The 72,089-nt window shown below is 29.1% G+C and overlaps 1 long non-coding RNA gene across 1 annotated transcript; it reads right to left on the bottom strand.

Moving 5' to 3' along the window:
* Window positions 1-51,463: 51,463 nt before the first annotated feature.
* Window positions 51,464-54,194, bottom strand: LOC134709811 (uncharacterized). Its single transcript, XR_010106053.1, has 3 exons — window positions 54,125-54,194; window positions 53,141-53,857; window positions 51,464-51,718 (listed from the first exon to the last, which is right to left on the bottom strand). It is a non-coding gene; the product is annotated as an uncharacterized LOC134709811 (long non-coding RNA).
* Between the last annotated feature and the right edge of the window lie 17,895 nt (window positions 54,195-72,089).

Raw genomic sequence — 72,089 nt, 5'->3', positions numbered from 1 at the left:
ACTATACATGACATAACTGGTTCCTGTTTTGACCTTATCAGTAAACATAGGCATTGGTCAGTCAATAATAGATGTAAACAACCGAGGCTGTTGTCCATTGCCGTTGATGTTGTATTTTATTTGGGGTCCTACCAAAGAGTCAAATAATTTAAAAAATGGAACATAAACAGACAAATACTTAACAAAGGTACCAAGTGTGTAAATATATATTTTATGTGTCAAGACTTAGCAGTGACGCTCGAATCAAAATGATTAAAGGTACAAATAAAATACGATTTTTTAGATCATTAAAAGAAAGACAGTAGTAGCATACCGCTTTGCAATGATCATTTATTGATTTAACTGAAACAAATCCGGGTTACAACCCAAAAAATGAGGGAAACACTACGCACACAGTAGTCTTTGTATATACATCAATAAAACAACATAAAACATAACATCAAAATGAAGGCAATAGTATTTTTTTCCCTGTTCAATAGTCATAAATCGATAAATCTGAGACAAATGCCGCCCAGAAACCAAAACTGAGAGAAACGCTTCACACAAAGCAGTCTCTCTTTATATATACTAGAACACACCCGCGAAATTGCGGGCATTCAGAGCGTAGTTTAAAGTATGTAAAGTGTGGTTGGAAGAATTTTGTAAAATATTGAATAACTGGAGAATTTTAGCAACAGGTTATTGAGGACAGTAAACTGCTTTTTTTTTAATCCCTCCTCCTTTATTTCCAATATTCCCATTTTTTTGGATTTCTATCAATGTCAATATGAACATACATTAAATATGTTATGAACATTCAAGTAAGGAACCTGTAATTCAGAAGTTGTTTTTTATTAAGTATGTTATGAACATTCAAGTAAGGAGCCTGTAATTCAGTGGTTGTTTTTTATTTATGTGTTACATATTTGTTTTGCGTTCATTTGTTGGTACATAAATAAGGCCGCTAGTTTTCTGGTTTGAATTGTTTTACATTGTCATACGGGGCCTTTTAAAGCTGAGTATGCGGTATGGGCTTTGCTCTTTATTGTAGGTCGTACGGTAACCTACAGTTGTTAATATCTGTGTCATATTGGTCTCTTGTGGAGAGTTGTCTCAACATGGCAATCATACCACATCTTCTTTTTTTTTATTTTATCAATGAATTTCGCAAAAGATTTAATGATTTACTCTATGCATTGTTCTTTCATAAATTTAAATTGATTTGGGGTATTTTATATCTTGGGCATTACTTAAACAAGTAACAATTAAAATTACCTTTACAAGTAATGTTGAAAACGAGTCTAATTTAAATATTACTTATATAAGTTATTTGTCTGAATATTATTTTGATAGGTGTTCAATAATACAGATTTTACTTGCTTTAAATAATGTTCACAGTCATCTGGTTATTTTTCCCTTGATATATAAAAACTAATTCTTCTGAAACACTAATTAACTTATTTTTCAAACCGACGCTTCTGGGTCAACGATAGGTCTCTTGGGACTATCCAATTATAATTTTCCTCTAAAATCTTGAAGGTAGACTGATATAAATAGATAGATACTTGTGAATTAATTAAGACCTGAAGTTATTTATAATTTGTAACCCAAATCAATTACATAGTATGTGCCTTAGATAAGTGTAATTGCTATTTTTTTTCAAAAATGTATAAAATAACTTATTCAAGTAATATTTTTGTCATTATTTTTAAAGTAACCCTTTATCTCTATACTCCTCTCAAATCTGATAAATTCTTTATTTTATGATATAAAATGTTGTTTAAAATCATGAAACTACATTAAGTATATGTTTCCATTGCAAATTAAAATAACTCTATGAAGTAATCTTATTATTTTCAAAAACAAAAATTACTTATACAAGTAATTTAAAAAAATAACTTGTTTAAGTAACGCCCCTGACTGATAAAAGGATATACCATCACAAATGAAATAATAAAATGATCAATATAAAGCAGGTTATATAGCTATTTGCAATGCAAAGATATGTCTTAAAATGCTAGAAATGTTCAGAGCTTTAAATATCCGGTTTTTTTTTAAATGAGTTATTTCTTTCTTTAAATATAATGACAACAGTTAAGAAACAGTAACAAATTAAGTGAGGTAGTTCTATAATACATTTACAGTTTAATTTGATATCTTAGTATATTGACAATATGTCTCAAGATATGACATAACAACTCAACATCTCTAACAATGTACGACTTTATGTACAGAATAAATAAAATATATAACTGAGTTTATATTCAATATTATGAATATGCCTTTTTGTCGCCTTAATTGCATCATGCGCGAAAATAAACGTTCAAGACATGCATTTATATGTTAAGATATACTTCATTTTTAAGATCTGATTCACCGTACAACTACATTTCTGAGGAAATACAGTTCTTGGACTGTGAGTGAGAAAATAAACGAAAACATATGAATATAAATATACGAGACAATTTTTAACCATTATAAATAGAACAATAATGATAATTTCCTGTAGTGTTTTATTTATACAATATTTTATTTCAACATACAAATAAATACAGATACAGCTAAACTCGTAAACATCAACAAAGTATCAAGATATTTTTTTTCTGTCTCATGTTTGTAAGACTTAGTTTTCTTCAAAATACAAATATGATATACCATAAAAAAACAGTCCGAAGACATCTATATAATCAACTACAAACATAACGTCTCAAGACATTTTTCCATATTTCAAGACATGTTTTATGTCTTAAGTTATTTTTCCATATCTCAAGACATTTTTCATGTCTCAAAACATTTATTATGTCTCAAGACATTGTTCATGCCTCAAGACATTTAATATGTCTCAACTCATTTTGCCATGTCTCAAGACATTAGCAATATTATAAAAATTCAGCTGTAACGTAGTGATACTATTTTTTTCATATCTCCTATGATGACATGGGGATGAAAATAAAGTATCGTTGCTTTTCGCTCGACCTGCAGTAAAATCCTTTAAGTTGAGGATTTGTTTGCCGTCCGGGATCTTCATTTTCGCAGCCAAGTCCTGTCAGAATGGAGACATGACAACTGATGAAAAGTGTTTAGAGAATATCACGTTCCTAGTACTTCATAAATACTTATATACATGCAAAATGTCTTTGACGGGTCCGTATTTGACCTTTTGCAAGACTAAATGTACCGATAATTTATCTTCTATCTAAAGATTGCACCTGTAAATACAGATATACAAATAAGACATACCAATAAAAAAAACAGTCCTTAGACATCTACAATGTATCGATATTGTATATTCTATGTAAAGATTGCACCTGTAAATACAGATGTTTGACAAACCACGCCTCTTTTAGTGAGATATATCATATTCATAGATATTTTGTTTTGTTTACGTACTGCTTCCAAGGTATGTTCTGTATGTTGAATATCATAGAGTCGTTAATTAATAATTAATACATCACCAACATTTTATTTTACGGTCAACAAAAATCTCCAAATTAGCCATATAAATATGTGTTGTGGGTACCATGCTAGTTTTTTCGTATCTCTTTATATAAATATTGCATGAGCTGTACATCTGTTTGTCAAACAAAACTTCACCACTTGAACATTTGAATTCAATAAGAAACCATTTTTATATATTTGTGAATGCTATAACCATTGAAAAACAAATAGACGGCCCCATTGCAAATTCTTTTAAAATTTAATGTAATATCCTAGTAAATTAACTATATGTCTCAAGAAATGGCCATTGTCAATGGTGTATCTATAATCAACCATGTAGAGAAATGCATCTTTATTCTGAACTAAAACAAAACGTCTTAAGACAATTTTCCATGTCTCAAGACACTTTGTTTGCTATGTCTCAAGACATTTTTCCATATTTCAAGACATTAGCAATATTATAAAAGTTTAGCTGTAACGTAAGGATTCTAATTTGTTCATACCCCTCTAGGATGACATTGTAATAGATATCTAGCATCACTGTATTTCTCTCGACCTGCAGTAAAATCCTGGGATAAGTTGAGATTCCGTTCGGCGAGCGGGATCTTCATTTTCGCAGCCATGTCCTGTTAGAACGGAGACATGAAAAACGATGAAAAGTGTAAAGAAAATATCACGTGCTTTATAGGTCATGAATACTAAGATACATGTACGAGCAAAATTTCTATGACGAGTCCGTGTTTGAGCTTTTGTAAGGCTAAATGTGTTTCCCGTTCAAATCTACTTTCATTTGCCAGTACACGTTCAAATTCCTTTACCTTTATCCCAGACGTCACTACTTTAGAAAATACCTGTAGTATGTTTATCTATTTCTTTCGTATCCCAAACATGCATTTTATATTTGCCGTTGGACGTTAAGCAACCATCTAACCAGCAATCAATCAGTTGTCTAACATGTAAACCGGTAACAGATATTAAGTAAACGGCATCGTATAACGTATACATATTGATACCAACTCAACATATCTTACAATGTACGACTTTTTGGTACAGAAAGCCTACACTAGATAACTGAGTTTATATTCAATACAAGTGTTAACTTTTCTAAAAAGCTTGCCGTATTTTAGCTGATTATATTGAGATAACGACTTTTTGTACAGAAAGAATTAAATAGATAACTGAGTTTATATTCAATATTATGTATATGTCTTTTTAAAACGGAACACGTGAAAATTAATAAAGTCGTCTCAATTGCATCATGCGCAAAAATAAACGTTCAAAACATGCATTAATATGTTAAACTATACTTACATTTCATTTAGATCTGATTCACCATACATGTACACTATTCAGGAAATACAGTTCTTGGCCTTGAGTGAGAAAAGAAACAAAAACATATGAAAATTAATATAGGAGACATTTTTTAACCATCATAAATATCTTCAAATTTATAGATCGATAATGATAATTTCCTGTCGTGTTCTATTTATACACTATTTTATTTCAAAATACAAATATATACCAAAACAGGTAAGCTCTTAAACCTCAACAAAGTATCAAGATATTTATTTCCTGTCTCAAGGTAAAAGATTTTTGTAATACTTAGTTTTCTTCAAAATACAAAAAGACATACCAAGAAAAAAAAACAGTCCGTAGACATCTACAATGTACCGATATTTTATCTTCTATGTAAAGATTGCACCTGTAAATACAGATGTTTGACAAACAACGCCTCTTTTGGGGAGATGTATCATATTCATAGATATTTTGTTTTGTTTACGTTCTGCTTCCAAGGTATGATCTGTATGTTTCATATCATAGAGTCGTCTACATTTTATTTTACGCTCAACAAAAATCTCCAAATTAGCCATATAAGTATGTGCTGTGGGTACCATGCTACTTTTTTCGTATCTCTTTATATAAATATTGCATGAGCTGTAAATCTGTTTGTCAAACACAACTTCACCACTTGAACATTTGAATTCAATTAGAAACCATTTTAATATATTTGTGAATGCTATAACCATTGAAAAACAAATAGAAAGCCCATTGCAAATACTTTTACAATTTAATTTAATATCCTAGTAAATTAACTTTATGTCTCAAGAAATGGCCATTGTCAATGGTGTATCTATATTCAACCATGTAGATAAATGCATTTATACATTGATTTAAAACGAAACGTCACAAGACATTTTGCTATGTCTCAAGACATTTTGCCATGTCTCAAGACATGTTACTATGTCTCAAGACATTTTGCCATGTCTCAAGACATTTTGCTACGTCTCAAGACATTTTGCCATGTGTCAAGACATTTTACCATATCTCAGGACATTAGCAATATTATAAAAGTTTACCTGTAACGTAGGGATTTTAATGTGTTCATACCCTCCTAGGATGACATGGTGATAGATATTAAATTAAGAATTACTGCCTTTCTCTCCACCGGCAGTAAAATCCTTGGCTAAGTTGAGCGTCCGTTCGCCGTGCAAAATCTTAATTTTCGCAGCCCAGTCCTGTCAAAACGGAGACATGAAAACCGATGAAAAGTGTATAGAGAATATCAGGTTATTTGTACGTCATGAATACTTAAATACTTGCAAAATTTCTATTATGGGTCCGTATTTAACCTTTTGCAAGGCTAAATGTGTTTACCGTTCAAATATACCCTCATTTGACAGTGAGGGTATCTCAATATTTGCAATCTCAAATTTCTCTACCTTCATTCCAGACGTCCACTACTTTAGGACATGCCTATAGTATGTATATCTAAAAAATTATCCCGAACATGCAGCACATATTTGCTGTTGAACATTAAGCAACCATTAAACCAGCAAATAAATCAGTTTTCTTAAATGTAAACCGGTTAAAGATATTAAGAAAAGGGCAGCGTATAACGTATACATATTGATAACAACTCAACATCTCGTACAATGTACGACTTTTTGTACAGAAAGAATTAAATAGATAACTGAGTTTGTATTCAATATTATGTATGTGTCTTTTTAAAACGGAACACGTGTAAAATAATAAACTCGTCTAAAATTGCATCATGCCCAAAAATAAACGTTCAAAACATGCATTTATATGTTAAAGTATACTTACATTTCATTAGATCTGATTCACCGTACAAGTACACTTCTCAGTAAATACAGTTCTTGGCTTTGAGTGAGAAAATAAACAAAAACATTTGAATATAAATATACGAGACAATTTTTAACCATCATAAATATCTTCAAATTAATAGATCAATAATGATAATTTCCTGTCGTGTTATATTTATAGACTTTTTTTATTTCAAAATACAAATACATACCAATACAGCTAAGCTCTAAACCTCAACAAGAGTATCAAGATATTTATTTTTTGTCTCAAGGCAAAACATTTTTGTAATACTTAGTTTTTTTCAAAATACAAATAATACATACCAATAAAAAAACAGTCCGTAGACATCTACAATGTATCGATATTTTATCTTCTATGTAAAGATTGCACCTGTAAATACAGATGTTTGACAAACCACGCCTCTTTCGGGGAGATATATCATATTCATAGATATTTTGTGTTGTTTACGTATTGCTTCCAAGGTATGATCTGTATGTTTCATATCAGAGGGTCGTTAATTAATAATGTATACATCATCTACATTTTATTTTAAGCTCAACAAAAATCTCAAAATTAGCCATATAAGTATGTGTTGTGGGTACCATGCTAGTTTCTTCGTATCTCTTTATATAAATATTGCATGAGGTGTAAATCTGTTTGTCAAACAAAACTTCACCACTTGAACATTTGAATTCAATTAGAAACCATATATTTGTGAATGATATAACCATTGAAAGCCCAATAGACGGCTCCATTGCAAATACTTTTACAATTTAATTGAATATCCTAGTATATTACCTATATGTCTCAAAAAATGGCCATAGTCAATGGTGTATCTTTAATCAACCATGTAGAGAAATGCATTTATACATTGACTTCAAACGAAACGTCTCAAGACATTTTGCTATGTCTCAAGACATTTTGCCATGTCTCAAGACATTTTGCTGTGTCTCAAGACATTTTGCTACGTCTCAAGACATTTTACTACGTCTCAAGACATTTTGCTATGTCTCAAGACATTTTGATGTGTCTAAAGACATTTTACTACGTCTCAAGACATTTTCCTATGTCTCAAGACATTTTGCCATGTCTCAAGACATTTTACCATATCTCAAGACATCAGCAATATTATAAAAATTCAGCTGTAACGTAGGGATTTTAATTTGTTCATAACCTCCTAGGATGACTTGGTGATAGATATCAAGCATCACTGCCTTTCTCTCCAACGGCAGTAAAATCCTTGGTTAAGTTGAGCGTCCGTTCGCCGTGCAAGATCTTCATTTTTGCAGCCAAGTCTTGTCAGAACGGAGACATGAAAACCGATGAAAAGTGTATAGAGGATATCAGGTTCTTTGTACGTCATGAATACTTAAATACTTGCAAAATTTCTATGATGGGTTTGTATTTGACCAAAAGTTCAAATTTCTCTACCTTCATTCCAGACGTCCACTAGACATCTCAAGACATTTTGCTACGTCTCAAGACATTTTGCTGTGTCTCAAGACATTTTGCCATGTCTCAAGACATTTTACCATATCTCAAGACATTAGCAATATTATAAAAGTTCAGCTGTAACGTAGGGATTTTAATTTGTTTAAACCCTCCTAGGATGACTTGGTGATAGATATCAAGCATCACTGCCTTTCTCTCCAACGGCAGTAAAATCATTGGTTAAGTTGAGCGTCCGTTCGCCGTGCCAGATCTTCATTTTCGCAGCCAAGTCCTGTCAGAACGGAGACATGAAAACCGATGAAAAGTGTATAGAGCATATCAGGTTCATTGTACGTCATGACTACTTAAATACTTGCAAAATTTCTATTATGGGTCCATATTTGACCTTTTGCAACGCTAAATGCGTTTCCCGTTCCAATATACCCTCATTTGACAGTGCAAGTTCAAATTTCTCTACCTTCATTCCAGACGTCCACTACTTTTGGACATGCCTATGGTATGTATATCTAAAAAAAAATTCATCCCGATCATGCAGCACATATTTGCCGTTGAACGTTAAACAACCATTAAACCAGCAATTAATCAGTTTTCTTACATGTAAACCGGTTAAAGATATTAAGTAAAGGGCATCGTATAACGTATACATATTGATAACAACTCAACATCTCTTACAATGTTCGACTTTTTGTACAGAAAGAATTAAATAGATAACTGAGTTTATATTCAATATTATGTATATGTCTTTTTAAAACGGAACACGTGTAAATAATAAAGTCGTCTAAAATTGCATCATGCGCAAAAATAAACGTTCAAAACATGCATTTATATGTTAAAATATACTTACATTTCATTTAGATCTGTTTTGCCGTACATGTACACTTCTCAGGAAATACAGTTCTTGGCTTTGAGTGAGAAAATAAACAAAAACATATGAATATAAATATACGAGACAATTTTTAACCATCATAAATATCTTCAAATAAATAGATCAATAATGATAATTTCCTGTCGTGTTCTATTGATACACTATTTTATTTCAAAATACAAATATATACCAATACAGCTAAGCTCTTAAACCTCAACAAAGTATCAAGATATTTATTTTCTGTCTCAAGGCTAAACATTTTTGTAATACTTAGTTTTCTTCAAAATACAAATAAGACATACCAATAAAAATAACAGTCCCTAGACATCTACTATGTATCGATATTGTATCTCCTATGTAAAGATTGCACCTGTAAATACAGATGTTTGACAAACCACGCCTCTTTTGGGGAGATATATCATATTCATAGATATTTTGTTTTGTTTACGTACTGCTTCCAAGGTTTGATCTGTATGTTTCACATCATAGAGTCGTTAATTAATAATTTATACACCATTTACATTTTATTTTACGCTCAACAAAAATCTCCAAATTAGCCATATAAGTATGTGTTGTGGGTACCCTGCTAGTTTTTTTCGTATCTCTTTATATAAATATTGCATGAGCTGTAAATCTGTTTGTCAAACAAAACTTCACCACTTGAACATTTGAATTCATTTAAAAACCATTTTTATATATTTGTGAATGCTATGACCATTGAAAAACAAATACACGGCCCCATTGCAAATACTTTTACAATTTAATGTAATATCCTAGTATTTTAACTATATGTCTCAAGCCATGGCCATTGTCAATGGTGTATCTATAATCAACCATGTAGTGAAATGCATTTATACATTGACTTAAAACGAAACGTCTTAAGACATTTTGCTATGTCTCAAGACATTTTGCTATGTCTCAAGACATTTTGCCATGTCTCAAGACATTTTACTATGTCTCAAGACATTTTACTATGTCTCAAGACATTTTGCCATGTCTCAAGACATTTTGCTATGTCTCAAGACATTTTGCTACGTCTCAAGACATTTTGCTGTGTCTCAAGACATTTTACCATGTCTTAAGACATTTTCCTATGTATCAAGACATTTTGCCATGTCTCAAGACATTTTACCATATCTCAAGACATTAGCAATATTATAAAAGTTCAGCTGTAACGTAGGGATTTTAATTTGTTTATACCCTCCTAGGATGAATTGGTGATAGATATCAAGCATCACTGCCTTTCTCTCCAACGGCAGTAAAATCCTTGGTTAAGTTGAGCGTCCGTTCGCCGTGCCAGATCTTCATTTTCGCAGCCAAGTCCTGTCAGAACGGAGACATGAACACCGATGAAAAGTGTATAGAGCATATCAGGTTCTTTGTACGTCATGACTACTTAAATACTTGCAAAATTTCTATTATGGGTCCATATTTGACCTTTTGCAAGGCTAAATGCGTTTCCCGTTCCAATATACCCTCATTTGACAGTGCAAGTTCAAATTTCTCTACCTTCATTCCAGACGTCCACTACTTTTGGACATGCCTATGGTATGCATATCTAAAAAAAATTTATCCCGATCATGCAGCACATATTTGCCGTTGAACGTTAAACAACCATTTAACCAGCAATTAATCAGTTTTCTTACATGTAAACCGGTTAAAGATATTAAGTAAAGGGCATCGTATAACGTATATATATTGATAACAACTCAACATCTCTTACAATGTTCGACTTTTTGTACAGAAAGAATTAAATAGATAACTGAGTTTATATTGAATATTATGTATATGTCTTTTTAAAACGGAAAACGTGTAAAATAATAAAGTCGTCTAAAATTGCATCATGCGCAAAAATAAACGTTCAAAACATGCATTTATATGTTAAAATATACTTACATTTCATTTAGATCTGATTCGCCGTACATGTACACTTCTCAGGAAATACAGTTCTTGGCTTTGAGTGAGAAAATAAACAAAAACATATGAATATAAATATACGAGAAAATTTTTAACCATCATAAATATCTTCAAATAAATAGATCAATAATGACAATTTCCTGTCGTGTTCTATTTATACACTATTTTATTTCAAAATACAAATAGATACCAATACAGCTAAGCTCTTAAACCTCTACAAAGTATCAAGATTGCTGTTTTTCTAACAGTCAGTCGAATATTCATGTCTGAAAAATCGCCGAAATTTTTGCGTCTTATCTTTTAAGAGTATTCTTCATTTTTTTTAAATTCTAGTGAAATTTATAATTACAAATCGTAAATAATTGTAGATTAATGAAGTAAGTTATCAATGTTTAATAGAAAACAGTGTATACTAAATTTGTTTGAGATCAATCACATGTTTACAAAAATAATCAGTATCCGCGAATGCAGATACATGTGTTCGAATGTGTTTACGACTACATATGTAATTGTCTAAAATATTACGTTGCCAATTGTATGTTCCTTTAAAGCATCTATTGATAGCAGTGCCTATATGTTTTTTGGCATAATTTGTCAACAGCTTTGATGTGTTGAAAACTTCCCATGCAATTGAAAAACGTTATTTTGTCGCATTTTCTTAAACATAAGACTGTCTTACGTGGCTTAATGTCTGGGTCAATATGTCTATCAAAATTAAACCACATTACACTGGGCCGTTATGTATGATGACATAAAAGTATAGTTAGATATCTTGATCTTGATGTAATGCTGTTTTTCTAACAGTCAGTTGAATATTCATGTCTGAAAAGTCGCCGAAATTTTTGATGTTAATATTATTAGATTTTTTGACAAGTTGTCAAATTCTAGTAAGAGTAATAGTAGCAAATAGTCAATAATTATATATTAAAGAAATATTACACAGTGATCACTAAATTTGTTGAAATTCATAAAGTCTTTTTTTTATAAAAAAAAAAAAACAGCTAGCTCAAATGTAGATATCTGTGTTCGAATGCGTGTACGAGTAGTTTTCTGAAATACGACGTTACCAATGTTATGTTTATTATAAACATTTTTTTATAGAAATGCTTATTTGTGTTTTATTGCACAATTGTCACTAGGTTTTTCTTTTTTAAAACTCTCCAAACAATAGAAAAACGTCATTTTTTTCGTTATTTCTTATGAATTATACTGTTTTACTTGGCTACTTTTTTAGGTTCATATGTTTATCAAAATAAAACCATATAACAGTGTGCCGTTATATAAGATAACATAAATGTCCAGTTAAATATCTTGATCTTGATGTTATGCTGTTTTTCTAACAGTCAGTCGAATATTCATGTCTGAAAAATCGCCGAAATTTTTGCGTCTTATCTTTTAAGAGTATTCTTCATTTTTTTTAAATTCTAGTGAAATTAATAATTACAAATCGTAAATAATTGTATATTAATGAAGTAAGTTATCAATGTTTAATAGAAAACAGTGTATACTAAATTTGTTTGAGATCAATCACATGTTTACAAAAATAATCAGTATCCGCGAATGCAGATACATGTGTTCGAATGTGTTTACGACTACATATGTAATTGTCTAAAATATTACGTTGCCAATTGTATGTTCCTTTAAAGCATCTATTGATAGCAGTGCCTATATGTTTTTTGGCATAATTTGTCACCAGCTTTGATGTGTTGAAAACTTCCCATGCAATTGAAAAACGTTATTTTTTCGCATTTTCTTGAAAATAAGACTGTCTTACGTGGCTTAATGTCTGGGTCAATATGTTTATCAAAATTAAACCACATTACACTGTGCCGTTATGTTTGATGACATAAAAGTACAGTTAGATATCTTGATCTTGATGTAATGCTGTTTTTCTAACAGTCAGTTGAATATTCATGTCTGAAAAGTCGCCGAAATTTTTGATGTTAATGTTATAAGATTTTTTGACAAGTTTTCAAATTCTAGTAAAATTAATAGTAGCAAATAGTCAATGATTGTATATTAAAGAAATATTTCTCAGTGATCACTAAATGTGTTAAAGTTCATAAAGACTTTTTTTTACAAAATAATCAGTTAGCTCAAATGTAGACATCTGTGTTCGAATGCGTGTACGAGTAGTTTTCTGAAATGCAACGTTACCAATGTTATGTTTATTATAAACATCTTTTTATAGAAATGCTTATTTGTGTTTTATTGCACAATTGTCACTAAGTTTTCTTTTTTAAAACTCTCCAAACAATAGAAAAACGTCATTTTATTCGTTATTTCTTATGAATAGTACTGTTTTACGTGGCTACATTTTTGGGTTAATATGTTTATCAAAATTAAACCATATTACAGTGTGCCGTTATATAAGATAACATAAATGTCCAGTTAAATATCTTGATCTTAATGTAATGCTGTTTTTCTAACAGTTAGTCGAATATTCATGTCTAAAAAAGACGCCGAAATTTTTGCGTCTTATTTTTTAGGAGTTTTCTTCAAGTGTTGAAATTGTAGTGAAATTAATAATTACAAATCGTAAATAATTGTATATTAATGAAGTAAGTTATCAATGTACAATAGAAAATAGTGTATACTAATTTTTTTTGAGATCAATCATATGTTTACAAAAATAATCAATATCCACAAATGCAGATACATGTGTTCGAATGTGTTTACGACTAATTGTCTAATATATTACGTTACCAATGGTATGTTCCTTTAAGGCATCTATTGATAGCAGTGCCTATATTTATTTTGGCATAATTTGTCAACAGTTTTGATGTGTTGAAAACTTCCCATGCAATTGAAAAACGTTATTTTGTCGCATTTTCTTAAACATAAGACTGTCTTACGTGGCTTAATGTCTGGGTCAATATGTTTATCAAAATTAAACCACATTACACTGGGCCGTTATGTATGATGACATAAAAGTATAGTTAGATATCTTGATCTTGATGTAATGCTGTTTTTCTAACAGTCAGTTGAATATTCATGTCTGAAAAGTCGCCGAAATTTTTGATGTTAATATTATTAGATTTTTTGACAAGTTGTCAAATTCTAGTAAGAGTAATAGTAGCAAATAGTCAATAATTATATATTAAAGAAATATTACACAGTGATCACTAAATTTGTTGAAATTCATAAAGTCTTTTTTTTATAAAAAAAAAAACCAGCTAGCTCAAATGTAGATATCTGTGTTCGAATGCGTGTACGAGTAGTTTTCTGAAATACGACGTTACCAATGTTATGTTTATTATAAACATTTTTTTATAGAAATGCTTATTTGTGTTTTATTGCACAATTGTCACTAGGTTTTTCTTTTTTAAAACTCTCCAAACAATAGAAAAACGTCATTTTTTTCGTTATTTCTTATGAATTATACTGTTTTACTTGGCTACTTTTTTAGGTTCATATGTTTATCAAAATAAAACCATATAACAGTGTGCCGTTATATAAGATAACATAAATGTCCAGTTAAATATCTTGATATTGATGTTATGCCGTTTTTCTAACAGTCAGTCGAATATTCATGTCTGAAAAGTCGCCGAAATTTTTGCGTCTTATCTTTTAAGAGTATTCTTCATTTTTTGAAATTCTAGTGAAATTAATAATTACAAATCGTAAATAATTGTATATTAATGAAGTAAGATATCAATGTTTAATAGAAAACAGTGTATACTAAATTTGTTTGAGATCAATCACATGTTTACAAAAATAATCAATATCCGCGAATGCAGATACATGTGTTCGAATGTGTTTACGACTACATATGTAATTGTCTAAAATATTACGTTGCCAATTGTATGTTCCTTTAAAGCATCTATTGATAGCAGTGCCTATATTTTTTTTGGCATAATTTGTCACCAGCTTTGATGTGTTGAAAACTTCCCATGCAATTGAAAAACGTTATTTTTTCGCATTTTCTTGAAAATAAGACTGTCTTACGTGGCTTAATGTCTGGGTCAATATGTTTATCAAAATTAAACCACATTACACTGGGCCGTTATGTTTGATGACATAAAAGTACAGTTAGATATCTTGATCTCGAAGTAATGCTGTTTTTCTAACAGTCAGTTGCAAATTCATGTCTTAAAAGTCGCTAAAAATTTTTGCTATTAATGTTATTAGATTTTTTGACAAGTTTTCAAATTCTAGTAAAATTAATAGTAGCAAATAGTCAATGATTGTATATTAAAGAAATATTTCTCAGTGATCACTAAATGTGTTAAAGTTCATAAAGACTTTTTTTTACAAAATAATCAGTTAGCTCAAATGTAGACATCTGTGTTCGAATGCGTGTACGAGTAGTTTTCTGAAAACCAACGCAACCAATGTTATGTTTATTATAAACATCTTTTTATAGAAATGCTTATTTGTGTTTTATTGCACAATTGTCACTAAGTTTTTCTTTTTTCAAACTCTCTAAACAATAGAAAAACGTCATTGCATTCGTTATTTCTTATGAATAATACTGTTTTGCGTGGCTACATTTTTGGGTTAATATGTTTATCAAAATTAAACCATATTACAGTGTGCCGTTATATAAGATAACATAAATGTCCAGTTAAATATCTTGATCTTAATGTAATGCTGTTTTTCTAACAGTCAGTCGAATGTTCATGTCTGAAAAGTCGCCGAAATTTTTGCGTCTTATTTTTTAAGAGTATTCTTTAAGTTTTGAAATTCTAGTGAAATTTATAATTACTAATCGTAAATAATTGTATATTAATGAAGTAAGTTATAAATGAACAATAGAAAACAGTGTATACTAAATTTGTTTGAGGTTTATCTCGTGTTTACAAAAATAATCAATATCCGCGAATGCAGATTCATGTGTTCGAATGCGTTTACGACTTCTTGTCTAAAAAATACGTTACCAATTGTATGTTCCTTTATAGCATCTATTGATAGCAGTGCCTATATTTATTTTGGCATAATTTGTCACCAGCTTTGATGTGTTGAAAACTTCCGATGCAATTGAAAAACGTTCTTTTTTCGCATTTTCTTAAAAATAAGAATGTCTTACGTGGCTTAATGTGTGGGTCAATATGTTTATCAAAATTAAACCACATTACACTGGGCCGTTATGTTTGATGACATAAAAGTACAGTTAGATATCTTGATCTTGATGTAATGCTGTTTTTCGAACAGTCAGTTGAATATTCATGTCTGAAAAGTCGCCGAAATTTTTGATGTTAATGTTATTAGATTTTTTGACAAGTTTTCAAATTCTAGTAAAATTAATAGTAGCAAATAGTCAATGATTTTATATTAAAGAAATATTACACAGTGATCACTAAATGTGTTAAAGTTCATAAAGTCTTTTTTTTTACAAAAATAATCAGTTAGCTCAAATGTAGACATCTGTGTTCGAATGCGTGTACGAGTAGTTTTCTGAAATGCAACGTTACCAATGTTATGTTTATTATAAACATCTTTTTATAGAAATGTTTATTTGTGTTTTATTGCACAATTGTCACTAAGTTTTCTTTTTTAAAACTCTCCAAACAATAGAAAAACGTAATTTTATTTGTTATTTCTTATGAATAGTACTGTTTTACGTGGCTACATTTTTGGGTTAATATGTTTATCAAAATTAAACCATATTACAGTGTGCCGTTATATAAGATAACATAAATGTCCAGTTAAATATCTTGATCTTAAAGTAATGCTGTTTTTCTAACAGTCAGTCGAATGTTGATGTCTGAAAAGTCGCCGAAATTTTTGCGTCTTATTTTTTAAGAGTATTCTTTAAGTTTTGAAATTCTAGTGAAATTTATAATTACTAATCGTAAATAATTGTATATTAATGAAGTAAGTTATAAATGAACAATAGAAAACAGTGTATACTAAATTTGTTTGAGGTTTATCTCGTGTTTACAAAAATAATCAATATCCGCGAATGCAGATTCATGTGTTCGAATGCGTTTACGACTTCTTGTCTAAAAAATACGTTACCAATTGTATGTTCCTTTATAGCATCTATTGATAGCAGTGCCTATATTTTTTTTGGCATAATTTGTCACCAGCTTTGATGTGTTGAAAACTTCCGATGCAATTGAAAAACGTTATTTTTTCGCATTTTCTTAAAAATAAGACTGTCTTACGTGGCTTAATGTCTGGGTCAATATGTTTATCAATATTAAACCACATTACACTGGGCCGTTATGTTTGATGACATAAAAGTACAGTTAGATATCTTGATCTTGATGTAATGCTGTTTTTCTAACAGTCAGTTGAATATTCATGTCTGAAAAGTCGCCGAAATTTTTGATGTTAATGTTATAAGATTTTTTGACAAGTTTTCAAATTCTAGTAAAATTAATAGTAGCAAATAGTCAATGATTTTATATTAAAGAAATATTACACAGTGATCACTAAATGTGTTAAAGTTCATAAGTTTTTTTTTTACAAAAATAATCAGTTAGCTCAAATGTAGACATCTGTGTTCGAATGCGTGTACGAGTAGTTTTCTGAAATGCAACGTTACCAATGTTATGTTTATTATAAACATCTTTTTATAGAAATGCTTATTTGTGTTTTATTGCACAATTGTCACTAAGTTTTCTTTTTTAAAACTCTCCAAACAATAGAAAAACGTCATTTTATTCGTTATTTCTTATGAATAGTACTGTTTTACGTGGCTACATTTTTGGGTTAATATGTTTATCAAAATTAAACCATATTACAGTGTGCCGTTATATAAGATAACATAAATGTCCAGTTAAATATCTTGATCTTAATGTAATGCTGTTTTTCTAACAGTTAGTCGAATATTCATGTCTAAAAAAGACGCCGAAATTTTTGCGTCTTATTTTTTAGGAGTTTTCTTCAAGTGTTGAAATTGTAGTGAAATTAATAATTACAAATCGTAAATAATTGTATATTAATGAAGTAAGTTATCAATGTACAATAGAAAATAGTGTATACTAATTTTTTTTGAGATCAATCATATGTTTACAAAAATAATCAATATCCACAAATGCAGATACATGTGTTCGAATGTGTTTACGACTAATTGTCTAATATATTACGTTACCAATGGTATGTTCCTTTAAGGCATCTATTGATAGCAGTGCCTATATTTATTTTGGCATAATTTGTCAACAGTTTTGATGTGTTGAAAACTTCCCATGCAATTGAAAAACGTTATTTTGTCGCATTTTCTTAAACATAAGACTGTCTTACGTGGCTTAATGTCTGGGTCAATATGTTTATCAAAATTTAACCACATTACACTGGGCCGTTATGTATGATGACATAAAAGTATAGTTAGATATCTTGATCTTGATGTAATGCTGTTTTTCTAACAGTCAGTTGAATATTCATGTCTGAAAAGTCGCCGAAATTTTTGATGTTAATATTATTAGATTTTTTGACAAGTTGTCAAATTCTAGTAAGAGTAATAGTAGCAAATAGTCAATAATTATATATTAAAGAAATATTACACAGTGATCACTAAATTTGTTGAAATTCATAAAGTCTTTTTTTTATAAAAAAAAAAACCAGCTAGCTCAAATGTAGATATCTGTGTTCGAATGCGTGTACGAGTAGTTTTCTGAAATACGACGTTACCAATGTTATGTTTATTATAAACATTTTTTTATAGAAATGCTTATTTGTGTTTTATTGCACAATTGTCACTAGGTTTTTCTTTTTTAAAACTCTCCAAACAATAGAAAAACGTCATTTTTTTCGTTATTTCTTATGAATTATACTGTTTTACTTGGCTACTTTTTTAGGTTCATATGTTTATCAAAATAAAACCATATAACAGTGTGCCGTTATATAAGATAACATAAATGTCCAGTTAAATATCTTGATCTTGATGTTATGCTGTTTTTCTAACAGTCAGTCGAATATTCATGTCTGAAAAGTCGCCGAAATTTTTGCGTCTTATCTTTTAAGAGTATTCTTCATTTTTTGAAATTCTAGTGAAATTAATAATTACAAATCGTAAATAATTGTATATTAATGAAGTAAGATATCAATGTTTAATAGAAAACAGTGTATACTAAATTTGTTTGAGATCAATCACATGTTTACAAAAATAATCAATATCCGCGAATGCAGATACATGTGTTCGAATGTGTTTACGACTACATATGTAATTGTCTAAAATATTACGTTGCCAATTGTATGTTCCTTTAAAGCATCTATTGATAGCAGTGCCTATATTTTTTTTGGCATAATTTGTCACCAGCTTTGATGTGTTGAAAACTTCCCATGCAATTGAAAAACGTTATTTTTTCGCATTTTCTTGAAAATAAGACTGTCTTACGTGGCTTAATGTCTGGGTCAATATGTTTATCAAAATTAAACCACATTACACTGGGCCGTTATGTTTGATGACATAAAAGTACAGTTAGATATCTTGATCTCGATGAAATGCTGTTTTTCTAACAGTCAGTTGCAAATTCATGTCTTAAAAGTCGCTAAAAATTTTTGCTATTAATGTTATTAGATTTTTTGACAAGTTTTCAAATTCTAGTAAAATTAATAGTAGCAAATAGTCAATGATTGTATATTAAAGAAATATTTCTCAGTGATCACTAAATGTGTTAAAGTTCATAAAGACTTTTTTTTACAAAATAATCAGTTAGCTCAAATGTAGACATCTGTGTTCGAATGCGTGTACGAGTAGTTTTCTGAAAACCAACGCAACCAATGTTATGTTTATTATAAACATCTTTTTATAGAAATGCTTATATGGTTTTATTGCACAATTGTCACTAAGTTTTTCTTTTTTCAAACTCTCTAAACAATAGAAAAACGTCATTGCATTCGTTATTTCTTATGAATAATACTGTTTTGCGTGGCTACATTTTTGGGTTAATATGTTTATCAAAATTAAACCTTATTACAGTGTGCCGTTATATAAGATAACATAAATGTCCAGTTAAATATCTTGATCCTAATGTAATGCTGTTTTTCTAACAGTCAGTCGAATGTTCATGTCTGAAAAGTCGCCGAAATTTTTGCGTCTTATTTTTTAAGAGTATTCTTTAAGTTTTGAAATTCTAGTGAAATTTATAATTACTAATCGTAAATAATTGTATATTAATGAAGTAAGTTATAAATGAACAATAGAAAACAGTGTATACTAAATTTGTTTGAGGTTTATCTCGTGTTTACAAAAATAATCAATATCCGCGAATGCAGATTCATGTGTTCGAATGCGTTTACGACTTCTTGTCTAAAAAATACGTTACCAATTGTATGTTCCTTTATAGCATCTATTGATAGCAGTGCCTATATTTATTTTGGCATAATTTGTCACCAGCTTTGATGTGTTGAAAACTTCCGATGCAATTGAAAAACGTTCTTTTTTCGCATTTTCTTAAAAATAAGAATGTCTTACGTGGCTTAATGTGTGGGTCAATATGTTTATCAAAATTAAACCACATTACACTGGGCCGTTATGTTTGATGACATACAAGTACAGTTAGATATCTTGATATTGATGTTATGCTGTTTTTCTAACAGTCAGTTGAATATTCATGTCTGAAAAGTCGCCGAAATTTTTGATGTTAATGTTATTAGATTTTTTGACAAGTTTTCAAATTCTAGTAAAATTAATAGTAGCAAATAGTCAATGATTTTATATTAAAGAAATATTACACAGTGATCACTAAATGTGTTAAAGTTCATAAAGTCTTTTTTTTACAAAAATAATCAGTTAGCTCAAATGTAGACATCTGTGTTCGAATGCGTGTACGAGTAGTTTTCTGAAATGCAACGTTACCAATGTTATGTTTATTATAAACATCTTTTTATAGAAATGTTTATTTGTGTTTTATTGCACAATTGTCACTAAGTTTTCTTTTTTAAAACTCTCCAAACAATAGAAAAACGTAATTTTATTTGTTATTTCTTATGAATAGTACTGTTTTACGTGGCTACATTTTTGGGTTAATATGTTTATCAAAATTAAACCATATTACAGTGTGCCGTTATATAAGATAACATAAATGTCCAGTTAAATATCTTGATCTTAATGTAATGCTGTTTTTCTAACAGTCAGTCGAATATTCATGTCTAAAAAAGACGCCGAAATTTGTGCGTCTTATTTTTTAGGAGTTTTCTTCAAGTGTTGAAATTGTAGTGAAATTAATAATTACAAATCGTAAATAATTGTATATTAATGAAGTAAGTTATCAATGTACAATAGAAAATAGTGTATACTAATTTTTTTTGAGATCAATCATATGTTTACAAAAATAATCAATATCCACAAATGCAGATACATGTGTTCGAATGTGTTTACGACTAATTAAGGTCTTTCCTTTTACTAAAGGGAAAGACCTTACTGTATTTCTTCTGATTATTATTATTAAGGTCTTTCCTTTTTCTATAAGGAAAGACCTTACTGTATTTCTTCTGTTTATTATTATTCTTTTTCCGCCAAACTTTGACGAAGTTAGCAGCCTAAAGCGTAAGACGTGTCGCTTTCATGTTCTCACTTTGTATCGGTGTCATGAATACCTATCCGGAACTCACCCTGTTAGTCGAAATATTTTGTCGGTTCGGAGTAATCCCTCCGAAACCAAAAAACCTTGTTATCGTTCCAACACCGTAACCGTAATAGATAGAAAAAAAACGAAGGGTGAAATTTGTTCAGGACCAGACCCCGGTTCTTCGTTACATTTGATTCGAAAAGATTCAACGACTCATTGGTAGGGTTATGCCCCTTTGAAAATTAACCGGTGTCGGTGGACCACCAAAACTCAGAAACCGTAAATCGTAGAGACCTAGGATCTTCACCATTCATCAACAATTCATGAGACTTTCAAAAATACCTCAAGGTCAAATGTGTATGTTGACCTTGACCTTTGACCTAACACCTTGTTATCAGAACAACTCAAAAACCATTATACTTACAGAAGTTTTAAATAGTGGAAAATGTTTGGGTCATTACGGCACAACTTTGTTACATTTTGACCGAAGAGATTTGACCTTTTTTTAAGGGGCATAACACCTGTTTTAGGTTTCTGGAAAGACAAAATCATCTTTTACTATATAACCAAAGGTCCTAGACCCATGGGGTCTTCAGCAATGACATTGGGGACTAATGACCTTGACAAAGGTCAAAAGGTCAAAGGTCAAGGTCATGTCCCAGATAGCGAATTTAGTGTTTTTAACCTTATTTAAAGGTTTTTCAGTGTGTTTTAAAGCTTTTCAATACATTCTACGTCTATTTGAACATGTATTTTACATTACAAAAGGAAAGACCTCTCAATTGTTCAAGAACAATTGACAGTTTAATTATTATTATTATTCTTCTTGTTCCGCCAAACTTTGACAAAATTTCCCTCCGTAACCGTAAGACGTGTCGCTTTCATGTTCACACTTTGTATCGGTGTCATGAATACCTATCAGGAACTCACCCTGTGAGTCGAAATATTTTGTCGGTTCGGAGTAATCCCTCCGAAACCCAAAAACCTTGTTATCGTTCCAACACCGTAACCTTAATAGGTAGAAAAAAAACAAAGGGTGAAATTTGTTCAGGACCAGACCCTGGTTCTTCGTTACATTTGGATCGAAAAGATTCAACGACTCATTGGTAGGGTTATGCCCCTATGAAAATTAACCGGTGTCGGTTGACCACCAAAACTCAGAAACCGTAAGTCGTAGACACCTAGGATCTTCACCAATCATCATCAATTTATGTATCTTTGAAAAATACCTCAAGGTCAAATTTGTATGTTGACCTTGACCTTTGACCTAACACCTTGTTATGGGATAATCTCAGAAACCATTATACTTACAGAAGTTTTAAATAGTGGAAAATGTTTGGGTCATTACGGCACAACTTTGTTACATTTTGACCGAAGATATTTGACCTTTTTTTAAGGGGCATAACACCTGTTTTAGGTTTCTGGAAAGACAAAATCATCTTTTACTATATAACCAAAGGTCCTAGACCCATGGGGTCTTCGGCAATGACATTGGGGACTAATGACCTTGACAAAGGTCAAAAGGTCAAAGGTCAAGGTCATGTCCCATATAGCGAATTTGGTGTTTTTAACCTTATTTAAAGGTTTTTCAGTGTGTTTTAAAGCTTTTCAATACATTCTATGTCTATTTGAACATGTATTTTACATTTCAAAAGGAAAGACCTCTCAATTGTTGAAGAACAATTGACAGTTTATTATTATTCTTCTTGTTCCGCCAAACTTTGACAAAATTTCCCTCCGTAACCGTAAGACATGTCGCTTTCATGTTCACACTTTGTATCGGTGTCATGAATACCTATCTGGAACTCACCCTGTGAGTCGAAATATTTTGTCGGTTCGGAGTAATCCCTCCGAAACCCAAAAACCTTGTTATCGTTCCAACACCGTAACCGTAATAGGTAGAAAAAAAATGAAGGGTGAAATTTGTTCAGGACCAGACCCCGGTTCTTCGTTACATTTGGATCGAAAAGATTCAACGACTCATTGGTAGGGTTATGCCCCTATGAAAATTAACCGGTGTCGGTTGGCCACCAAAACTCAGAAACCGTAAGTCGTAGACACATAGGATCTTCACCAATCATCATCATTTCATGTATCTTTAAAAAATACCTCAAGGTCAAATTTGTATGTTGACCTTGACCTTTGACCTAACACCTTGTTATGGGATAATCTCAGAAACCATTATACTTACAGAAGTTTTAAATGGTGGAAAATGTTTGGGTCATTATGGCGCAACTTTGTTACATTTTGACCAAAGAGATTTGACCTTTCTATAAGGGGCATAACCCCTGTTTTAGGTTTCTGAAAACAGAAAATCAGCTTTTACTATATAACCAAAGGTCCTAGACCCTTGGGGTCTTCAGTAATGGCATTGGGGAGTAATGACCTTGACAAAAGTCAAAAGGTCAAATGTCAAGGTCATGTCCCAGATAGCGAATTTAGTGTTTTTAACCTTCTATAAAGGATTTTTAGTGTGTTTTCGAGCTTTTTAAGGTTGACCTTGACCTTTTCAATACATTCTACGTCTGTTGGAACATGTATTTTACATTACAAAAGGAAAGACCTCTCAATTGTTCAAGAACAATTGACAGTTTAATTGTCTAATATATTACGTTACCAATGGTATGTTCCTTTAAGGCATCTATTGATAGCAGTGCCTATATTTATTTTGGCATAATTTTTCAACAGCTTTGATGTGTTGAAAACTTCCCATGCAATTGATAAACGTTATTTTGTCGCATTTTCTTAAACATAAGACTGTCTTACGTGGCTTAATGTCTGGGTCAATATGTTTATCAAAATTAAACCACATTACACTGGGCCGTTATGTATGATGACATAAAAGTATAGTTAGATATCTTGATCTTGATGTAATGCTGTTTTTCTAACAGTCAGTTGAATATTCATGTCTGAAAAGTCGCCGAAATTTTTGATGTTAATATTATTAGATTTTTTGACAAGTTGTCAAATTCTAGTAAGAGTAATAGTAGCAAATAGTCAATAATTCTATATTAAAGAAATATTACACAGTGATCACTAAATTTGTTGAAATTCATAAAGTCTTTTTTTTATTAAAAAAAAAACCCAGCTAGCTCAAATGTAGATATCTGTGTTCGAATGCGTGTACGAGTAGTTTTCTGAAATACGACGTTACCAATGTTATGTTTATTATAAACATTTTTTTATAGAAATGCTTATTTGTGTTTTATTGCACAATTTTCACTAGGTTTTTCTTTTTTAAAACTCTCCAAACAATAGAAAAACGTCATTTTTTTTGGTTATTTCTTATGAATTATACTGTTTTACTTGGCTACTTTTTTAGGTTCATATGTTTATCAAAATAAAACCATATAACAGTGTGCCGTTATATAAGATAACATAAATGTCCAGTTAAATATCTTGATCTTGATGTTATGCTGTTTTTCTAACAGTCAGTCGAATATTCATGTCTGAAAAGTCGCCGAAATTTTTGCGTCTTATCTTTTAAGAGTATTCTTCATTTTTTTTAAATTCTAGTGAAATTAATAATTACAAACCGTAAATAATTGTATATTAATGAAGTAAGTTATCAATGTTTAATAGAAAACAGTGTATACTAAATTTGTTTGAGATCAATCACATGTTTACAAAAATAATCAATATCCGCGAATGCAGATACATGTGTTCGAATGTGTTTACGACTACATAATTATGTAATTGTCTAAAATATTACGTTGCCAATTGTATGTTCCTTTAAAGCATCTATTGATAGCAGTGCCTATATGTTTTTTGGCATAATTTGTCACCAGCTTTGATGTGTTGAAAACTTCCCATGCAATTGAAAAACGATATTTTTTCGCATTTTCTTGAAAATAAGACTGTCTTACGTGGCTTAATTTCTGGGTCAATATGTTTATCAAAATTAAACCACATTACACTGGGCCGTTATGTTTGATGACATAAAAGTACAGTTAGATATCTTGATCTTGATGTAATGCTGTTTTTCTAACAGTCAGTTGCAAATTCATGTCTCAAAAGTCGCCGAAATTTTTGCTATTAATGTTATTAGATTTTTTGACAAGTTTTCAAATTCTAGTAAAATTAGTAGTAGCAAATAGTCAATGATTGTATATTAAAGAAATATTACACAGTGATCACTAAATGTGTTAAAGTTCATAAAGTCTTTTTTTTACAAAAATAATCAGTTAGCTCAAATGTAGACATCTGTGTTCGAATGCGTGTACGAGTAGTTTTCTGAAATACGACGTTACCAATGTTATGTTTATTATAAACATTTTTTATAGAAATGCTTATTTGTGTTGTATTGCACAATTGTCACTAGGGTTTTCTTTTTTAAAACTCTCCAAACAATAGAAAAACGTCATTTTATTCGTTATTTCTTATGAATAATACTGTTTTACGTGGCTACATTTTTGGGTTAATATGTTTATCAAAATTAAACCATATTACAGTGTGCCGTTATATAAGATAACATAAATGTCCAGTTAAATATCTTGATCTTAATGTAATGCTGTTTTTCTAACAGTCAGTCGAATATTCATGTCTAAAAAAGACGCCGAAATTTGTGCGTCTTATTTTTTAGGAGTTTTCTTCAAGTGTTGAAATTGTAGTGAAATTAATAATTACAAATCGTAAATAATTGTATATTAATGAAGTAAGTTATCAATGTACAATAGAAAATAGTGTATACTAATTTTTTTTGAGATCAATCATATGTTTACAAAAATAATCAATATCCACAAATGCAGATACATGTGTTCGAATGTGTTTACGACTAATTGTCTAATATATTACGTTACCAATGGTATGTTCCTTTAAGGCATCTATTGATAGCAGTGCCTATATTTATTTTGGCATAATTTTTCAACAGCTTTGATGTGTTGAAAACTTCCCATGCAATTGATAAACGTTATTTTGTCGCATTTTCTTAAACATAAGACTGTCTTACGTGGCTTAATGTCTGGGTCAATATGTTTATCAAAATTAAACCACATTACACTGGGCCGTTATGTATGATGACATAAAAGTATAGTTAGATATCTTGATCTTGATGTAATGCTGTTTTTCTAACAGTCAGTTGAATATTCATGTCTGAAAAGTCGCCGAAATTTTTGATGTTAATATTATTAGATTTTTTGACAAGTTGTCAAATTCTAGTAAGAGTAATAGTAGCAAATAGTCAATAATTCTATATTAAAGAAATATTACACAGTGATCACTAAATTTGTTGAAATTCATAAAGTCTTTTTTTTATTAAAAAAAAAACCCAGCTAGCTCAAATGTAGATATCTGTGTTCGAATGCGTGTACGAGTAGTTTTCTGAAATACGACGTTACCAATGTTATGTTTATTATAAACATTTTTTTATAGAAATGCTTATTTGTGTTTTATTGCACAATTTTCACTAGGTTTTTCTTTTTTAAAACTCTCCAAACAATAGAAAAACGTCATTTTTTTTGGTTATTTCTTATGAATTATACTGTTTTACTTGGCTACTTTTTTAGGTTCATATGTTTATCAAAATAAAACCATATAACAGTGTGCCGTTATATAAGATAACATAAATGTCCAGTTAAATATCTTGATCTTGATGTTATGCTGTTTTTCTAACAGTCAGTCGAATATTCATGTCTGAAAAGTCGCCGAAATTTTTGCGTCTTATCTTTTAAGAGTATTCTTCATTTTTTTTAAATTCTAGTGAAATTAATAATTACAAACCGTAAATAATTGTATATTAATGAAGTAAGTTATCAATGTTTAATAGAAAACAGTGTATACTAAATTTGTTTGAGATCAATCACATGTTTACAAAAATAATCAATATCCGCGAATGCAGATACATGTGTTCGAATGTGTTTACGACTACATAATTATGTAATTGTCTAAAATATTACGTTGCCAATTGTATGTTCCTTTAAAGCATCTATTGATAGCAGTGCCTATATGTTTTTTGGCATAATTTGTCACCAGCTTTGATGTGTTGAAAACTTCCCATGCAATTGAAAAACGATATTTTTTCGCATTTTCTTGAAAATAAGACTGTCTTACGTGGCTTAATTTCTGGGTCAATATGTTTATCAAAATTAAACCACATTACACTGGGCCGTTATGTTTGATGACATAAAAGTACAGTTAGATATCTTGATCTTGATGTAATGCTGTTTTTCTAACAGTCAGTTGCAAATTCATGTCTCAAAAGTCGCCGAAATTTTTGCTATTAATGTTATTAGATTTTTTGACAAGTTTTCAAATTCTAGTAAAATTAGTAGTAGCAAATAGTCAATGATTGTATATTAAAGAAATATTACACAGTGATCACTAAATGTGTTAAAGTTCATAAAGTCTTTTTTTTACAAAAATAATCAGTTAGCTCAAATGTAGACATCTGTGTTCGAATGCGTGTACGAGTAGTTTTCTGAAATACGACGTTACCAATGTTATGTTTATTATAACATTTTTTATAGAAATGCTTATTTGTGTTGTATTGCACAATTGTCACTAGGGTTTTCTTTTTTAAAACTCTCCAAACAATAGAAAAACGTCATTTTATTCGTTATTTCTTATGAATAATACTGTTTTACGTGGCTACATTTTTGGGTTAATATGTTTATCAAAATTAAACCATATTACAGTGTGCCGTTATATAAGATAACATAAATGTCCAGTTAAATATCTTGATCTTGATGTTATGCTGTTTTTCTAACAGTCAGTCAAATATTTATGTCTGAAAATTCGCCGAAATTTTTGCGTCTTATCTTTTAAGAGTATTCTTCATTTTTTTAAATTCTAGTGAAATTAATAATTACAAATCGTAAATAATTGTATATTAATGAAGTAAGTTATCAATGTTTAATAGAAAACAGTGTATACTAAATTTGTTTGAGATCAATCACATGTTTACAAAAATAATCAATATCCGCGAATGCAGATACATGTGTTCGAATGTGTTTACGACTACATATGTAATTGTCTAAAATATTACGTTGCCAATTGTATGTTCCTTTAAAGCATCTATTGATAGCAGTGCCTATATTTTTTTTGGCATAATTTGTCACCAGCTTTGATGTGTTGAAAACTTCCCATGCAATTGAAAAACGATATTTTTTCGCATTTTCTTAAAAATAAGACTGTCTTACGTGGCTTAATGTCTGGGTCAATATGTTTATCAAAATTAAACCACATTACACTGGGCCGTTATGTTTGATGACATAAAAGTACAGTTAGATATCTTGATCTTGATGTAATGCTGTTTTTCTAACAGTCAGTTGCAAATTCATGTCTCAAAAGTCGCCGAAATTTTTGATGTTAATATTATTAGATTTTTTGACAAGTTGTCAAATTCTAGTAAGAGTAATAGTAGCAAATAGTCAATAATTATATATTAAAGAAATATTACACAGTGATCACTAAATTTGTTGAAATTCATAAAGTCTTTTTTTTATAAAAAAAAAAAACAGCTAGCTCAAATGTAGATATCTGTGTTCGAATGCGTGTACGAGTAGTTTTCTGAAATACGACGTTACCAATGTTATGTTTATTATCAACATTTTTTTATAGAAATGCTTATTTGTGTTTTATTGCACAATTGTCACTAGGTTTTTCTTTTTTAAAACTCTCCAAACAATAGAAAAACGTCATTTTTTTCGTTATTTCTTATGAATTATACTGTTTTACTTGGCTACTTTTTTAGGTTCATATGTTTATCAAAATAAAACCATATAACAGTGTGCCGTTATATAAGATAACATAAATGTCCAGTTAAATATCTTGATCTTGATGTTATGCTGTTTTTCTAACAGTCAGTCGAATATTCATGTCTGAAAAGTCGCCGAAATTTTTGCGTCTTATCTTTTAAGAGTATTCTTCATTTTTTTAAAATTCTAGTGAAATTAATAATTACAAATCGTAAATAATTGTATATTAATGAAGTAAGTTATCAATGTTTAATAGAAAACAGTGTATACTAAATTTGTTTGAGATCAATCACATGTTTACAAAAATAATCAATATCCGCGAATGCAGATACATGTGTTCGAATGTGTTTACGACTACATATGTAATTGTCTAAAATATTACGTTGCCAATTGTATGTTCCTTTAAAGCATCTATTGATAGCAGTGCATATATGTTTTTTGGCATAATTTGTCACCAGCTTTGATGTGTTGAAAACTTCCCATGCAATTGAAAAACGTTATTTTTTCGCATTTTCTTGAAAATAAGACTGTCTTACGTGGCTTAATGTCTGGGTCAATATGTTTATCAAAATTAAACCACATTACACTGGGCCGTTATGTTTGATGACATAAAAGTACAGTTAGATATCTTGATCTTGATGTAATGCTGTTTTTCTAACAGTCAGTTGCAAATTCATGTCTCTAAAGTCGCTAAAAATTTTTGCTATTAATGTTATTAGATTTTTTGACAAGTTTTCAAATTCTAGTAAAATTAATAGTAGCAAATAGTCAATGATTGTATATTAAAGAAATATTACACAGTGATCACTAAATGTGTTAAAGTTCATAAAGTCTTTTTTTTACAAAAATAATCAGTTAGCTCAAATGTAGACATCTGTGTTCGAATGCGTGTACGAGTAGTTTTCTGAAATACGACGTTACCAATGTTATGTTTATTATAAACATTTTTTTATAGAAATGCTTATTTGTGTTTTATTGCACAATTGTCACTAGGGTTTTCTTTTTTAAAACTCTCCAAACAATAGAAAAACGTCATTTTATTCGTTATTTCTTATGAATAATACGGTTTTACTTGGCTACTTTTTTAAGTTCATATGTTTATCAAAATTAAACCATATAACAGTGTGCCGTTATATAAGATAATATAAATGTCCAGTTAAATAACTCGATCTTCATGTTATGCTGTTTTTCTAACAGTCATTCAAATATTTATGTCTGAAAATTCGCCGAAATTTTTGCGTCTTATCTTTTAAGAGTATTCTTAATTTTTTGAAATTCTAGTGAAATTAATAATTACAAATCGTAAATAATTGTATATTAATTAAGTAAGTTATCAATGTTTAATAGAAAACAGTGTATACTAAATTTGTTTGAGATCAATCACATGTTTACAAAAATAATCAATATCCGCGAATGCAGATACATGTGTTCGAATGTGTTTACGACTACATAATGTAATTGTCTAAAATATTACGTTGCCAATTGTATGTTCCTTTAAAGCATCTATTGATAGCAGTGCCTATATTTTTTTTGGCATAATTTGTCACCAGCTTTGATGTGTTGAAAACTTCCCATGCAATTGAAAAACGTTATTTTTTTCGCTTTTTCTTAAAAATAAGACTGTCTTACGTGGCTTAATGTCTGGGTCAATATGTTTATCAAAATTAAACCACATTACACTGGGCCGTTATGTTTGATGACATAAACGTACAGTTAGATATCTTGATCTTGATGTAATGCTGTTTTTCTAACAGTCAGTTGCAAATTCATGTCTCAAAAGTCGCCGAAATTTTTGCTATTAATGTTATTAGATTTTTTGACAAGTTTTCAAATTCTAGTAAAATTGATAGTAGCAAATAGTCAATGATTGTATATTAAAGAAATATTACACAGTGATCACTAAATGTGTTAAAGTTCATAAAGTCTTTTTTTTACAAAAATAATCAGTTAGCTTAAATGTAGACATCTGTGTTCGAATGCGTGTACAAGTAGTTTTCTGAAATACGACGTTACCAATGTTATGTTTATTATAAACATTTTTTTATAGAAATGCTTATTTGTGTTTTATTGCACAATTGTCACTAGGGTTTTCTTTTTTAAAACTCTCCAAACAATAGAAAAACGTCATTGTATTCGTTATTTCTTATGAATAATACTGTTTTACTTGGCTACTTTTTTAGGTTCATATGTTTATCAAAATTAAACCATATAACAGTGTGCCGTTATATAAGATAACATAAATGTCCAGTTAAATATCTTGATTTTGATGTTATGCTGTTTTTCTAACAGTCAGTCGAATATTTCTGTCTGGAAATTTGCCGAAATTTTTGCGTCTTATCTTTTAAGAGTATTCTCCATTTTTTGAAATTCTAGTGAAATTAATAATTACAAATCGTAAATAATTGTATATTAATGAAGTAAGTTATCAATGTTTAATAGAAAACAGTGTATACTAAATTTGTTTGAGATCAATCACATGTTTACAAAATAATCAATATTCGCGAATGCAGATACATGTGTTCGAATGTGTTTACGACTACATATGTAATTGTCTAAAATATTACGTTGCCAATTGTATGTTCCTTTAAAGCATCTATTGATAGCAGTGCCTATATTTTTTTTGGCATAATTTGTCACAAGCTTTGATGTGTTGAAAACTTCCCATGCAATTGAAAAACGTTATTTTTTCGCATTTTCTTAAAAATAAGACTGTCTTACGTGGCTTAATGTCTAAGTCAATATGTTTATCAAAATTGAACCACATTACACTGGGCCGTTATGTTTGATGACATAAAAGTACAGTTAGATATCTTGATCTTGATGTAATGCTGTTTTTCTAACAGTCAGTTGCAAATTCATGTCTCAAAAGTCGCCGAAATTTTTGCTATTAATGTTATTGTCACTAGGGTTTTCTTTTTTAAAACTCTCCAAACAATAGAAAAACGTCATTGTATTCGTTATTTCTTATGAATAATACTGTTTTACTTGGCTACTTTTTTAGGTTCATATGTTTATCAAAATTAAACCATATAACAGTGTGCCGTTATATAAGATAACATAAATGTCCAGCTAAATATCTTGATCTTGATGTTATGCTGTTTTTCTAACAGTCAGTCGAATATTTATGTCTGGAAATTCGCCGAAATTTTTGCGTCTAATCTTTTAAGAGTATTCTTCATTTTTTGAAATTCTAGTGAAATTAATAATTACAGATCGTAAATAATTGTATATTAATGAAGTAAGTTATCAATGTTTAATAGAAAACAGTGTATACTAAATTTGTTTGAGATCAATCACATGTTTACAAAATAATCAATATCCGCGAATGCAGATACATGTGTTCGAATGTGTTTACGACTACATATGTAATTGTCTAAAATATTACGTTGCCAATTGTATGTTCCTTTAAAGCATCTATTGATAGCAGTGCCTACATTTTTTTTTGGGCATAATTTGTCACCAGCTTTGATGTGTTGAAAACTTCCCATGGAATTAAAAAAACTTATTTTTTCGCATTTTCCTAAAAATAAGACTGTCTTACGTGGCTTAATGTCTGGGTCAATATGTTTATCAAAATTAAACCACATTACACTGGGCCGTTATGTTTGATGACATAAAAGTACAGTTAGATATCTTGATCTTGATGTAATGCTGTTTTTCTAACAGTCAGTTGCAAATTCATGTCTCAAAAGTCGCCGAAATTTTTGCTATTAATGTTATTAGATTTTTTGACAAGTTTTCAAATTCTAGTAAAATTAATAGTAGCAAATAGGCAATGATTGTATATTAAAGAAATATTACACAGTGATCACTAAATGTGTTAAAGTTCATAAAGTCTTTTTTTTACAAAAATAATCAGTTAGCTCAAATGTAGACATCTGTGTTCGAATGCGTGTACGAGTAGTTTTCTGAAATACGACGTTACCAATGTTATGTTTATTATAAACATTTTTTTATAGAAATGCTTATTTGTGTTTTATTGCACAATTGTCACTAGGGTTTTCTTTTTTAAAACTCTCCAAACAATAGAAAAACGTCATTGTATTCGTTATTTCTTATGAATAATACTGTTTTACTTGGCTACTTTTTTAGGTTCATATGTTTATCAAAATTAAACCATATAACAGTGTGCCGTTATATAAGATAACATAAATGTCCAGTTAAATATCTGGATCTTGATGTTATGCTGTTTTTCTAACAGTCAGTCGAATATTTATGTCTAGAAATTCGCCGAAATGTTTGCGTCTTATCTTTTAAGAGTATTCTTCATTTTTTTAAATTCTAGTGAAATTAATAATTACAAATCGTAAATAATTGTATATTAATGAAGTAAGTTATCAATGTTTAATAGAAAACAGTGTACACTAAATTTGTTTGAGATCAATCACATGTTTACAAAAATAATCAATATCCGCGAATGCAGATACATGTGTTCGAATGTGTTTACGACTACATATGTAATTGTCTAAAATATTACGTTGCCAATTGTATGTTCCTTTAAAGCATCTATTGATAGCAGTGCCTATATTTTTTTTGGCATAATTTGTCACCAGCTTTGATGTGTTGAAAACTTCCCATGCAATTGAAAAACGTTATTTTTTCGCATTTTCTTAAAAATAAGACTGTCTTACGTGGCTTAATGTCTGGGTCAATATGTTTATCAAAATTAAACCACATTACACTGGGCCGTTATGTTTGATGACATAAAAGTACAGTTAGATATCTTGATCTTGATGTAATGCTGTTTTTCTAACAGTCAGCCGAATATTCATGTCTGAAAAAGACGCCGAAATTTTTGCGTCTTATTTTTTAGGAGTATTCTTCAAGTTTTGAAATTGTAGTGAAATTAATAATTACAAATCGTAAATAATTGTATATGAATGAAGTAAGTTATCAACGTACAATAGAAAACAGTGTATACTAAAAAATTTTGAGATCAATCATATGTTTACAAAAATAATCAATATCCACAAATGCAGATACATGTGTTCGAATGTGTTTACGACTAATTGTCTAAAATATTACGTTACCAATTACATGTTCCTTTAAGGAATCTATTGATAGCAGTGCCTATATTTATTTTGGCATAATTTGTCACCAGCTTTGATGTGTTGAAAACTTCCCATGCAATTGAAAAACGTTATTTTGTCGCATTTTCTTAAAAATAAGACTGTCTTACGTGGCTTAATGTCTGGGTCAATATATTTATCAAAATTAAACCACATTACACTGGGCCGTTATGTATGATGACATAAACGTACAGTTAGATATCTTGATCGTGATGTAATGCTGTTTTTCTAACAGTCAGTTGAATATTCATGTCTGAAAAGTCGCCGAAATTTTTGATGTTAATGTTATTAGATTTTTTGACAAGTTTTTAAATTCTAGTAAGAGTAATAGTAGCAAATAGTCAATAATTGTATATTAAAGAAATGTAACACAGTGATCACTAAATTTGTTAAAGTTCAAAAAGTCTTTTTTTACAAAAAAAAATCAGTCAGCTCAAATGTAGACATCTGTGTTCGAATGCGTGTACGAGTAAATATCTGAAAAACGACGTTACCAATGTAATGTTTTTTATAAACATTTTTTTATAGAAATGCTCATTCGTGTTTTATTGCACAATTGTCACTAGCTTTTTCTGATTTAAAACTCTCCAAACAATAGAAAAACGTCATTTTATTCGTAATTTCTTATAAATAATACTGTTTTACGTGGCTACTGGTTTAGGTTAATATGTTTATCAATATTAAACCATATAACAGTGTGCCGTTATATAAAATAACATAAATGTACAGTTAAATATCTTGATCTTGATGTAATGCTGTTTTTCTAACAGTCAGTCGAATATTCATGTCTGAAAAGTCGCCGAAATATTTGCTGTTAATGTTATTGGATTTATTGACAAGTTTTCAAATTCTAGTGAAATAAATAGTAGCAAATAGTCAATAATTGAATATTAATGAAGTAAGTTATCAATGTTTAAAAGAAAACAGTGTATACTAAATTTGTTTGAGATCAATCACATGTTAACAAAAATAATCAATATCCACGAATGCAGATACATGTGTTCGAATGTGTTTACGACTAATTGTCGTTACGTTGGCAATTGTATGTTCCTTTAAAGCATCTATTGATAGCAGTGCCTATATTTTTTGGGGCATAGTTTGTCACCATAATGTGTTGAAAACTTCCCATGCAATTGAAAAACGTTATTTTTTCGCATTTTCTTATAAAAAAGACTGTCTTACGTGGCTTAATGTCTGGGTCAATATGTTTATCAAAATTAAACCACATTACACTGGGCCGTTATGTATGATGACATAAACGTACAGTTAGATATCTTGATCGTGATGTAATGCTGTTTTTCTAACAGTCAGTTGAATATTCATGTCTGAAAAGTCGCCGAAATTTTTGATGTTAATGTTATTGGATTTATTGACAAGTTTTCAAATTCTAGTGAAATTAATAGTAGCAAATAGTCAATAATTGAATATTAAATTTGTTAAAGTTCATAAAGTCTTTGTTTACAGAAATAATTAGTCAGCTCAAATGTAGGCATCCGTGTTCGAATGCGTGTACGTACGAGTAATTGTCTGAAATACGACGTTACCAATGTTATGTTTATTATAAATATCTTTTTATAGAAATGCTTATTTGTGTTTTATTGCACAATTGTCACTAGGTTTTTCTTTTTTAAAACTCTCAAAACAATAGAAAAACGTAATTTTGTTCGTTATTTCTTATGAATAATACTGTTTTACGTGGCTACATTTTTAGGTTAATATGTTTATTAAAATTAAACCATATTATAATGTGCCGTTATATAAGATAACATAAATGTCCAGTTAAATATCTTGATCTTGATGTAATGCTGTTTTTCTAACAGTCAGTCGAATATTCATGTCTGAAAAAGCGTCAATTTTTTGCGTCTTATCTTTTGAGAGTATTCTTCAAGTTTTGAAATTCCATTGAAATTAATAATTACAAATCGTAAATAATTGTATATTAATGAAGTAAGTTCTCAATGTACAATACAAAGCAGTGTATACTAAATTTGTTTGAGATCAATCACATGTTTACAAAAATAATCAATATCCAAGAATGCAGATACATGTGTTCGAATGTGTTTACGACTACATATGTAATTGTCTAAAATATTACGTTACCAATTGTATGTTCCTGTAAAGCATCTATTGATAGCAGTGTCTATATTTTTTTGGGCATAATTTGTCACCAGCTTTCATGTGTTGAAAACTTCCCATGCAATTGAAAAACGTATTTTTTTTCGCACTTTCTTATAAATAAGACTGTCTTACGTGGCTTAATGTCTGGGTCAATATGTTTATCAAAATTAAACCACATTACACTGGGCCGTTATGTTTGATGACATAAAAGTACAGTTAGATATCTTGATCTTGATGTAATGCTTTCTTCTAACAGTCAGTTGCAAATTCATGTCTCAAAAGTCGCCGAAATTTTTGCTATTAATGTTATTAGATTTTTTGACAAGTTTTCAAATTCTAGTAAAATTAATAGTAGCAAATAGTCAATGATTGTATATTAAAGAAATATTACACAGTGATCACTAAATGTGTTAAAGTTCATAAAGTCTTTTTTTTACAAAAATAATCAGTTAGCTCAAATGTAGACATCTGTGTTCGAATGCGTGTACGAGTAGTTTTCTGAAATACGACGTTACCAATGTTATGTTTATTATAAACATTTTTTTATAGAAATGCTTATTTGTGTTTTATTGCACAATTGTCACTAGGGTTTTCTTTTTTAAAACTCTCCAAACAATAGAAAAACGTCATTGTATTCGTTATTTCTTATGAATAATACTGTTTTACTTGGCTACTTTTTTAGGTTCATATGTTTATCAAAATTAAACCATATAACAGTGTGCCGTTATATGAGATAACATAAATGTCCAGTTAAATATCTTGATCTTGATGTTATGCTGTTTTTCTAACAGTCAGTCGAATATTTCTGTCTGGAAATTTGCCGAAATTTTTGCGTCTTATCTTTTAAGAGTATTCTCCATTTTTTGAAATTCTAGTGAAATTAATAATTACAAATCGTAAATAATTGTATATTAATGAAGTAAGTTATCAATGTTTAATAGAAAACAGTGTATACTAAATTTGTTTGAGATCAATCACATGTTTACAAAATAATCAATATCCGCGAATGCAGATACATGTGTTCGAATGTGTTTACGACTACATATGTAATTGTCTAAAATATTACGTTGCCAATTGTATGTTCCTTTAAAGCATCTATTGATAGCAGTGCCTATATTTTTTTTGGCATAATTTGTCACAAGCTTTGATGTGTTGAAAACTTCCCATGCAATTGAAAAACGTTATTTTTTCGCATTTTCTTAAAAATAAGACTGTCTTACGTGGCTTAATGTCTAAGTCAATATGTTTATCAAAATTGAACCACATTACACTGGGCCGTTATGTTTGATGACATAAAAGTACAGTTAGATATCTTGATCTTGATGTAATGCTGTTTTTCTAACAGTCAGTTGCAAATTCATGTCTCAAAAGTCGCCGAAATTTTTGCTATTAATGTTATTAGATTTTTTGACAAGTTTTCAAATTCTAGTAAAATTGATAGTAGCAAATAGTCAATGATTGTATATTAAAGAAATATTACACAGTGATCACTAACTGTGTTAAAGTTCATAAAGTCTTTTTTTTACAAAAATAATCAGTTAGCTCAAATGTAGACATCTGTGTTCGAATGCGTGTACGAGTAGTTTTCTGAAATACGACGTTACCAATGTTATGTTTATTATAAACATTTTTTTATAGAAATGCTTATTTGTGTTTTATTGCACAATTGTCACTAGGGTTTTCTTTTTTAAAACTCTCCAAACAATAGAAAAACGTCATTGTATTCGTTATTTCTTATGAATAATACTGTTTTACTTGGCTACTTTTTTAGGTTCATATGTTTATCAAAATTAAACCATATAACAGTGTGCCGTTATATAAGATAACATAAATGTCCAGCTAAATATCTTGATCTTGATGTTATGCTGTTTTTCTAACAGTCAGTCGAATATTTATGTCTGGAAATTCGCCGAAATTTTTGCGTCTAATCTTTTAAGAGTATTCTTCATTTTTTGAAATTCTAGTGAAATTAATAATTACAAATCGTAAATAATTGTATATTAATGAAGTAAGTTATCAATGTTTAATAGAAAACAGTGTATACTAAATTTGTTTGAGATCAATCACATGTTTACAAAAATAATCAATATCCGCGAATGCAGATACATGTGTTCGAATGTGTTTACGACTACATATGTAATTGTCTAAAATATTACGTTGCCAATTGTATGTTCCTTTAAAGCATCTATTGATAGCAGTGCCTATATTTTTATTGGGCATAATTTGTCACCAGCTTTGATGTGTTGAAAACTTCCCATGCAATTGAAAAACGTTATTTTTTCGCATTTTCTTAAAAATAAGACTGTCTTACGTGGCTTAATGTCTGGGTCAATATGTTTATCAAAATTAAACCACATTACACTGGGCCGTTATGTTTGATGACATAAAAGTACAGTTAGATATCTTGATCTTGATGTAATGCTGTTTTTCTAACAGTCAGTTGCAAATTCATGTCTCAAAAGTCGCCGAAATTTTTGCTATTAATGTTATTAGATTTTTTGACAAGTTTTCAAATTCTAGTAAAATTGATAGTAGCAAATAGTCAATGATTGTATATTAAAGAAATATTACACAGTGATCACTAAATGTGTTAAAGTTCATAAAGTCTTTTTTTTTACAAAAATAATCAGTTAGCTCAAATGTAGACATCTGTGTTCGAATGCGTGTACGAGTAGTTTTCTGAAATACGACGCTACCAATGTTATGTTTATTATAAACATTTTTTTATAGAAATGCTTATTTGTGTTTTATTGCACAATTGTCACTAGGGTTTTCTTTTTTAAAACTCTCCAAACAATAGAAAAACGTCATTGTATTCGTTATTTCTTATGAATAATACTGTTTTACTTGGCTACTTTTTTAGGTTCATATGTTTATCAAAATTAAACCATATAACAGTGTGCCGTTATATAAGATAACATAAATGTCCAGTTAAATATCTTGATCTTGATGTTATGCTGTTTTTCTAACAGTCAGTCGAATATTTATGTCTGGAAATTTGCCGAAATTTTTGCGTCTTATCTTTTAAGAGTATTCTTCATTTTTTGAAATTCTAGTGAAATTAATAATTACAAATCGTAAATAATTGTATATTAATGAAGTAAGTTATCAATGTTTAATAGAAAACAGTGTATACTAAATTTGTTTGAGATCAATCACATGTTTACAAAATAATCAATATCCGCGAATGCAGATACATGTGTTCGAATGTGTTTACGACTACATATGTAATTGTCTAAAATATTTCGTTGCCAATTGTATGTTCCTTTAAAGCATCTATTGATAGCAGTGCCTACATTTTTTTTGGGCATAATTTGTCACCAGCTTTGATGTGTTGAAAACTTCCCATGCAATTAAAAAAACTATTTTTTTCGCATTTTCTTAAAAATAAGACTGTCTTACGTGGCTTAATGTCTGGGTCAATATGTTTATCAAAATTAAACCACATTACACTGGGCCGTTATGTTTGATGACATAAAAGTACAGTTAGATATCTTGATCTTGATGTAATGCTGTTTTTCTAACAGTCAGTTGCAAATTCATGTCTCAAAAGTCGCCGAAATTTTTGCTATTAATGTTATTAGATTTTTTGACAAGTTTTCAAATTCTAGTAAAATTAATAGTAGCACATAGGCAATGATTGTATATTAAAGAAATATTACACAGTGATCACTAAATGTGTTAAAGTTCATAAAGTCTTTTTTTTACAAAAATAATCAGTTAGCTCAAATGTAGACATCTGTGTTCGAATGCGTGTACGAGTAGTTTTCTGAAATACGACGTTACCAATGTTATGTTTATTATAAACATTTTTTTATAGAAATGCTTATTTGTGTTTTATTGCACAATTGTCACTAGGGTTTTCTTTTTTAAAACTCTCCAAACAATAGAAAAACGTCATTGTATTCGTTATTTCTTATGAATAATACTGTTTTACTTGGCTACTTTTTTAGGTTCATATGTTTATCAAAATTAAACCATATAACAGTGTGCCGTTATATAAGATAACATAAATGTCCAGTTAAATATCTTGATCTTGATGTTATGCTGTTTTTCTAACAGTCAGTCGAATATTTATGTCTAGAAATTCGCCGAAATGTTTGCGTCTTATCTTTTAAGAGTATTCTTCATTTTTTTAAATTCTAGTGAAATTAATAATTACAAATCGTAAATAATTGTATATTAATGAAGTAAGTTATCAATGTTTAATAGAAAACAGTGTACACTAAATTTGTTTGAGATCAATCACATGTTTACAAAAATAATCAATATCCGCGAATGCAGATACATGTGTTCGAATGTGTTTACGACTACATATGTAATTGTCTAAAATATTACGTTGCCAATTGTATGTTCCTTTAAAGCATCTATTGATAGCAGTGCCTATATTTTTTTTGGCATAATTTGTCACCAGCTTTGATGTGTTGAAAACTTCCCATGCAATTGAAAAACGTTATTTTTTCGCATTTTCTTAAAAATAAGACTGTCTTACGTGGCTTAATGTCTGGGTCAATATGTTTATCAAAATTAAACCACATTACACTGGACCGTTATGTTTGATGACATAAAAGTACAGTTAGATATCTTGATCTTGATGTAATGCTGTTTTTCTAACAGTCAGTTGCAAATTCATGTCTCTAAAGTCGCTAAAAAATTTTGCTATTAATGTTATTAGTTTTTTTGACAAGTTTTCAAATTCTAGTAAAATTAATAGTAGCAAATAGTCAATGATTGTATATTAAAGAAATATTACACAGTGATCACATCTGTGTTCGAATGCGTGTACGAGTAGTTTTCTGAAAACCAACGCTACCAATGTTATGTTTATTATAAACATCTTTTTTATAGAAATGCTTATTTGTGTTTTATTGCACAATTGTCACTAAGTTTTTCTTTTTTCAAACTCTCTAAAAAATAGAAAAACGTCATTGTATTCGTTATTTCTTATGAATAATACTGTTTTGCGTGGCTACATTTTTGGGTTAATATGTTTATCAAAATTAAACCATATTACAGTGTGCCGTTATATAAGATAACATAAATGTCCAGTTAAATATCTTGATCTTGATGTAATGCTGTTTTTCTAACAGTCAGCCGAATATTCATGTCTGAAAAAGACGCCGAAATTTTTGCGTCTTATTTTTTAGGAGTATTCTTCAAGTTTTGAAATTGTAGTGAAATTAATAATTACAAATCGTAAATAATTGTATATGAATGAAGTAAGTTATCAATGTACAATAGAAAACAGTGTATACTAAAAAATTTTGAGATCAATCATATGTTTACAAAAATAATCAATATCCACAAATGCAGATACATGTGTTCGAATGTGTTTACGACTAATTGTCTAAAATATTACGTTACCAATTGTATGTTCCTTTAAGGAATCTATTGATAGCAGTGCTTATATTTATTTTGGCATAATTTGTCACCAGCTTTGATGTGTTGAAAACTTCCCATGCAATTGAAAAACGTTATTTTGTCGCATTTTCTTAAAAATAAGACTGTCTTACGTGGCTTAATGTCTGGGTCAATATGTTCATCAAAATTAAACCACATTACACTGGGCCGTTATGTTTGATGACATAAAAGTACAGTTAGATATCTTGATCCTGATGTAATGCTGTTTTTCTAACAGTCAGTTAAATATTCATGTCTGAAAAGTCGCCGAAATTTTTGATGTTAATGTTATTAGATTTTTTGACAAGTTCTCAAATTCTAGAAAGAGTAATAGTAGCAAATAGTCAATAATTGTATATTATAAGAAATATTACACAGTGATCACTAAATTTGTTAAAGTTCATAAAGTCTTTTTTTACAAAAAAAAATCAGTCAGCTGAAATGTAGACATCTCTGTTCGAATGCGTGTACGAGTAAATATCTGAAATACGATGTTACCAATGTAATGTTTATAATAAACATTTTTTTATAGAAATGCTAATTTGTGTTTTATTGCACAATTGCCACTAGCTTTTTCTTATTTAAAACTCTCCAAACAATAGAAAAACGTCATTTTATTCGTAATTTCTTATAAATAATACTGTTTTACGTGGCTACTGGTTTAGGTTAATATGTTTATCAACATTAAACCATATAACAGTGTGACGTTATATAAAATAACATAAATGTCCAGTTAAATATCTTGATCTTGATGTAATGCTGTTTTTCTAACAGTCAGTCGAATATTCATGTCTGAAAAGTCGCCGAAATTTTTGCGTCTTATTTTTTAGGAGTATTCTTCAAGTTTTGAAATTGTAGTGAAATAAATAATTACAAATCGTAAATAATTGTATATGAATGAAGTAAGTTATCAATGTACAATAGAAAACAGTGTATACTAAAAATTTTTGAGATCAATCATATGTTTACAAAAATAATCAATATCCACAAATGCAGATACATGTGTTCGAATGTGTTTACGACTAATTGTCTAAAATATTACGTTACCAATTGTATGTTCCTTTAAGGAATCTATTGATAGCAGTGCCTATATTTATTTTGGCATAATTTGTCACCAGCTTTGGTGTTTTGAAATCTTCCCATGCAATTGAAAAACGTTATTTTGTCGCATTTTCTTATAAGACAGTCTTACGTGCCTTAATGTCTGGGTCAATATGTTGATCAAAATTAAACCACATTACACTGGGCCGTTATGTTTGATGACATAAAAGTACAGTTAGATATCTTGATCTTGATGTAATGCTGTTTTTCTAACAGTCAGTTGCAAATTCATGTCTCAAAAGTCGCCGAAATTTTTGCTATTAATGTTATTAGATTTTTTGACAAGTTTTCAAATTCTAGTAAAATTAATAGTAGCAAATAGTCAATGATTGTATATTAAAGAAATATGACACAGTGATCACTAAATGTGTTAAAGTTCATAAAGTCTTTTTTTTTACAAAAATAATCAGTTAGCTCAAATGTAGACATCTGTGTTCGAATGCGTGTACGAGTAGTTTTCTGAAAACCAACGCTACCAATGTTATGTTTATTATAAACATCTTTTTTATAGAAATGCTTATTTGTGTTTTATTGCACAATTGTCACTAAGTTTTTCTTTTTTCAAACTCTCTAAAAAATAGAAAAACGTCATTGTATTCGTTATTTCTTATGAATAATACTGTTTTGCGTGGCTACATTTTTGGGTTAATATGTTTATCAAAATTAAAACATATTACAGTGTGCCGTTATATAAGATAACATAAATGTCCAGTTAAATATCTTGATCTTGATGTAATGCTGTTTTTCTAACATTCAGCCGAATATTCATGTCTGAAAAAGACGCCGAAATTTTTGCGTCTTCTTTTTTAGGAGTATTCTTCAAGTTTTGAAATTGTAGTGAAATTAATAATTACAAATCGTAAATAATTGTATATGAATGAAGTAAGTTATCAATGTACAATAGAAAACAGTGTATACTAAATTTTTTTGAGATCAATCATATATTTACAAAAATAATCAATATCCACAAATGCAGATACATGTGTTCGAATGTGTTTACGACTAATTGTCTAAAATATTACGTTACCAATTGTATGTTCCTTTAAGGAATCTATTGATAGCAGTGCTTATATTTATTTTGGCATAATTTGTCACCAGCTTTGATGTGTTGAAAACTTCCCATGCAATTGAAAAACGTTATTTTGTCGCATTTTCTTAAAAATAAGACTGTCTTACGTGGCTTAATGTCTGGGTCAATATGTTCATCAAAATTAAACCACATTACACTGGGCCGTTATGTTTGATGACATAAAAGTACAGTTAGATATCTTGATCCTGATGTAATGCTGTTTTTCTAACAGTCAGTTAAATATTCATGTCTGAAAAGTCGCCGAAATTTTTGATGTTAATGTTATTAGATTTTTTGACAAGTTGTCAAATTCTAGAAAGAGTAATAGTAGCAAATAGTCAATAATTGTATATTATAAGAAATATTACACAGTGATCACTAAATTTGTTAAAGTTCATAAAGTCTTTTTTTACAAAAAAAAATCAGTCAGCTGAAATGTAGACATCTCTGTTCGAATGCGTGTACGAGTAAATATCTGAAATACGACGTTACCAATGTAATGTTTATAATAAACATTTTTTTATAGAAATGCTAATTTGTGTTTTATTGCACAATTGCCACTAGCTTTTTCTTATTTAAAACTCTCCAAATAATAGAAAAACGTCATTTTATTCGTAATTTCTTATAAATAATACTGTTTTACGTGGCTACTGGTTTAGGTTAATATGTTTATCAACATTAAACCATATAACAGTGTGCCGTTATATAAAATAACATAAATGTCCAGTTAAATATCTTGATCTTGATGTAATGCTGTTTTTCTAACAGTCAGTCGAATATTCATGTCTGAAAAGTCGCCGAAATTTTTGCGTCTTATTTTTTAGGAGTATTCTTCAAGTTTTGAAATTGTAGTGAAATTAATAATTACAAATCGTAAATAATTGTATATGAATGAAGTAAGTTATCAATGTACAATAGAAAACAGTGTATACTAAATTTTTTTGAGATCAATCATATGTTTACAAAAATAATCAATATCCACAAATGCAGATACATGTGTTCGAATGTGTTTACGACTAATTGTCTAAAATATTACGTTACCAATTGTATGTTCCTTTAAGGAATCTATTGATAGCAGTGCCTATATTTATTTTGGCATAATTTGTCACCAGCTTTGATGTTTTTAAAACTTCCCATGCAATTGAAAAACGTTATTTTGTCGCATTTTCTTATAAGACTGTCTTACGTGGCTTAATGTCTGGGTCAATATGTTGATCAAAATTAAACCACATTGCACTGGGCCGTTATGTTTGATGACATAAAAGTACAGTTAGATATCTTGATCCTGATGTAATGCTGTTTTTCTAACAGTCAGTTAAATATTCATGTCTGAAAAGTCGCCGAAATTTTTTATGTTAATGTTATTAGATTTTTTGACAAGTTGTCTAATTCTAGTAAGAGTAATAGTAGCAAATAGTCAATAATTGTATATTATAAGAAATATTACACAGTGATCCCTTAATTTGTTAAAGTTCATAAAGTCTTTTTTTACAAAAAAAAATCAGTCAGCTGAAATGTAGACATCTGTGTTCGAATGCGTGTACGAGTAAATATCTGAAATACGACGTTACCAATGTAATGTTTATTATAAACATCTTTTTATAGAAATGCTCATTCGTGATTTATTGCACAATTGTCACTAGCTTTTTCTTATTTAAAACTCTCCAAACAATAGAAAAACGTCATTTTATTCGTAATTTCTTATAGATAATACTGTTTTACGTGGCTACTGGTTTAGGTTAATATGTTTATCAACATTAAACCATATAACAGTGTGCCGTTGAATAAAATAACATAAATGTACAGTTAAATATCTTGATCTTGATGTAATGCTGTTTTTCTAAGTCAGTCGAATATTCATGTCCGAAAAGTCGTAGAAATTTTTGCGTCTTATCTTTGAAGAGTATTCTTTAAGTTTTGAAATTCTAGTGAAATTAACTATCACAAATCGTAAATAATTGTGTATTAATGAAGTAAGTTATCAATGTACAATAGAAAACAGTGTATACTAAATTTGTTTGAGATCCATCACATGTTTACAAAAATAATCAATATCCGCGAATGCAGATACATGTGTTCGAATGTGTTTACGACTAATTGTCTAAAATATTACGTTGCCAATTGTATGTTTCTTTAAAGCATCTATTGATAGCAGTGCCTATATTTTTTTGGCATAATTTGTCACCGGCTTTGATGTGTTGAAAACTTCCCATGCAATTGAAAAACGTTATTTTTTCGCATTTTCTTATAAATAAGACTGTCTTACGTGGCTTAATGTCTGGGTCAATATGTTTATCAAAATTAAACCACATTACACTGGGCCGTTATGTATGATGACATAAAAGTACAGTTAGACATCTTGATCTTGATGTAATGCTGTTTTTCTAACAGTCAATTTAATATTCATGTCTAAAAAGTCGCCGAAATTTTTGATGTTAATGTTATTAGATTTTTTGACAAGTTGTCAAATTCTAGTAAGAGTAATAGTAGCAAATAGTCAATGATTTTATATTAAAGAAATATTACACAGTCATCACTAAATTTGTTAAAGTTCATAAAGTCTTTTTTTTTACAAAAATAATCAGTCAGCTGAAATGTAGACATCTGTGTTCGAATGCCTGTACCAGTAATTGTCTGAAATACGACGTTACCAATGTTATGTTTATTATAAACATCTTTTTATAGAAATGCTTATTTGTGTTTTATTGCACAATTGTCACTAGGATTTTTTTTTTTAAACTCTCCAAACAATAGAAAAACGTCATTTTATTCGTTATTTCTTATTAATAGTACTGTTTTACGTGGCTACATTTTTGGGTTAATATGTTTATCAAAATTAAACCATATTACAGTGTGCCGTTATATAAGATAACGTAAATGTCCAGTTAAATATCTTGATCTTAATGTAATGCTGTTTTCTAACAGTCAGTCGAATATTCATGTCTGAAAAGTCGCCGAAATTTTTGCGTCTTATTTTTTAAGAGTATTCTTTAAGTTTTGAAATTCTAGTGAAACTAATAATTACTAATCGTAAATAATTGAATATTAATGAAGTAAGTTATAAATGAACAATAGAAAACAGTGTATACTAAATTTGTTTGAGGTTTATCTCCTGTTTACAAAAATAATCAATATCCGCGAATGCAGATTCATGTGTTCGAATGTGTTTACGACTAATTGTCTAAAATATTACGTTGACAATTGTATGTTCCTTTAAAGCATCTATTGATAGCAGTGCCTATATTTTTTGGGGCATAATTTGTCACCATAATGTGTTGAAAACATCCCATGCAATTGAAAAACGTTATTTTTTCGCATTTTCTTATAAAAAAGACTGTCTTACGTGGCTTAATGTCTGGGTCAATATGGTTATCAAAATTAAACCACATTACACTGGGCCGTTATGTATGATGACATAAACGTACAGTTAGATATCTTGATCTTGATGTAATGCTGTTTTTCTAACAGTCAGTTGAATATTCATGTCTGAAAAGTCGCCGAAATATTTGCTGTTAATGTTAAATTTTTTGACAAGTTTTCAAATTCTAGTAAAATTAATAGTAGCAAATAGTCAATAATTGAATATTAAAGAAATATAACACAGTGATCACTAAATTTGTTAAAGTTCATAAAGTCTTTGTTTACAAAAATAATTAGTCAGCTCAAATGTAGGCATCTGTGTTCGAATGCGTGTACGAGTAATTGTCTGAAAAACGACGTAACAATGTTATGTTTATTATAAATATCTTTTTATAGAAATGCTTATTTGTGTTTTATTGCACAATTGTCACTAAGTTTTCTTTTTTAAAACTCTCCAAACAATAGAAAAACGTCATTTTATTCGTTATTTCTTATGAATAGTACTGTTTTACGTGGCTACATTTTTGGGTTAATATGTTTATCAAAATTAAACCATATTACAGTGTGCCGTTATATAAGATAACATAAATGTCCAGTTAAATATCTTGATCTTAATGTAATGCTGTTTTTCTAACAGTCAGTCGAATATTCATGTCTGAAAAGTCGCCGAAATTTTTGCGTCTTATTTTTTAAGAGTATTCTTTAAATTTTGAAATTCTAGTGAAATTGATAATTACTAATTGTAAATAATTGTATATTAATGAAGTAAGTTATAAATGAACAATAGAAAACAGTTTATACTAAATTTGTTTGAGGTTTATCTCGTGTTTACAAAAATAATCAATATCCGCGAATGCAGATTCATGTGTTCGAATGCGTTTGCGACAACTTGTCTAAAATATTACGTTACCAATTGTATGTTCCTTTATAGCATCTATTGATAGCAGTGCTTATATTTTTTTTGGCATAATTTGTCACCAGCTTTGATGTGTTGAAATTTTCCTATGCAATTGAAAAACGTTATTTTTTTGCATTTTCTTATAAATAAGACTGTCTTACGTGGCTTAATGTCTAGGTCAATATGTTTATCAAAATTAAACCACATTACACTGGGCCGTTATGTTTGATGACATAAAATTACAGTTAGATATCTTGATCTTGATGTAATGCTGTTTTTCTTATAGTCAGTTGAATATTCATGTCTGAAAAGTCGCCGAAATATTTGCTGTTAATGTTATTAGATTTTTTGACAAGTTTTCAAATTCTAGTAAAATTAATAGTAGCAAATAGTCAATGATTGTATATTAAAGAAATATTACACAGTGATCATTAAATGTGTTAAAGTTCATAAAGTACAAAAATAATCAGTTAGCTCAAATGTAGACATCTGTGTTCGAATGCGTGTACGAGTAGTTTTCTGAAAACCAACGTTACCAATGTTATGTTTTTTATAAACATATTTTTATAGAAATGCTTATTTGTGTTTTATTGCACAATTGTCACTAAGTTTTTCTTTTTTAAAACTCTCTAAACAATAGAAAAACGTCATTTTATTCGTAATTTCTTATAAATAATACTGTCTTACGTGGCTACTGGTTTAGGTTAATATGTTTATCAACATTAAACCATATAACAGTGTGCCATTATATAAGATAACATAAATGTACAGTTAAATATCTTGATCTTGATGTAATGCTGTTTTTCTAACAGTCAGTCGAATATTCATGTCTGAAAAGTCGCCGAAATGATTTTTGTTAATGTTATGAGACTATTTGACAAGTTTTCAAATCCTAGTAAAATTAATAGTAGCAAATAGTTAATAATTGTATATTAAAGAAATATAAAACAGTGATCACTAAATTTGTTAAAGTTCATAAAGTCTTTGTTTACAAAAATAGTCAGTCAGCTCAAATGTAGGCATCTGTGTTCGAATGCGTGTACGAGTAATTGTCTGAAATACGACGATACAAATGTTATGTTTATTATAGATATCTTTTGATAAAAAAAATTATTTGTGTTTTATTGCACAATTGTTACTTTCTTTTTTCTTTTTTAAAACTCTCCAAACTATAGAAAAACGTCATTTTATTCGTAATTTCTTATAAATAATACTGTTTTAGTTGGCTACTTTTTTTAGGTTAATATGTTTATAAAAATTAAACCATATAACACATTGCCGTTATATAAGATAACATAAATGTCCAGTTAAACATCTAGATTTTGGTGTAATGCTGTTTTTCTAACAGTCAGTCGAATATTCATGTCTGAAAAAGCGTCAAAATTTTTGCGTCTTATCTTTTGAGAGTATTCTTCAATTTTTCAAATTCTTGTAAAAATAAATAATTACAAATCGTAAATAATTGTTTATTGATGAAGTAAGTTATTAATGTACAATAAAAAGCAGTGTATACTAAATTTGTTTGAGATCATATGTTTACAAAAAAAGTCAATATCCATGAATGCAGATACATGTGTTCGAATGCGTTTACGACTAATTGTCTAAAATATTACGTTACCAAGTGTGTGTTCATTAAAAGCATCTATTGATAGCAGTGCCTAATTATTTTTGGCATAATTTCTCTACAAACAGTACGAGTAATTATCTGAAATACGACGTTACCAATGTTATGTTTATTATAAATATCTTTTTATAGAAATGCTTATTCGTGTTTTCTTGCTCAATAGTCTTTAGATTTTTCTTTTTAAAACTCTCCAAACAATCGAAAAACGTCATTTCATTCGTTATTTCTTATAAATAATACTGTTTTACCTGACTACTTTTAAAGATTTATGTATTCATCAAAATTAAACCAGATAACAGTGTGCCATTATATAAGATAACATAAATGTACAGTTAAATATCTTGATCTATATGTAATGCTGCTTATCTAAGAGTCATTTGAATGTTACCGTCTGAAAAAGTCGCCGAAATTGTTGTGTTTTATCTTGTGAGAGTATTTCGCAAGTTTTGAAATTATTGTGACATTAATGGTTACAAATCGTCAGTAATTGTATATTAATAAAGTTATTTATCAATGTACAATATTATTTCGTGTATGATAAACGTTCAAATAATTTAATTTTAGATGTAACGCGTCTTCTGATTGGCTGACGTTATTTTGTTATGATCCCATAGACTTAATTTAGTCATGTGTCCGTAACGTCTTCAACGTTTTTTTATGTGTTTAAAATGGAATTTAGAATGAAATTACAAAAAATGACTGTACTATTTTTTCTGTCTATTCCAAATAACAATAAAAATGTGGTACACACTGTTAAATAACCCGCTACGCGCGTTATTCATTAAACACCAATTTTTTTTATGTTATTTCTTCATAGAGAGAAAAATTATTACAGTCATTCCTTAAATATATTTTTTCCAAAATAATCAATATCCACGAATGCAGATACATGTATTCGAATACGTTTACGACTAATTGCCTAAAATATTACGTTACCAACTGTATGTTCATTAAAAGCATCTATTGATAGCAGTGCCTATCTATTTTTTTGGCATAATTGTCACCAGCTTTGATTAGTTGAAAACTTTCCATGCAATTGAAAAACGACATTTTATTTGCAATTAATTATTTTTAGGAAATATTATTTACAAAACTAAACTACATACAAGTGCGCCGTTATCAAAGGAAGAATAATTGTCCAGTTAAGTGTTTTATCGTGGTGTTTTGCATGTTTAATAACAGTTATTTGAATATACCTGTTTACAAAAGTTCATCCAAAAGATATGCTTCTGATTTGAAGAAACTATTCTACACAATCGGATAATCTCCTGAAAATATAAATAAAAAATAGTCATTACTTGAATATTTATGCAGTAACTAATAATTGTACAAATTAAACAGTGTACATAGCAAAAATTAAGTTCATTTTTTTACGGAAATAATGAGTTACCCATGGTGCAGATGTATATGTTCAAATGTTTTCACGACTGATTGTCTGAATTGTTAATTTACCCTTGTTATTTGTTTTGAACGCGTCTTCTGATTGGCTGACGTTATTTTGTTATGATCCCATAGACATAATTTAGTCATGTGTCCGTAACGTCTTCAACGTTTTTTCATGTGTTTAAAATGGAATTTAGAATGAAATTATAAAAAATGACTGTACTATTTTTTCTGTCTATTCCAAATAACAATAAAAATGTGGTACACACTGTTAAATAACCCGCTACGCGCGTTATTCATTATACACCAATTTTTTTTTATGTTATTTCTTTATAGAGAGAAAAATTATTACAGTCATTCCTTAAATATATTTTTTCCAAAATAATCAATATCCACGAATGCAGATACATGTATTCGAATACGTTTACGACTAATTGCCTAAAATATTACGTTACCAACTGTATGTTCATTAAAAGCATCTATTGATAGCAGTGCCTATCTATTTTTTGGCATAATTGTCACCAGCTTTGATTAGTTGAAAACTTTCCATGCAATTGAAAAACGACATTTTATTTGCAATTAATTATTTTTAGGAAATATTATTTACAAAACTAAACTACATACAAGTGCGCCGTTATCAAAGGAAGAATAATTGTCCAGTTAAGTGTTTTATCGTGGTGTTTTGCATGTTTAATAACAGTTATTTGAATATACCTGTTTACAAAAGTTCATCCAAAAGATATGCTTCTGATTTGAAGAAACTATTCTACACAATCGGATAATCTCCTGAAAATATAAATAAAAAATAGTCATTACTTGAATATTTATGCAGTAACTAATAATTGTACAAATTAAACAGTGTACATAGCAAAAATTAAGTTCATTTTTTTACGGAAATAATGAGTTACCCTTGGTGCAGATGTATATGTTCAAATGTTTTCACGACTGATTGTCTGAATTGTTAATTTACCCTTGTTATTTGTTTTGAACGCATCTTCTTATATAAAAGAGCTTATTTGTGTTAGTTTGCACACTATGTCACTAGCTTTGTCTTTTAAAAAACTTGTCTATAACTAGAAAACGCCATTTTATTTGCAATTTATTATTAATAAGATTGTCTTACGTAGCTACTTCTTGAGGTCAAAATGTCTATAAAATAAACCACATAACAAGGTGCCGTGATATAAAATAAAATTAATGTACAGTTTAATATCTTAATCTTCATGTTTTGCTTTTTTATAGCTGTTAGCAGAATATTCCTGTCTAAAAAAAAAAGTCGCCAACATGTTTGCTGTAAATGTAATGAAATTATTTGACAAATTTGTAAAAGTTGATAAAGTCTTTTTTTTACAAAAAATAATCAGTAAGCTCAAATGTAGATATATGAGTTCGAATGCGTGTTTGACTTAATGTCTGAAATATTATGTTACCAAAATAATGTTCATTTAAAGCATCTTTTATAAACGTGCTTATTTGTGTATTTTTGCACACTATGTTACTAGCTTTGTCTTTTTTTTTAAACTCTCCTAAAGTTCTTTTTTTTTTGCAATTTCCTCTTAAATAATACTGTCTTACGTGGCTTTTTGTCGTGGTCAATATGTTTATAAAATTAAACCACATAACACTCTGCCGTTAAATAATGATTGATAGGGTATTAGGCCTGATTATCCACAATGTCACTAATATATCACTATTCAACATGCCTCAGACACTTTATTTCACAAAGTCACCAATGGATTTCTATGCAATATGCATCATGAAATATCACACCAAAATGTATAAACACGTTAACACATATATACAACATGTATTAACAATATCCACCAATTTATAATATCACCTTGGGATGTTCAATTATCCACAATCACACAATGACACAATGATGCGTGTACAATGCTTCCATGTACAATGAATTTATATGAACACAGCTAAACGCACACACTATCCCTTCGTTTGATATGTTTGAGCTATTGATTTTGCCACTGTATTAGGATTTACGTCAAAAGAGTAGGTTTCAGCTTCCCAATAGTGAAGCATTGGGAAGCTGAAATCATCACTTCGTAATTTTAACGGACGCCATCACGAGTATGTTTACCGTCATGAAATATTTGTTATATTAATTATATCGGATATGTTCCTAACATGTATGTCGTAACTACAATCCCGTTCTCTTTTCGAGAATGTGACCTTTCGAATTAGAGTTTTTACCTGTAATGTCTGTTTGTTAAGTTGTTGTTGTCCATTCGTTTGATGTGGGGTTTTTTTGTCATTTAATTAGGGACTTTCCGTTTTCCTCGGAGCTCAGTAGTTTTGTGATTTTACTTTACACTGTTTATCACTTTGAATCTGAACCAAATGAATATATTCCAAACTGGTAAAATTAAACACAGTTGACTTTCACTTATAAACTTCCACAATATAACGACTTGCAACACCAGCAAGTATACATCGTGTATTCTGACTAATACACATCGATGAAGTATTCATATTTCCCAATAGTACAACTTGCAACACCAGGAAGTATACACCTTGTTATATCACTAATATACTGCCGCAATAGCAAAACTTGCAATGGCAGCAAGTACTGCTTGATTTCTGTTACTTGACTGGGCAGAGTTTTATCGGTTTGCTCATAATAGACTAGTTCATCTATATATAGGTGTTTTATACACTCATCAGTGAACTGTCCACATCATACACTCATTAGACTGTCCTTATGTTAATCAAAACGTAAGCTCCACCCAATCAGGTGAATTAACATTTGTGATAAACACCTTGTATTCTCACTAATACAACAACGTAATATATAAGTTTTACTTTGTATCAATTACTTTTGATTAAGTTCGTAATTTGTTTTTCTTCACAAAAATAATCAGTAAGCTCAAATGCAGATATATGTGTGTGAATGCGTTTATGACTGTTTATCTGAAATATTACATCACAAATGTAATGTTTATCAAAACCATCTTTTTATAGATATTCTTATTTGTGTTTTATTGCACATTTGTCATTAGTTTTGTCTTTTCAAAACCCTCCTAATACATGTAACAGTAAAAAAATGTCATTTTTTCGCAATTTTTTATAAATAAGACTGTATAACGTGGCTACTTTTTTTTATCAATATGTTTCCCAACATTTAACCACATTGTACTCTGCCGCTATATAAGATAACATAAATGTACAGTGAAATACCTTGATCTTGGTGTTAAGCTTTCTTTCTTACAGTCATTCGACTATCCCCGTCTGGAAAAGTTGCCGCAACGTTTGCGTCAAGTCTGGAAAAGTTGCCGCAACGTTTGCGTCAAATCTAATGAGAGTATTCCTTAAGTATTAAAATTCTAGTGAAATTAATTATTACAAATCGTCAACAATTGTATATTAATGAAGCAAGTTATCAAAATACAATAGAAACCCGTATATACTAAATTTGTTTCAGATCAATAATTGTTTTACAAAAATAATCAATATCCATAAATGCAGATACATGTATCTATTAATAGCATTGCCTATCTATTTTTTTTTTTGCATAATTTGTCACCAGCTCTGATGTGTTGAAGACTTCCCATGCAATTAAAAAACGTCATATTATTTGTAACTACTCATAAAATAAGCTTTTGTAAATATAACAGAATTTGATGAGACTGTCACCAAAGTCAGAGGGTTACCGCTATGAAACCAGGTTTAATTCACCATTTTCTAAATTTGAAAATGCCTGTACCAAGTCAGGAATATGAGTTCTTGTCCATTCGTTTTTGATGCGTTTTGGTATTATGTTTTGCCATGTGATTATAGACTTTCCAAATTGATTTTCCTCAAAGATAAGTATTTTTTTGTTATTTTACTTTTAACGTTTAGTAAATATTATTCACAAACCTGAACTACATACAAGATCGCCGTTATAATAGGAAGACTAAATGTGCAGTTGGTTGTCTTGATAGCGGTGTTTTGCATGTTTATTAACAGTTATTTGAATACCTGTTTACAAAAATTTGTCCAAGATGTATGCTTCTGATTTGAAGAAACTATTCCAAGAAATCAAAAAGTATCCTAAAAATAGAAAAAAAAATTGTCAATATTTGTATATTTATGTAGTAAGTTATAATTGTACAAAAGAAACAGTGTACACTAAAAACAATAAAGTTCTTTTTTTATTTGGGGGGGATTATCAGTTACCTTTGGTACAGATATATGTGTTCGAATGTTTTTACGACTATTTGCCTGTCTTAAATTACCAATGTTATTCCTATTAAAAGCATTTTTTTATATAACAGTTCATATTTGTGGTGCATTGCACACTATGTCACTAGCTTCGTACTTCAAAAAACTCTTCTTACAATGGCAAATCGTCATTCTGTTTTCAATTTATTATAAATAAGTCTGTCTTACGTAGCTACGTGGTTTGGTCAAACTGTTTATAAAAATTAAACCACATGACACTGTGCCGTTATATGAAATAACATAGTGTACAGTTATCTTGATCTTCATGTTTTGCTTTTTTCTAACAGTAAGTCGAGTTTCTATCCCCAAGTTAAGAAATTGCAGTTAAATTAAGTTCATAAAAAAAAAATTTGTACAAAAATATTCAGATGCAGATATATGTTATTGAATGCGTTTACGACTAATTGTCTGTAAAATGACGTTTCCAACACAATGTTCATTAAAAGCATCTTTTCATCAGAGTGCCTTTTTGTGTTGTATTGCACATTTGTCATAAGCTTTGTCTTTTTCAAAATTAATCCGTCAGCTCAAATGTAGGCACCTATCTTTGAATGCGTGTACGAGTAACTGTCTGAAAACGACGTCACCAATGTTATGTTTATTATAAACATCTTTTTTATAGCAATGCTTATTTGTGTTTTATTGCACAATTACAACTGGCTTTTTCTTTTTTAAAACTCTCCAAACAATAGAAAAACGTCATTTTTTCGTTATTTCTTATGAATAATACTGTTTTACTTGGCTACTTTTTTAGGTTCATATGTTTAGCAAAATTAAACCATATTACAGTGTGCCGTTATATAAGATAACATAAATGTCCAGTTAAATATCTTGATCTTGATGTTATGCTGTTTTTCTAACAGTCAGTCGAATATTCATGTCTGAAAAGTCGCCGAAATTTTTGCGTCTTATCTTTTAAGAGTATTCTTCATTTTTTGAAATTCTAGTGAAATTAATAATTACAAATCGTAAATAATTGTATATTAATGAAGTAAGTTATCAATGTTTAATAGAAAACAGTGTATACTAAATTTGTTTGAGATCAATCACATGTTTACAAAAATAATCAATATCCGCGAATGCAGATACATGTGTTCGAATGTGTTTACGACTAATTGTCTAAAATATTACGTTGCCAATTGTATGTTCCTTTAAAGCATCTATTGATAGCAGTGCCTATATTTTTTTGGGCATAATTTGTCACCAGCTTTGATGTGTTGAAAACTTCCCATGCAATTGAAAAACGTTATTTTTTCGCATTTTCTTAACAATAAGACTGTCTTATGTGGCTTAATGTCTGGGTCAATATGTTTATCAAAATTAAACCACATTACACTGGGCCGTTATGTATGATGACATACAATTACAGTTATATATCTTGATCTTGATGTAATGCTGTTTTTCTAACAGTCAGTTGAATATTCATGTCTGAAAAGTCGCCGAAATTTTTGATGTTAATATTATTAGATTTTTTGACAAGTTGTCAAATTCTAGTAAGAGTAATAGTAGCAAATAGTCAATAATTATATATTGAAGAAATATTACACAGTGATTACTAAATTTGTTGAAGTTCATAAAGTCTGTTTTTTATAAAAAAAACAACAAAAAAACAGCTAGCTCAAATGTAGATATCTGTGTTCGAATGCGTGTACGAGTAGTTTTCTGAAATACGACGTTACCAATGTTATGTTTATTATCAACATTTTTTTTATAGAAATGCTTATTTGTGTTTTATTGCACAATTGTCACTAAGTTTTTCTTTTTTCAAACTCACTAAACAATAGAAAAACGTCATTGTATTCGTTATTTCTTATGAATAATACTGTTTTACTTGGCTACTTTTTTAGGTTCATATGTCTATCAAAATTAAACCATATAACAGTGTGCCGTTATATAAGATAACATAAATGTCCAGTTAAATATCTTGATCTTGATGTTATGCTGTTTTTCTAACACTCAGTCGAATATTTATGTCTAGAAATTCGCCGACATTTTTGCGTCTTATCTTTTAAGAGTATTCTTCATTTTTTGAAATTCTAGTGAAATTGATAATTACAAATCGTAAATAATTGTATATTATTGAAGTAAGTTATCAATGTTTAATAGAAAACAGTGTACACTAAAATTAATAGTAGCAAATAGTCAATGATTGTATATTAAAGAAATATTACACAGTGATCACTAAATGTGTTAAAGTTCATAAAGTCTTTTTTTTACAAAAATAATCAGTTAGCTCAAATGTAGACATCTGTGTTCGAATGCTTGTACGAGTAGTTTTCTGAAAACCAACGCTACCAATGTTATGTTTATTATAAACATCTTTTTATAGAAATGCTTATTTGTGTTTTATTGCACAATTGTCACTAAGTTTTTCTTTTTTCAAACTCACTAAACAATAGAAAAACGTCATTGTATTCGTTATTTCTTATGAATAATACTGTTTTGCGTGGCTACATTTTTGGGTTAATATGTTTATCAAAATTAAACCATATTACAGTGTGCCGTTATATAAGATAACATAAATGTCCAGTTAAATATCTTGATCTTGATGTAATACTGTTTTTCTAACAGTCACCCGAATATTCATGTCTGAAAAAGACGCCGAAATTTTTGCTTCTTATTTTTTATGAGTTTTCTTCAAGTTTTGAAATTGTAGTGAAATTAATAATTACAAATCGTAAATAATTGTATATGAATGAAGTAAGTTATCAATGTACAATAGAAAACAGTGTATACTAAATTTTTTTTAGATCAATCATATGTTTACAAAAAAAATCAATATCCACAAATGCAGATACATGTGTTCGAATGTGTTTACGACTAATTGTCTAATATATTACGTTACCAATTGTATGTTCCTTTAAGGCATCTATTGATAGCAGTGCCTATATTTACTTTGGCATAATTTGTCACCAACTTTGATGTGTTAAAAACTTCCCATGCAATTGAAAAACGTTATTTTGTCGCATTTTCTTAAAAATAAGACTGTCTTACGTGGCTTAATGTCTGGGTCAATATGTTTATCAAAATTAAACCACATTACACTGGGCCGTTATGTATGATGACATAAAAATACAGTTAGATATCTTGATCTTGATGTAATGCTGTTTTTCTAACAGTCAGTTGAATATTCATGTCTGAAAAGTTGCCGAAATTTTTGATGTTAATATTATTAGATTTTTTGACAAGTTGTCAAATTCTAGTCAGAGTAATAGTAGCAAATAGTCAATAATTGTATATTAAAGAAATATTACACAGTGATCACTAAATTTGTTGAAGTTCATAAAGTCTTTTTTTTATAAAAAAAAACCCAGCTAGCTCAAATGTAGAGATCTGTGGTCGAATGCGTGTACGAGTAGTTTTCTGAAATACGACGTTACCAATGTTATGTTTATTATAAACATTTTTTTATAGAAATGCTCATTTGTGTTTTATTGCACAATCGTCACTAGGTTTTTCTTTTCTAAAACTCTCCAAACAATAGAAAAAAGTCATTTTATTCGTTATTTCTTATGAATAATACTGTTTTACTTGGCTACTTTTGTAGGTTCATATGTTTATCAAAATTAAACCATATAACAGTGTGCCGTTATATACGATAACATAAATGTCCAGTTAAATATCTTGATATTGATGTTATGCTGTTTTTCTAACAGTCAGTCGAATATTTATGTCTGCAAAGTCGCCGAAATTTTTGCGTCTTATCTTTTAAGAGTATTCTTCATTTTTTGAAATTCTTGTGAAATTAATAATTATTACAAATCGTAAATAATTGTATATTAATGCAGTAAGTTATCAATGTTTAATAGAAAACAGTGTATACTAAATTTGTTTGAGATCAATCACATGTTTACAAAAATAATCAATATCCGCGAATGCAGATACATGTGTTCGAATGTGTTTACAACTACATATGTAATTGTCTAAAATATTACGTTGCCAATTGTATGTTCCTTTAAAGCATCTATTGATAGCAGTGCCTATATTTTTTTTTGGCATAATTTGTCACCAGCTTTGATGTGTTGAAAACTTCCCATGCAATTGAAAAACGTTATTTTTTCGCATTTTCTTAAAAAAAAGACTGTCTTACGTGGCTTAATGTCTGGGTCAATATGTTTATCAAAATTAAACCACATTACACTGGGCCGTTATGTTTGATGACATAAAAGTACAGTCAGATATCTTGATCTTGATGTAATGCTGTTTTTCCAACAGTCAGTTACAAATTCATGTCTCAAAAGTCGCCGAAATTTTTGCTATTAATGTTATTAGATTTTTTTACAAGTTTTCAAATTCTAGTAAAATTAATAGTAGCAAATAGTCAATAATTGTATATTAAAGAAATATTACACAGTGATCACTAAATGTGTTAAAGTTCATAAAGTCTTTTTTTTTACAAAAATAATCAGTTAGCTCAAATGTAGACATCTGTGTTCGAATGCGTGTACGAGTAGTTTTCTGAAAACCAACGCTACCAATGCTATGTTTATTATATACATCTTTTGTATAGAAATGCTTATTTGTGTTTTATTGCACAATTGTCACTAAGTTTTTCTTTTTTCAAACTCTCTAAACAATAGAAAAACGTCATTGTATTCGTTATTTCTTATGAATAATACTGTTTTGCGTGGCTACATTTTTGGGTTAATATGTTTATCAAAATTAAACCATATTACAGTGTGCCGTTATATAAGATAACATAAATGTCCAGTTAAATATCTTGATCTTGATGTAATGCTGTTTTCTAACAGTCAGCCGAATTTTCATGTCTGAAAAAGACGCCGAAATATTTGCGTCTTATTTTTTAGGAGTATTCTTCAAGTTTTGAAATTGTAGTGAAATTAATAATTACAAATCGTAAATAATTGTATATGAATGAAGTAAGTTATCAATGTACAATAGAAAACAGTGTATACTAAATTTTTTTGAGATCAATCATATGTTTACAAAAATAATCAATATCCACAAATGCAGATACATGTGTTCGAATGTGTTTACGACTAATTGTCTAAAATATTACGTTGCCAATTGTATGTTCCTTTAAGGAATCTATTGATAGCAGTGCCTATATTTATTTTGGCATAATTTGTCACCAGCTTTGATGTGTTGAAAACTTCCCATGCAATTGAAAAACGTTATTTTGTCGCATTTTCTTATAAATAAGACTGTCTTACGTGGCTTAATGTCTGGGTCAATATATTTATCAAAATTAAACCACATTACACTGGACCGTTATGTATGATGACATAAAAGTACAGTTAGATATCTTGATCTTGATGTAATGCTGTTTTTCTAACAGTCAGTTTAATATTCATGTCTGAAAAGTCGCCGAAATTTTTGATGTTAATATTATTAGATTTTGTGACAAGTTGTCAAATTCTAGTAAGAGTAATAGTAGCAAATAGTCAATAATTGTATATAAAAGAAATATTACACAGTGATTACTAAATTTGTTGAAGTTCATAAAGTCTTTTATTTATAAAAAAAAAACCCAGCTAGCTCAAATGTAGATATCTGTGTTCGAATGCGTGTACGAGTAGTTTTCTGAAATACGACGTTACCACTGTTATGTTTATTATAAACATTTTTTTATAGAAATGCTTATTTGTGTTTTATTGCACAATTGTCACTAGGGTTTTCTTTTTTAAAACTCTCCAAACAATAGAAAAACGTCATTGTATTCGTTATTTCTTATGAATAATACTGTTTTACGTGGTTTAATGTCTGGGTCAATATGTTTATCAAAATTAAACCACATTACACTGGGCCGTTATGTTTGATGACATAAAAGTACAATTAGATATCTTGATCTTGATGTAGTGCTGTTTTTCTAACAGTCAGTTGCAAATTCATGTTTTGCCATTAATATTATTAGATTTTTTGACAAGTTTTCAAATTCTAGCAAATTTAATAGTAGCAAATAGTCAAATATTGTATATTAAAGAAATATTACACAGTGATCACTAAATGTGTTAAAGTTCATAAAGTATTTTTTTTACAAAAATAATCAGTTAGCTCAAATGTAGACATCTGTGTTCGAATGCGTGTACGAGTAGTTTTCTGAAAACCAACGCTACCAATGTTATGTTTATTATAAACATCTTTTTATAGAAATGCTTATTTGTGTTTTATTGCACAATTGTCACTAAGTTTTTCTTTTTTCAAACTCTCTAAACAATATAAAAACGTCATTGTATTCGTTATTTCTTATGAATAATACTGTTTTGCGTGGCTACATTTTTGGGTTAATATGTTTATCAAAATTAAACCATATTACAGTGTGCCGTTATATAAGATAACAAAAATGTCTAGTTAAATATCTTGATCTTGATGTAATGCTGTTTTTTTAACAGTCAGCCGAATATTCATGTCTGAAAAAGACGCCGAAATTTTTGCGTCTTATTTTTTAGGAGTTTTCTTCAAGTTTTGAAATTGTAGTGAAATTAATAATTACAAATCGTAAATAATTGTATATTAATGAAGTAAGTTATCAATGTACAATAGAAAATAGTGTATACTAAATTTTTTTGAGATCAATCATATGTTTACAAAAATAATCAATATCCACAAATGCAGATACATGTGTTCGAATGTGTTTACGACTAATTGTCTAATATATTACGTTACCAATTGTATGTTCCTTTAAGGCATCTATTGATAGCAGTGCCTATATTTATTTTGGCATAATTTGTCACCAGCTTTGATGTGTTGAAAACTTCCCATGCAATTGAAAAACGTTATTCTGCCGCATTTTCTTAAAAATAAGACTGTCTTACGTGGCTTAATGTCTGGGTCAATATGTTTATCAAATTAAACCACATTACACTGGGCCGTTAAGTATGATGACATAAAAGTACAGTTAGATATCTTGATCTTGATGTAATGCTGTTTTTCTAACAGTCAGTTGAATATTCATGTCTGAAAAGTCGCCCAAATTTTTGATGTTAATATTATTAGATTGTTTGACAAGTTGTCAAATTCTAGTAAGAGTAATAGTAGCAAATAGTCAATAATTGTATATTAAAGAAATATTACACAGTGATCACTAAATTTGTTGAAGTTCATAAAGTCTTTTTTTTATAAAAAAAAAACCCAGCTAGCTCAAATGTAGATATCTGTGTTCGAATGCGTGTACGAGTAGTTTTCTGAAATACGACGTTACCAATGTTATGTTTATTATAAACATTTTTTTATAGAAATGCTTATTTGTGTTTTATTGCACAATTGTCACTAGGTTTTTCTTTTATAAAACTCTCCAAACAATAGAAAAACGTCATTTTTTTCGTTATTTCTTATGAATAATACTGTTTTACTTGGCTACTTTTTTAGGTTCATATGTTTATCAAAATAAAACCATATAACAGTGTGCCGTTATATAAGATAACATAAATGTCCAGTTAAATATCTTGATCTTGATGTTATGCTGTTTTTCTAACAGTCAGTCGAATATTCATGTCTGAAAAGTCGCCGAAATTTTTGCGTCTTATCTTTTAAGAGTATTCTTCATTTTTTTCTAAATTCTAGTGAAATTAATAATTACAAATCGTAAATAATTGTATATGAATGAAGTAAGTTATCAATGTACAATGGAAAACAGTGTATACTAAATTTTTTTGAGATCAATCATATGTTTACAAAAATAATCAATATCCACAAATGCAGATACATGTGTTCGAATGTATTTACGACTACATATGTAATTGTCTAAAATATTACGTTGCCAATTGTATGTTCCTTTAAAGCATCTATTGATAGCAGTGCCTATATTTTTTTGGCATAATTTGTCACCAGCTTTGATGTGTTGAAAACTTCCCATGCAATTGAAAAACGTTATTTTTTCGCATTTTCTTGAAAATAAGACTGTCTTACGTGGCTTAATGTCTGGGTCAATATGTTTATCAAAATTAAACCACATTACACTGGGCCGTTATGTTTGATGACATAAAAGTACAGTTAGATATCCTGATCTTGATGTAGTGCTGTTTTTCTAACAGTCAGTTGCAAATTCATGTCTCAAAAGTCGCTAAAAATTTTTGCTATTAATGTTATTAGATTTTTTGACAAGTTTTCAAATTCTAGTAAAATTAATAGTAGAAAATAGTCAATGATTGTATATTAAAGAAAATATTACACAGTGATCACTAAATGTGTTAAACTTCATAAAGTCTTTTTTTTACAAAATAATCGGTTAGCTCAAATGTAGACATCTGTGTTCGAATGCGTGTACGAATAGTTTTCTGAAAACCAACGCAACCAATGTTATGTTTATTATAAACATCTTTTTATAGAAATGCTTATTTGTGTTTTATTGCACAATTGTCACTAAGTTTTTCTTTTTTCAAACTCTCTAAACAATAGAAAAACGTCATTGCATTCGTTATTTCTTATGAATAATACTGTTTTGCGTGGCTACATTTTTAGGTTAATATGTTTATCAAAATTAAACCATATTACAGTGTGCTATTATATAAGATAACATAAATGTCCAGTTAAATATCTTGATCTTGATGTAATGCTGTTTTTCTAACAGTCAGCCGAATATTCATGTCTGCAAAAGTCGCCGAAATTTTTGCGTCTAATTTTTTAGGAATATTCTTCAAGTTTTGAAATTGTAGTGAAATTAATAATTACAAATCGTAAATAATTGTATATGAATGAAGTAAGTTATCAATGTACAATATACAACAGTGTATACTAAATTTTTTTGAGATCAATCATATGTTTACAAAAATAATCAATATCCACAAATGCAGATACATGTGTTCGAATGTGTTTACGACTAATTGTCTAAAATATTACGTTACCAATTGTATGTTCCTTTAAGGAATCTATTGATAGCAGTGCCTTTATTTTTTTTGACATAATTTGCCACCAGCCTTGATGTGTTGAAAACTTCCCATGTAATTGAAAAACGTTATTTTGTCGCATTTTCTTATAAATAAGACTGTCTTACGTGGCTTAATGTCTGGGTCAATATGTTTATCAAAATTAAACCACATTACACTGGGCCGTTATGTTTGATGACATAAAAGTACAGTTAGATATCTTGATCTTGATGTAATGCTGTTTTTCTAACAGTCAGTTGAATATTCATGTCTGAAAAGTCGCCGAAATTTTTGATGTTAATGTTATTAGATTTTTTGACAAGTTTTCAAATTCTAGTAAGAGTAATAGTAGCAAATAGTCAATAATTGTATATTATAAGAAATATTACACAGTGATCACTAAATTTGTTAAAGTTCAAAAAGTCTTTTTTTACAAAAAAAAATCAGTCAGCTCAAATGTAGACATCTGTGTTCGAATGCGTGTACGAGTAAATATCTGAAATACAACGTTACCAATGTAATGTTTATTATAAACATCTTTTTATAGAAATGCTCATTCGTGTTTTATTGCACAATTGTCACTAGCTTTTTCTTATTTAAAACTCTCCAAACAATAGAAAAACGTCATTTTATTCGTAATTTCTTATAAATAATACTGTTTTACGTGGCTACTGGTTTAGGTTAATATGTTTATCAACATTAAACCATATAACAGTGTGCCGTTATATAAAATAACATAAATGTACAGTTAAATATCTTGATCTTGATGTAATGCTGTTTTTCTAACAGTCAGTCGAATATTCATGTCTGAAAAGTCGCCGAAATTTTTGCATCTTATCTTTGAAGAGTATTGAAATTCTAGTGAAATTAACTATCACAAATCGTAAATAATTGTGTATTAATGAAGTAAGTTATCAATGTACAATAGAAAACAGTGTATACTAAATTTTTTTGAGATCAATCATATGTTTACAAAAATAATCAATATCCACAAATGCAGATACATGTGTTCGAATGTGTTTACGACTAATTGTCTAAAATATTACGTTACCAATTGTATGTTCCTTTAAGGAATCTATTGATAGCAGTGCCTTTATTTTTTTTGGCATAATTTGTCACCAGCCTTGATGTGTTGAAAACTTCCCATGCAATTGAAAAACGTTATGTTGTCGCATTTTCTTACAAATAAGACTGTCTTACGTGGCTTAATGTCTGGGTCAATATGTTTATCAAAATTAAACCACATTACACTGGGCCGTTATGTTTGATGACATAAAAGTACAGTTAGATATCTTGATCTTGATGTAATGCTGTTTTTCTAACAGTCAGTTGAATATTCATGTCTGAAAAGTCGCCGAAATTTTTGATGTTAATGTTATTAGATTTTTTGACAAGTTTTCAAATTCTAGTAAGAGTAATAGTAGCAAATAGTCAATAATTGTATATTATAAGAAATATTACACAGTGATCACTAAATTCGTTAAAGTTCAAAAAGTCTTTTTTTACAAAAAAAAAAAAGTCAGCTCAAATGTAGACATCTGTGTTCGAATGCATGTACGAGTAAATATCTGAAATACGACGTTACCAATGTAATGTTTTTTATAAACATCTTTTTATAGAAATGCTCATTCGTGTTTTATTGCACAATTGTCACTAGCTTTTTCTTATTTAAAACTCTCCAAACAATAGAAAAACGTCATTTTATTCGTAATTTCTTATAAATAATACTGTTTTACGTGGCTACTGGTTTAGGTTAATATGTTTATCAACATTAAACCATATAACAGTGTGCCGTTATATAAAATAACATAAATGTCCAGTTAAATATCTTGATCTTGATGTTATGCTGTTTTTCTAACAGTCAGTCGAATATTTATGTATGAAAATTCGCCGAAATTTTTGCGTCTTATCTTTTAGGAGTATTCTTCATTTTTTGAAATTCGAGTGAAATTAATAATTACAAATCGTAAATAATTGTATATTAATGAAGTAAGTTATCAATGTTTAATAGAAAACAGTGTATACTAAATTTGTTTGAGATCAATCACATGTTTACAAAAATAATCAATATCCGCGAATGCAGATACATGTGTTCGAATGTGTTTACGACTACATATGTAATTGTCTAAAATATTACGTTGCCAATTGTATGTTCCTTAAAGCATCTATTGATAGCAGTGCCTATATTTTTTTTGGCATAATTTGTCACCAGCTTTGATGTGTTGAAAACTTCCCATGCAATTGAAAAACGTTGTTTTTTTCGCATTTTCTTAAAAATAAGACTGTCTTACGTGGCTTAATGTCTGGGTCAATATGTTTATCAAAATTAAACCACATTACACTGGGCCGTTATGTTTGATGACATAAAAGTACAGTTAGATATCTTGATCTTGATGTAATGCTGTTTTTCTAACAGTCAGTTGCAAATTCATGTCTCAAAAGTCGGCAAAATTTTTGCGATTAATGTTATTAGATTTTTTGACAAGTTTTCAAATTCTAGTAAAATTAATAGTAGCAAATAGTTAATGATTGTATATTAAAGAAATATTACACAGTGATCACTAAATGTGTTAAAGTTCATAAAGTCTTTTTTTTACAAAAATAATCAGTTAGCTCAAATGTAGACATCTGTGTTCGAATGCATGTACGAGTAATTTTCTGAAAACCAACGCTACCAATGTTATGTTTATTATAAACATCTTTTTATAGAAATGCTTATTTGTGTTTTATTGCACAATTGTCACTAAGTTTTTCTTTTTTCAAACTCTCTAAACAATAGAAAAACGTCATTGTATTCGTTATTTCTTATGAATAATACTGTTTTGCGTGGCTACATTTTTGGGTTAATATGTTTATCAAAATTAAACCATATTACAGTGTGCCGTTATATAAGATAACATAAATGTCCAGTTAAATATCTTGATCTTGATGGAATGCTGTTTTTATAACAGTCAGCCGAATATTCATGTCTGAAAAAGACGCCGAAATTTTTGCGTCTTATTTTTTAGGAGTATTTTTCAAGTTTTGAAATTGTAGTGAAATTAATAATTACAAATCGTAAATAATTGTATATGAATGAAGTAAGTTATCAATGTACAATAGAAAACAGTGTATACTAAATTTTTTTGAGATCAATCATATGTTTACAAAAATAATCAATATCCACAAATGCAGATACATGTGTTCGAATGTGTTTACGACTTATTGTCTAAAATATTACGTGACAAATTATATGTTCCTTTAAGGAATCTATTGATAGCAGTGTCTATTTTTATTTTGGCATAATTTGTCACCAGCTTTGATGTGTTGAAAACTTCCCATGCAATTGAAAAACGTTATTTTGTCGCCTTTTCTTATAAATTAGACTGTCCTACGTGGCTTAATGTCTGGGTCAATATGTTTATCAAAATTAAACCACATTACACTTGGCCGTTATGTTTGATGACATAAAAGTACAGTTAGATATCTTGATCTTGATGTAATGCTGTTTTTCTAACAGTCAGTTAAATATTCATGTCTGAAAAGTCGCCGAAATTTTTTATGTTAATGTTATTAGATTTTTTGACAAGTTGTCAAATTCTAGTAAGAGTAATAGTAGCAAATAGTCAATAATTGTATCTTATAAGAAATATTACACAGTGATCACTAAATTTGTTAAAGTTCATAAAGTCTTTTTTTACAAAAAAAAAATCAGTCAGCTGAAATGTACACATCTGTGTTCGAATGCGTGTACGAGTAAATATCTGAAATACAACGTTACCAATGTAATGTTTATTATAAATATCTTTTTATAGAAATGCTCATTCGTGATTTATTGCACAATTGTCACTAGCTTTTTCTTATTTAAAACTCTCCAAACAATAGAAAAACGTCATTTTATTCGTAATTTCTTATAAATAATACTGTTTTACGTGGCTACTGGTTTAGGTTAATATGTTTATCAACATTAAACCATATAACAGTGTGCCGTTATATAAAATAACATAAATGTCCAGTTAAATATCTTGATCTTGATGTTATGCTGTTTTTCTAACAGTCAGTCGAATATTTATGTATGAAAATTCGCCGAAATTTTTGCGTCTTATCTTTTAGGAGTATTCTTCATTTTTTGAAATTCGAGTGAAATTAATAATTACAAATCGTAAATAATTGTATATTAATGAAGTAAGTTATCAATGTTTAATAGAAAACAGTGTATACTAAATTTGTTTGAGATCAATCACATGTTTACAAAAATAATCAATATCCGCGAATGCAGATACATGTGTTCGAATGTGTTTACGACTACATATGTAATTGTCTAAAATATTACGTTGCCAATTGTATGTTCCTTAAAGCATCTATTGATAGCAGTGCCTATATTTTTTTTGGCATAATTTGTCACCAGCTTTGATGTGTTGAAAACTTCCCATGCAATTGAAAAACGTTGTTTTTTTCGCATTTTCTTAAAAATAAGACTGTCTTACGTGGCTTAATGTCTGGGTCAATATGTTTATCAAAATTAAACCACATTACACTGGGCCGTTATGTTTGATGACATAAAAGTACAGTTAGATATCTTGATCTTGATGTAATGCTGTTTTTCTAACAGTCAGTTGCAAATTCATGTCTCAAAAGTCGGCAAAATTTTTGCGATTAATGTTATTAGATTTTTTGACAAGTTTTCAAATTCTAGTAAAATTAATAGTAGCAAATAGTTAATGATTGTATATTAAAGAAATATTACACAGTGATCACTAAATGTGTTAAAGTTCATAAAGTCTTTTTTTTACAAAAATAATCAGTTAGCTCAAATGTAGACATCTGTGTTCGAATGCATGTACGAGTAATTTTCTGAAAACCAACGCTACCAATGTTATGTTTATTATAAACATCTTTTTATAGAAATGCTTATTTGTGTTTTATTGCACAATTGTCACTAAGTTTTTCTTTTTTCAAACTCTCTAAACAATAGAAAAACGTCATTGTATTCGTTATTTCTTATGAATAATACTGTTTTGCGTGGCTACATTTTTGGGTTAATATGTTTATCAAAATTAAACCATATTACAGTGTGCCGTTATATAAGATAACATAAATGTCCAGTTAAATATCTTGATCTTGATGGAATGCTGTTTTTATAACAGTCAGCCGAATATTCATGTCTGAAAAAGACGCCGAAATTTTTGCGTCTTATTTTTTAGGAGTATTTTTCAAGTTTTGAAATTGTAGTGAAATTAATAATTACAAATCGTAAATAATTGTATATGAATGAAGTAAGTTATCAATGTACAATAGAAAACAGTGTATACTAAATTTTTTTGAGATCAATCATATGTTTACAAAAATAATCAATATCCACAAATGCAGATACATGTGTTCGAATGTGTTTACGACTTATTGTCTAAAATATTACGTGACAAATTATATGTTCCTTTAAGGAATCTATTGATAGCAGTGTCTATTTTTATTTTGGCATAATTTGTCACCAGCTTTGATGTGTTGAAAACTTCCCATGCAATTGAAAAACGTTATTTTGTCGCCTTTTCTTATAAATTAGACTGTCCTACGTGGCTTAATGTCTGGGTCAATATGTTTATCAAAATTAAACCACATTACACTTGGCCGTTATGTTTGATGACATAAAAGTACAGTTAGATATCTTGATCTTGATGTAATGCTGTTTTTCTAACAGTCAGTTAAATATTCATGTCTGAAAAGTCGCCGAAATTTTTTATGTTAATGTTATTAGATTTTTTGACAAGTTGTCAAATTCTAGTAAGAGTAATAGTAGCAAATAGTCAATAATTGTATCTTATAAGAAATATTACACAGTGATCACTAAATTTGTTAAAGTTCATAAAGTCTTTTTTTACAAAAAAAAAATCAGTCAGCTGAAATGTACACATCTGTGTTCGAATGCGTGTACGAGTAAATATCTGAAATACAACGTTACCAATGTAATGTTTATTATAAATATCTTTTTATAGAAATGCTCATTCGTGATTTATTGCACAATTGTCACTAGCTTTTTCTTATTTAAAACTCTCCAAACAATAGAAAAACGTCATTTTATTCGTAATTTCTTATAAATAATACTGTTTTACGTGGCTACTGGTTTAGGTTAATATGTTTATCAACATTAAACTATATAACAGTGTGCCGTTATATAAAATAACATAAATGTACAGTTAAATATCTTGATCTTGATGGAATGCTGTTTTTCTAACAGTCAGCCGAATATTCATGTCTGAAAAAGACGCCGAAATTTTTGCGTCTTATTTTTTAGGAGTATTCTTCAAGTTTTGAAATTGTAGTGAAATTAATAATTACAAATCGTAAATAATTGTATATGAATGAAGTAAGTTATCAATGTACAATAGAAAACAGTGTATACTAAATTTTTTTGAGATCAATCATATGTTTACAAAAATAATCAATATCCACAAATGCAGATACATGTGTTCGAATGTGTTTACGACTTATTGTCTAAAACATTACGTTACCAATTATATGTTCCTTTAAGGAATCTATTGATAGCAGTGTCTATATTTATTTTGGCATAATTTGTCACCAGCTTTGATGTGTTGAAAACTTCCCATGCAATTGAAAAACGTTATTTTGTCGCCTTTTCTTATGAATAAGACTGTCCTACGTGGCTTAATGTCTGGGTCAATATGTTTATCAAAATTAAACCACATTACACTGGGCCGTTATGTTTGATGACATAAAAGTACAGTTAGATATCTTGATCTTGATGTAATGCTGTTTTTCTAACAGTCAGTTAAATATTCATGTCTGAAAAGTCGCCGAAATTTTTGATGTTAATGTTATTAGATTTTTTGACAAGTTGTCAAATTCTAGTAAAATTATTAGTAGCAAATAGTCAATAATTGTATATTAAAGAAATATAACACAGTGATCACTAAATTTGTTAAACTTCATAAAGTCTTTGTTTACAAAAATAATTAGTCAGCTCAAATGTAGGCATCTGTGTTCGAATGCGTGTACGAGTAATTGTCTGAAATACGACGTTACCAATGTTATGTTTATTATAAATATCTTTTTATAGAAATGCTTATTTGTGTTTTATTGCACAATTGTCACTAGCTTTTTCTTTTTTAAAACTCTCCAAACAATAGAAAAACGTCATTTTATTCGTTATTTCTTATGAATAATACTGTTTTACTTGGCTACTTTTTTAGGTTCATATGTTTATCAAAATTAAACCATATAACAGTGTGCCGTTATATAAGATAACATAAATGTCCAGTTAAATATCTTGATCTTGATGGAATGCTGTTTTTCTAACAGTCAGTCGAATATTCATGTCTGAAAAAGACGCCGAAATTTTTGCGTCTTATTTTTTAGGAGTATTCTTCATTTTTTGTAATTCTAGTGAAATTAATAATTACAAATCGTAAATAATTGTATATGAATGAAGTAAGTTATCAATGTACAATAGAAAACAGTGTATACTAAATTTTTTTGAGATCAATCATATGTTTACAAAAATAATCAATATCCACAAATGCAGATACATGTGTTCGAATGTGCTTACGACTTATTGTCTAAAATATTACGTGACAAATTATATGTTCCTTTAAGGAATCTATTGATAGCAGTGTCTATATTTATTTTGGCATAATTTGTCACCAGCTTTGATGTGTTGAAAACTTCCCATGCAATTGAAAAACGTTATTTTGTCGCCTTTTCTTATAAATTAGACTGTCCTACGTGGCTTAATGTCTGGGTCAATATGTTTATCAAAATTAAACCACATTACACTTGGCCGTTATGTTTGATGACATAAAAGTACAGTTAGATATCTTGATCTTGATGTAATGCTGTTTTTCTAACAGTCAGTTAAATATTCATGTCTGAAAAGTCGCCGAAATTTTTTATGTTAATGTTATTAGATTTTTTGACAAGTTGTCAAATTCTAGTAAGAGTAATAGTAGCAAATAGTCAATAATTGTATCTTATAAGAAATATTACACAGTGATCACTAAATTTGTTAAAGTTCATAAAGTCTTTTTTTACAAAAAAAAAATCAGTCAGCTGAAATGTACACATCTGTGTTCGAATGCGTGTACGAGTAAATATCTGAAATACAACGTTACCAATGTAATGTT

This window comes from Mytilus trossulus, chromosome 1, assembly GCF_036588685.1.
Source record: "Mytilus trossulus isolate FHL-02 chromosome 1, PNRI_Mtr1.1.1.hap1, whole genome shotgun sequence".
NCBI classification, from domain to species: Eukaryota; Metazoa; Mollusca; class Bivalvia; order Mytilida; family Mytilidae; genus Mytilus; species Mytilus trossulus.
The sequence above is the reverse complement of the archived record's forward strand: the minus strand, read 5'-3'. Positions and strand labels throughout refer to the sequence as shown.